This window comes from Cinclus cinclus, chromosome 3, assembly GCF_963662255.1.
Source record: "Cinclus cinclus chromosome 3, bCinCin1.1, whole genome shotgun sequence".
Lineage (NCBI taxonomy): Eukaryota > Metazoa > Chordata > Aves > Passeriformes > Cinclidae > Cinclus > Cinclus cinclus.
Genome location: NC_085048.1, coordinates 54,541,654 through 54,607,461, shown reverse-complemented (window position 1 = coordinate 54,607,461; position 65,808 = coordinate 54,541,654). Strand labels below are relative to the sequence as shown.

The 65,808-nt window shown below is 39.3% G+C and overlaps 1 protein-coding gene across 1 annotated transcript; it reads left to right on the top strand.

The window, feature by feature from the left end:
- The first annotated feature begins 9,277 nt into the window (after nucleotides 1-9,277).
- Nucleotides 9,278-58,217, top strand: MOXD1 (monooxygenase DBH like 1). The gene is made up of 12 exons (XM_062488817.1): nucleotides 9,278-9,586; nucleotides 21,479-21,625; nucleotides 23,054-23,221; nucleotides 23,586-23,669; nucleotides 41,034-41,213; nucleotides 43,522-43,624; nucleotides 46,280-46,446; nucleotides 47,854-48,045; nucleotides 50,696-50,755; nucleotides 52,568-52,710; nucleotides 55,189-55,357; nucleotides 58,053-58,217. Exons 1-12 carry the CDS (start codon nucleotides 9,278-9,280, stop codon nucleotides 58,215-58,217), a joined length of 1,887 nt encoding a protein of 628 aa, XP_062344801.1.
- Nucleotides 58,218-65,808: the final 7,591 nt, after the last annotated feature.

The window sequence follows — 65,808 nt, the reverse complement described above, 5'->3', positions numbered from 1 at the left end:
TGTTAATATCATGGCTTGTGGCTAATACAAAAGGAATTAAAGCTTCAGTTAAAACAAAGGCCAGCAAACAGGCAGATTCTCCTGCACAATGTTTGTTCTCCCCTCTCACCCATGCACCTTAGCGTGCCTGGAGACATATGATGGCTTATAAAGCAAGCAAGGAACCAAACTGGTATCACCTGCAGAAAATGTTAACTACAGCTCCTTCCAGGAGTCCCCACAAATAGTCCATGGTTATAGAGTTCAGCTGGTACAGGCACATGTCCAAAGGTTGCTTATATAAGTTAACAAATCTGTCATCACCAAAAATTGAAATAACATGTATTCATGCTTTGGATTGGTATTGTGTGCTCCAAGGAATGATTTGTTTAGTTATCTCTGGAATACTCCAACTTTGGTGAAGTAACCCCTAATTTGAAAAATTTTGTGCCTGGGAATGTTAGACAGCTGCAAATCTGTACTGTAGTGCTCATACAGGAACATCACACAACTGCTTTTCTCCTGAGGTTTAGAAGAAAAATCTGCTGCAGTCTGGAGTTCAGCTTTCTCAAAAACTCTAGGAATCTGTCCATCATCCCTACTGTTTTGCTGCAGAACTTGCATAGTATCTTTGAAAAAAAGTCAGTGATTTGTAAAATAATATGCATTGGTAACAATGTATCCTCAACATAACTGTTTTACAAAAGAATAAGAACCCAAATGTATAAATAATTCTGTTAGAGTAACTCTTCAATAACAAAACTGAGCATCAAAGTGCCTTTTCAGTATGTGGATCCTGGCAGAGGGGACACAGAACAGCAATGCTTTTCTTCCCTGGTGGCAGAGCCAGTTCTGCTTTGTCTCATTGTTTCACACTGGAAGCTCCTGCTCAGTAGATTTTTTTTACCAAGGGTTAATACCAAAGGTCAACCTCTTTCAGAATCATAGCTTTCAGGCTACTTTTTCTATCATATACCCGTGGCTTCATTCTTTTTACATTTGATCTTGTGGTCCTGCATTTTTTTGTTCCTTCTTCAAGGCTGTTTTATCCCTGGATGTTATTGATCCATTGATGACAATGTCAATAGGTGATGTCATTTGTTAATTTTAGGGATTTTAGCCTGTAAAGTTGACGAAAACATCCATGACCATGACAAGCAATTCAACAAATTCAGGAGAAAGGTCCAGACACTTTCATGATGGCCACATTGAACATCATCTCTTTGAAATACTACACTAGACTTACTGTCAAATCAGCAGGCAGGAATCTCATCCCTCAACCTGTGTACATTTTATATGCACTTTATATGCACACACTTTATTTATAAACTCCACATTTCAACAGAATTTTCTTTGCTTCGATACAAGTCATCTTGCATGTGTGCAAGTGCCTGTGGGCGAGGATGGGAGTGTTATATATGCAGGAACAAAACATATTGAATCAGTTAAAAGTAAAAAAAAAAAAAAACCTCATCAAAATGCTTAAAAGTTTTAGATATGGATATTTTTTCCCACTGAAAAAGTCTTCCTTCTCAAAAGAAAGGTTACTTCTCCTGTTTGCATTAGGAATTTACTACTGATTTCAGTGAAAACAGGTTTGGGTTCAACATTTTGCTGTGTCAAAAAATTCTGGAGACATTTTTGTTAGGCAGAGTAACTGTGAGCTAATCGTAATTTGTGGGGAAGACGGATGTTACTGTGGTTGTCCAGAAGATGCAGAGATTTGGCACCCTCTTACTGCTACATTTTTGGTTTTTGTGTGCACTTATAGCCTTGACTGGCTGTGCAGGCTGTTTGCACAGAGGGTAGGGCCTGGGGATACTCTCCCTTTCTTCAGAGCAACACATGCCCCCTAAGGCACCAAGTTCCTCCTCCTGCTCTCCTTCTGTTTTGTGCTTGTTCTGCTGATTTTAACATTATAATAAGAGGGAGAAACTAAACCCAGGGGTTAATTATGCTCTCTGAGTCCATCTGCCCAATTAGGAAAAAAAGTAGAGGTTGATCATCTAGATTTAGAATACTGGATGCCTATTGAGCTTTGTGAAGGCTGCACAGGAGGGATGCTCTTCATTTTCTTACAAAATCACACAGGCTGAAAAACTTTATCCACCAGCTGCTTTCTGAATGAGATCAAGACAGGAGACAAGGCAGTGAGGGGTAGGGACCAGGAGGTGCCTTCTTCCCCTCCAAAAGCAGCCGTGTTGGCTTCCACACAGCCAAATAAACACATAAGGTGAAGAACAACAGTTATGGGCCTAAACTGCTGCTTCCAGGATCAGCTACCTAACACAGCTTTCTAACAGGAAGAATAATGATTGATCAGAGTTGATTCTACCCAAAGGGAGAAGGAGAAGAGTAAAAAAAATTGCACTGATAGACATCATAGTTGGAAGGCCAGACAGATACCTCTCAGGTCTGATGCAGGAAAAAGGTGATCCCACTTGTGAGTCAGGGCTTGTCTTAGGTGGTCTCAGAAAGTTAATAATCACCTGGGAAGTGCAGTACTCAGATAAAAGACTTGTAACGAGTTCTGGAAATGGGAGATGCACTTAGCTTCCTGGGTTTACCTTACTGAGGGTGCTCCCAGATGTTGATAGGAGCTGAGGAGCAAACAGCAAAGATCATAGATTCATCGAATGGTTTGGGTTGGAAGGCCAGCCAAGACCATCTAGTTTCAACCCCCCTGTAATGGGCAGGGACACCTTCCACTAGACCAGTTTGCTCAAAGCCCCATCCAACCTGGCCTTGAACACTTCCAGGGATGGGGCATCCATCATCTCTCTGGGCAACCTGTTCCAGTGCTTTGGCACTCTCACAGTAAATATTTTTTTCCTTATATGTAAGTATTATCTATCGATATCTGTATATCTAATGTCTAATGCCAGAAACCACTTAAACTGTCTATGTCCTGTGTGACAGATGGACAGACAACTAGAGTTGCAATTCACTTAGCAAAGATACACATGAAGCATAAGCAACCATTTTAAATGGTACTTATCCTTAAAAGTACAATGTTAAAAGCTATTCCTCTTCACAGAACACCAGCACCAGAGTAGATACACTCGGATTTTACTGAAAAGTAAAAAAAACTGAAATTAGGTTGAATTCAAATGAAAGGGAATTAATTCTTCCCCACTCCTGAGGAGACATGACTCTGTAGAAATGCCATTGCTGAGGTATCCTCTTGTGGGACTTCCTATGAATCAGTGCCCAGGACTACACTGCACCTAAGTGCCTCCTTTTGCAGAGGTGCTCATAAAAAAGAGGAAAAGACAACAACCACAACCAAGGAAAATGAGAAACTCTTTGCTGTAAAGCCTTCTGGCTTTTCCAACTGGTCTAATAAAACTCTTGCCCTCCAGTTTTCTCTCCCAAGAAAAGTAAGAAGTTTTTATGAACTTGAGTCAAGGTATTTGGAAATTTGGCAACGTCTACAGAAACCAGCCTGCTGATGAGGAAAAGAAACTTAAATCATTCTGCTTTTGCCCTGAACATAGGGCTGGATAAATATTCTTTTTTTAACAATGATTTTATATTTGTCTCCTCAGGCAAGTAATTTAAAACATCAACAGACATGAATCCAAACTCATCATGGGAATAGCTGAAAGCATACTAGTCTTTATTTATATTAGTGTGAGATTAACAGAACTTTTGAAATGTAGATTGTAGGTAACACAGCAGAGCTCAAAAACTTGTAACTTGAGCCAAAGTCAGGCTGAGTCAAGAAAGAAAGGTAGAAATTGTTCACCTCTGTACTCAGTAGTCCCAGAATTTGCTTCCAGCTCTGGTAATTAATGTGTGTTACTTCATAAGAAGACTTTGCATCTCCAATCTGAAAGCAAAACCAACCATGTCTTCTTCTCTATTACTTCCTGTAAAAGAAAAGAAAAATTCAAATCAAGGACAAAGAAATGCATAGAATGAGGATTAAAAATTTCTACAGACCTTCATACAGTTAGTCTGTTTGCAGTGATCACTTAAATTGTAGACATTTTCCCCTGTGAAATGTGAAAATAATTTTCAAGTATTTGGGAAATGGAGTGGGGGAAGAAAAAGTAGAATAAAGCTTTAAAAACCAATACTCAACTTCTGCTGCTTTTGCATGGCTATATTGCTATTCTCCCCAGCTGATCTTTAATCTACCTTAATAAAATACGCAGTGTTTTGTCCTCTCACCTTGGTTAAGGAGGTTAAGACAAAAATATAGAATTTGAAGGTTTTTTCCTTTAAGATATTTACTTTAAAACATGTTTAAGAGCAGCCAGGTTACCATGTGTGCCCAAGGAAATTTTTGATGCTTACAGAAGCATGGGTGGAATGTGTCCACCTTGCTCTTCTTGAAGCAATGGACTTGGATCAAGACAGAAAAGTTTTTGAGCTCCTTCTACCTGTGCTGGCAGCAGTGTTCCCTAGGAACCCATCCTGCTGGCTCATCATTCCAAAGACAACATCCAGTTCAACCTAAAACCTTTCCTGCTCTCAGTTCCCTATCCACATTGAAGACAAACTGGACTGCCAGCTAAGCTAGTTTTATTCTGCATAGGCATTACCCCACTGTAAAAAACTTCCAGCTGGATCTGCAAGATGCTTCTCTAACCCTTTTGCATTGCATTGATGTCAAAAGCTGGATTCATGGAGGTCATTCCAATGACAAAAATCATTACATTTAAAGGGTGAATAAAAGGTGATTAATTTACATTTCACAGGTGAGAGCAGAATTCTTGTTGCCCTCTATGAGAAAGATGGTGTATCTACTGGCTATCTACTTTACAAAAAAATTATATAAGACTTTGCATTAATTATTAGTATAAAATCAATGTTCAATATTCGTGAATTTCCTGCATGGAAGCTAAATTGCATAAGAGAAAAGCTAGCAGGCAACTAACTCAAAGCATGCCATGGAGTACAGGGTATACTAGAAGTAGGCTGAAACCAAGCACTTTTATGCCTCTGAGAAATCCTGCTGCCTGCAAATGGACAGGACACACAGCTCCTGCTGGGCTGCTCTCTAGCAAGAGCACCTCAATGCCAGAATACACCAGCAGGGATAAACCAGGTCACTACCCATGATCAGGCCAAATTTTCATAATTAATTGACTCCTTAAGGAACAGTAGAGAAGCACACACTTGAAAAACAGGATGCCATCCAGAGGGATCTGGGCAAGTTTAAGTGGGCTCAAGGGAATCTCATGTGGTATAACAATTCCAAGTGCAGGATGCTGTATCTGGCTTGAGGCAGCACCAGGCATCAACACAGTTTGGGGGATGAACAGTCTGAGAGCTGCCTTGCCAAGAAGGATTTAGGGTGTTGGTGGATGACCCAGCAATGTGCACTAGCAATCCAGAAATCCAGTTGTATCCTGGGCTGTCTCAAAAGCATTGTGGCCAGTAGGGCAAGGGAGGGGATTCTGACCCTCTGCTCCTCCCAGGTAAGACCTCACCTGCGGTGCTGCATCTGGCTCTGGGGTCCCAGCACAGAAAGCACATCAACCTGTTCAAGCCAATCCAGAGCAGGTCACCAAGTTTATTCAAGGCAGGGAGAACTTCTCCTATGAGAAAAAAGCTGAGAGAATTGGGATTGTTCAACCTGAATAAGAGACATCTTAGGGATAACCTAATTTTGGCTATCCAGTACCTCAAGGGAGCCGACAAGGAAGAAGAAGAGAGACCTCTTACAAGGATACATAGTGACAGGACATGGGAGAATGGCTTCAATCTGAAAGAGTAGGTTTAGATTAAGTATTAGGAAAAAATTCTTCCCTGTGAGGGTGGTGAGGCACTGGAACAGCTTTCCCAGAGAAGCTGTGGATGCCCCATCTGTGACAGTGTTCCAGGCCATGCTGGATGGGGCTTTGAGCAGCTTGTCCCTGTCAATGGCAGGGGAGTTGGAACTAGCCAATCTTTAACATAGACCATTCCACGACTACGGATTTTTAATCGGTACTTCAGTATGTGAACCATGCAATGCAATGGTGTGAGGGAGCAATGGACAAGCTGATATTTATAAAAAGAAAACACTTGCTGATTTTCTCCAGTCTTGGTTAAGTGACTGCCATCCTCCAGAAGAGAAGTAGTGAAATTCTCTCAGTTCAGAGAGAATTTCCCTGTGTTCCTGCCAGCAGCTTTACTTATAGGCCAAGACCAGATTTAGACTTATTTAGACTGCATTTTCTTCATATGTTTGGTCACCTAAAGATGCAAAAAAGTTCTGGCGAAGTTGTCAAAGTCTCTTACTGTGAGTTTTGGGAATAGTGTAGCTCTGTCCACAAAGTGCCTCTTCTACTAGGAAAGTTTTATTACATGAGTATTGTTCTTGGGATTATAAATAGCAGCAAGTTGAAAAATGTTGTTTTTTTCACAGTATTTGTAGATCAAGTGTACAGCTCTGTAAAAGTGTTTGGATGATTTATTTTAATGGAAAAATATTTGCTGAAAATTGCAAAGAAATAGGGCTGCTATTCCTGCACTTCTACTAGTCTGAACATTGGCATCATGATGGGGTGAGCAGTGCTGCTGAGTGTGGTATATTGCTGGAAGACAGGACAACATCACCCCCACGTTTTGGTAGAAAGTCACAAGGATTTGGGATATACAGATTTCAGAGCTGCAGAGAAGCAGCAGATTTGAGCTCTGCACAGACAAAATAATTTGGTCCCATAGGAGATTTCAAGAATTCAAGTATTGTTTCCATTCCAACTCTCAGCCTCCAAAATGCCTGTTTTCTCCTCATAGGCAAAGTAAAGCTCAGGAGCAATCTGTTACTAGCTCCAGAGCCATGGAATTGGGATGCCCTGGCCACTGGCTCTGCTGGCACAGGACTCCCATGCTGGGCTGGGTGGAACTGTCCACCCTCCACGGCCACTGCAGCTCACCAGAAATAGCACAGCTGTTTTCCATGACTGTTACCACTTCTATCAGACCCACTATTACAAAACTCTGGCTTGTCTTGCCTGAGGTACTGCAGGATGTCCAAGGTACTAAATGGTCCTGCTGCTTTGGCTTTTGGCTGAATGACTGGGAAGATCCCAGCAAACCACAAGTTTGTGTGCGTTGGGAGTTTTCTTTCTGTGCCTGTTTGCTGTGAGAGGAGCAGGGATTTGGACATGCGGGGGACAGGTTGTCATATGGGGGGTGTGCAGCTGTTCCTGACAGCCTCTACAGTGCACACCTATCTCCAGCTTTGCTTCCCTCATGGCATCTGCATCCAGGCTAGTTGGGAAACCCTATTTCTGTCTGCTGCGCAGCACAGCACAGCATGCTGTGTGGGATAGTCCATCATCCCTCCCTGCACTACAACATCCCATGTTGTGTACAGGCTCCTAAAATGTCATCAGCACCACCCTTAGCAAACTGAGACGTGCTGGAGTAGTTCAAAGTGAGTGTTTTGCACTCTTTTGTACAAATGGTTATACAATGCATGCTCTGGGAAGCAGTACCTGGACTTCAGTGAACGCCATTGTGCTTTAAAGGCAGCAATTTTGTATTAGCATGTACTTGAATGTAATTCATTCTTTTGAAGAGTGAATTTGTCATCTCCATGTGATTGAAACTTTATCTGGAAGTTTCTGTCATCTAAGAACATAATGCACAGTCTTCTTTGAAAATTAAGAAAAAATCTAAATTTAAGAAACATTCTTCATTCCTTTATAATCCTTGCCCTCAGAAAAGATAAATGTGCACTTTTGGAACTGTTTTAAGGATCCCTCCTTTTGGCACACAGTTTTACAAAGGCTGAGTGCCCCCAGCTAGGTGCCGAGGTCACACCTTTGGCTTTGACCGGGCCTATCACACACTTGCAATTTCTCCTTAAATTAATCCATATACATTTGCAGGTGTTAACAATTTCGTAGAAGAGAATCTAAACACTCAGCATCTCAGGACTTTCTGTTTTGTCAGTAATATGAGTCTGTACCTTTGAAGTTACTGCTATAACTGGAAGAAAGGTCACACTAATCTATTCCCTCTAAAGATTGCTTTAATTTCACCAGTATCTAATTTTATTTTTTCTCTCATTTCTTATGCTGCCTTAGGTAAAAGTAATTTTTGATTCTTATCCTTTCACATGCATTTTCTTTTCTAGAAGTTATTTTGTATTTTGACATATTCCTCACATCACAGGTGGTGGTTGTATTCTGGAAACCCCAGTGACACTTGTGAAATATTGTCATGCAAAAGCCAAAAAACGAAAGCATTACTAATTTTCTTTACGTGCCAGTTTGATTGGTTTTTACTGAATTAATTTTGGTTGAGTGTCAGGCTATTTCTCTTTCATTTAAACGTGAAGAAAAAACATTTCAAACAGCACAACTTCTTTTTAAAACCGATTTCATACAGCTCTGAGTCTTCCAGGGTCAATGTGACTTCTTGTGGGACCTAACTTTCTCGTTTTGGGTGCCGTGTTATTTTTTGTTTCCATCCAGATTTGCAGAGGGCTGGGGAACATTGCTCCAAGAGCATCTTCCTGCTCGTTGTTTTCGCCCCCGCCATGGCGGTGGTGCTGCGAGCAGGGGAACGGGAGGCAGCTCCCGCTGCGGAGTGTCCGGGACCGCACGGCCGGGCGGGCCGAGCGCCGCCGGGGACGGCTGGGGTGTCCAGGGATGCGAGTACGGATTTGAGGTTTGCTTTTGTAGCCGACTCAGGGCAAACCACTCGAGGGGTCCTCGTTTTCCATTTGTAATGCAAAAAGAACTCTCCGGACGGGGGATCTCCTGCTTAGCTCCATCCATTCGCCGCACCGTGCGCTCGCACCGAGTGCGGAGGCGGTCGAGAGTGGGGAAGCGCTCGTTTGCCTCCGGGCTTCCTCCCGTGGAACTCTTCCACCGGAGATGGAGTTGCCGGGGGGCCGAGGAGGTCTCCCGTCCACCGCCTTCCCTCCGCTTCCCCGGTGAGGAGGAGGAATTGGGGTCGCTAGGGCGAGCTCCGACCATGTCGGAGAGCGCACGGCAGGTGCTCCAGGCGCGGCGGGGTCCGGTCCGGTCCGGCCCCGACGGGCGGCGCGGGGAACCCGGGGGCGGCCGCCAGCGCCGGGCCGGGGCGGGAGCGAACAAAGCGCGGCCGAGGGAGCGCTGCCCCGACGGGGCCGGCGCGGTGCCGCCCGCAGCGGGGGCGGGGTGACCGGGGCACCCGGCCCCCCTTCCCCACACACACATACACACACACGCACAGACACACAGACACACAGACACACAGGCACACAGACACACAGGCACACAGACACAGACACACGTCCCCCGCACACGCACACCGCGCCCGGGCACACGCCGACACTCACAGGCGGCAGCGGGTGCGCGGCGAGAGGATGCGGCGGCTGCGCCCCTGGGCGCTGGTGCTGGGCGGGCTCCTGTGTGCCTGTGCCGGTGCCGGTGCCGGTGCCGGTGCCGGTGCCGGTGCCGGTGCCGGTCCGGCACTGCGGAGCTACCCGCACAGCGCGGTGCTGGACGGCGCGGGCGCGTACCGCCTGCGCTGGGGCCGCCGCGGCAGCGCCCTCGCCCTCCGCCTGGAGGTGCGCACCCGCGGCTACGTGGGCTTCGGGCTCTCGGCCAGCGGCGGCATGGCCTCAGCCGACATCGTGGTGGGGGGCGTGGAGGGGGGCCAGCCCTACCTGCAGGTAAGGCCCTGCTGCTTCCCCTCGACCGCCGACCCGGGTCCTCTTTGTCCGCCCACCTTTCCCCCTCTGTCCCTCTCTCGGAACGCGCTTTCTCTGCTCCACGTTTCTTCTGCAGCCTTCTTGCCCTGCATCCCTGTACCTCTTTACTTCTTCCTTCCACCCTTCAGGTTATCCCTATTCTTCTGCGTCCCTATCCTTTGGAGGAAATACTTCTTTTCGATCCGCTCCCTTCCAACCTTCCCTCTAAACTTCTACACGGATTTCCTTAAAGGTGACGGGTTTCTTTCCTCTTTATCCAGAAGATGTAACAGCCCTATTCTCTCTCTTTTTGGGCACTCTCTCCTGCCTGCCCGCTGAGCCCAGACCCGCGGAGGAGAGAGGTGGGAGGGCAGAGTCTCTCCCAGGGATGTGTGGCACCTTTCCCCTCACCCTGCCAACAGCTGGCAGAGCTTGGCTGTCCTGGTGCCGCCCGAACTTGCTCTTTCTAATCCCGCTGGCATGAGGGCAACTTCCCACCATCTTCCGAGCCTGCTGACGTCCCCTTCTGCTGGCGCACAGCCAGCGCTGCTCCTGTTTTTGTTGTTCCTCCTCTCCTCACCTCAAAGTGTTTTGACCCAGATGTTTGCAGAGTAACTACTGGGAGGACTCCTGGTACGTATCCTTGGTCTGGTAAAGCAACCTGAAAGGTGCCCAACTCTATTGGCATAACTTTCTTGGGATGTTTCTGTAGTAGTCTAGATATTGTCAGGGCTACATCTGGGACAGGAGTGTGGAACAGAGGCCTCGCTGGTGCTGACAGTGAGGCTATAAGCCTTCCAAGCCTTGCTGGTGCTTACATCTCCTCCAAGAGGCACTGGTGGCTCGTGGAGTAGGAGCCATGAGAGGGGAAGGGACCTACACCTTTGGTCCCCTCTCATCAACCTGAGATCCAGCAGGCAGGAGTTGCTCTGGGCTCTGGGGAGCAGTGTGAGCTTGTCCCATGGATGACTGAAAGGGGTTTCAGGAAAGACATATCACCCCCAGCTGCTTGAATAGTAACTCAGAGATCCAGTTTAAGAGCAGAGTGGTTGTTAGAGTATGGTCTAGGAGAAGTCATCTGTCTTTCCTTCATTGTTTTAAAACCAGTAGATATTTGAAGCTGCTGCTTAAATTTTAAGAGGTTTTTCCTTAAGAATATGGATTTTCTATTAATAATTCACCATAAGAAAACAAAATGCATAGTATGATCTGCCTACTGTTTGTTAAAGTTCTTTAAATCAAAACTTTTCCAAAAGAATCAAGCTTTTAGTATAAATATTTTCCTTTTAAATTTTTTGTTTACTTTTTCTTCCCCTCATTAGTTTGCTGTATGAAGTTTAGGCAAATATTTGTCTTCCTTAAGTCCAGGCCAGTGATTTTTAGAATATTGCTTTCTCCATATTTCAAAATGAAGACAATTTTTCTTGAAGCATAAATAAAAGACTAATAATAGCAAAAGATAACACTTTATACTGCTCATTGAGCAGTGAGCTCTTCACTCACAGAATGAAAGGCTTTCTGAAAGGCTTTGCAATTCAGAAGACACACCTATTAACCATTAGAAGAAACTGAAGCTTTTTTCCTGGTTAGTTCATAGATCCTGCTAGGGTAAAGCAAGTTTCTGCCAAAGGCATCCAAACCTAGTGTAAAGTAGTGGAGGATCCATCACTTCCCTTGATAGTTTGTGGCGACACCGAGTCTCTGCTCTTCCTGATTGCCAGTATTAGTTGGTCTTGGTTTAGCTTTCAGCTATGCATTTTCTCTACTATATTAAAAGCTCTACTCCCCCTGCATACCGCCTTCATAAAGTTATTTATATGCGGCAATCAAGTAACTCCTCAATTTTCTTTTTTTTTTTTTTTGTTAAATAAATAGAATGAGCTCTTTAGCATCACAGGACATTTTCCCCCAGCGCTCAAAGCACTTTTGTGGCTCTTTTCAGCACCCTTCACAGGTTTCAAACATCCTTAAAAATGGCCCCATACTAACTCCATTCTTCCACAGATTTTATCCACGAACATTCTGTTACATATAGAAAAGGACTGTAGCAAATGCATGCTGATACAAATCTACTGATATTTTTCCTGAAATACTAATTTGGCACATAAATTGTTATGTGAAGAGCTATGAGTTTTTTTGTTGCACTTTTTGAGTAGGTAAGATAGAGAAGAAACACTTTTGTTAAAGCTTACTTGCCACTTGAGGCTTGCTCCATTCCAATTCCTTCTTCAGTTCTAGGTAGCATGGTTTCCTTCTAAACTGAACTGAGGTTTTTTAAAAGTTGCTCAGTTAAAATTTTTCCTTGCACCAACAAGGAACAGCCAGAAACAAAGATGATAAACAAAATTTGCCCAGAGGCTTTTTGTGGTCAGGCAGCAGGGATTGCTAGAAAATGAATTGTCCTAGGATGTTGTTTCAATAATACCCAATTCTTCCCTTAACTGAAACAAATTCAATTAATATTTTTAAAATGCATTCTGTGTTAAGCATATATCATCATAATTTAGCTTATTTACTACTGAAAAAGATTTTTTCATAGATAGCACCCTTGAAAGTATGTGGTTTTATGCCTAGCTGCACTCCATGAAATAGGTACACCCTATAGTGAATGAACTTACTTTTCTTTCTGGTTTTAGAAATATGTTTTTATTCCATGACCATCAGCTGGAAAATGTGCATAGTGGTCTAAACTCTTAGAGGGGTCATTTTTTGGTTTCTTTGAAAGTTTTGAGATGCTGGTTAGTGGCCTGACATTCAGATGTTCTAAAACACCTTTATAGCCTTTCAAGTGGGCATTGAAATTGCTAGTCCCTTGGGTCAATTTCGCCTTCCCCCCTTCCTCCCCCCCCAAAAGGAATTCTCTCTCCTTCTTTAAAAATAGAAAGTGTTCTCAGAGGTAAGAGTTCTCTTCTGAGAATAAACAAGTAAATATAGTTAGACTACAGCTGCCAGTTAGGGTAAAAGCACATACTTCTGTGTGTGGAAGATCTGTGTATTGGGGTAGAGGAAAACTGCCAGAGAGTTTTCAAAGAAAAGAAAGAAAATGTTTCCTCTGGCATTTATTCCTCATTCTCTCAGAGCAAGTAAATGCTATTGCCACCATCAGCAGGCAGTGTTTGCCTTGAAAAAGATGTGGTGACTGAAAGTCTGGGATATCTAGTGTTGGGTTTTACTTTCTCAGTTTTCAGTGTATCCTGAGCTTGGATGGAATGAGCTGTTTGTTTTGGTTTTCTTTTCTGTGTTTGAGCTGTATTTAATCTGAAAGGGTGTCTGACATAAGGAAAGGCTAAAACAATTTGGAAGTCTGTGGCTTAGTTTTGTCTAAATATATCAGGATGAAAAGTGTTACGATGTCATGAAAGAAGAAGAACAAACCTTCATAGTGTACCAGAGCAGATTATTGAAGAGCACTGGAATGATCAGGGAATTATACATTTACTGTGCTAACATTTCAGAAGTTTGATACTTGAAATGGGAACCTAAAGATATTTTGGGAGGATGCAGAGGACACAGCATGGATATGTGTATACATACATGCATGACTTAGTGTTTTGTTGTGAGGGAGGCACCTCCACCGAGCAGAAGGAGAAAAAGGAGATCAGTGAACAGACTATTCTCACACATTACTGAGAGCCTGGGGTGTCAGAGCAGCAGATTGTGTGGTGTTTGTCTGAGCATGTTTGAGAACAAGAAGATACCAACGGGGGTCGGTACTGGAAAGCTGGGAGCTGCCTTTGTCTCTACAGGGAGGAATTGGACTTAAGAGACTTCATTCTTAGCAAACTGTTACCTTGAAATATTTCCATGGTCATTTGCAGTATGTGTTACTCTTCATACAAGATCTTGGGGCAGCCTTAGATTTTACATCTTGTTTTTTTCATTATTTTATTGTTTTCCCTTATTTTCTTCTTTTTTTTCCCCTTTTTTCTTTTTTTCCCCTAATGCATCTCTTTTGTGCTTATGAATTGACACAGCATGCATTTTCTTGCTAGACCCATGCCTTTTCCTTGGTCTCCACCCCTGTCTGGAATTGTGCATCCCCACCCACAGCACGTAGCTGCTGAGAGCCCCATTTTGGGGAGAGTAATCCTCCTTGATGAATGCCTATTTTGTGCAAGTTATACAAGAGAGTTGCATTGTTAGAATCTTCTGTTGAACTTGCACAAAAATAGTCCCTACTCACGGTGAATAGGGACTGTGTGTCGCTAAAAAGTACTTTATTATTCATTAGAGCCTTGCTTGTTAACTGTCACCCAAACTAAAGAATATCTGTTATCAAATGTATCCCATAGAGTTAGCTTAATTGCTCACAGGGAAGTACTTGGAAGAGATTTTAAAGGACAGAAAACAGTGAGCATTTTCAGTACTTAACGATATGCCCATATTAAGTGCACTCATGCCAACAGCAACAAAAGAAGTGTTTAGAAAACAACTTGAAAGGCATCAAGAGAGAGATGCGAAGCGAGTGCCACACTGACATATCTCAGTTGGTGTTTTGTTGGAGATATTTCATGCCTTTGGGCATTGGGGCAGAATCTCCAGATGACTAATGTCTCCCTCTTGGCTTCAATGTGGGGCATAAAGAGATACTCCAGTGTACATCTCCACTGGCTGGGTGCTTTGTAGTTCCCTTTGAGAGGTACAATAGTTAGGACAAGGAAGCAACAGTTGGTGAACAAAAGATGAGAAGAATTGTGGAGCTTGTAATTTGCAGGGCTCCAGGGGACTGTTTTCAAGAGTTTGGTTTGGATTGTTTTTCTTTTTTGTCGTTGTTGTTTTGTTCTAGTTTGGATTTTGGAAACACCAAGAAAATGAAATTTTCTCACATCACCCCAAAAATATGGAGTTTTAGACACCGTGAATGATGCAAAGTCTTAAAATAATGGGGGCAATGATTTAATTCCCAATACAAACAAGTGTCACAGAAGCAGGAAGGAGAAGATGGGAGATTTTCTAAGGCAGATCCAGAAATTTTGGGAACAAGTACACCTAATTGTCATGCTTGAAAATCCCCTAACTGTTTTTAATCTTCCTCATAACTGAAGTAATTAAAATAATTAAACCTAGAAGACTTGTACTGGATAAATGTGGCTCCTGTGTAAGGAATGTTCCTTGTGATAAAGTGCAGTTCTAAGATCATATTATCATGCAGTATCTCCTCCTTACTGATATTCTTTCCCTTAAAACTCTTTGCTACATGTTTTGTCTAGTCTCTTTGTGTTGGGACAGCCTTTAATCTAGATTTACATCTTCTGATATGACTGGAATATAAACTCTTTAATTAACATTTATTCTTGATGCAAAGACTTGTATAGGACCTTGGGAGTCCACTGCAATGTCAAATTATCCATGTCAGTATGCGATGTTGTATTTCAGCCTCTAGCCACTAGTGCCTCTTACACCTTCTTACGTGTTAAGTTAGACAGGTCTCCACACTTCAGTGTTTTCATTTGTGGACAGAGAAAGTGATACGTTTTACTCACCAGGAATGTCACAGACACAAAGGGTTGCCATTGCCAGCTGTAGGCAACCCTGGGAAGCATTCAACTGGAGATAAGAAATATTCAGAAGTGTACTCCCGTGACCCAGTCTGGGTGAGAAAAGGCATATTTCTAAGTAAATAATTGTGTTTCATGTATAAAAAATGTAAGCCCTTCTTTTGTGAAGAAAATACATGAACATGTACGCACACATATTCAGGCATTATCTGTTTGTATAAACACACAAATGGAAATGTGCATCTTTTGTGTATAATTGTATGTCTGCATTTAAAGTACAGACACGCATGCAATTATTTGTTAGAGATAAACATTTTCTGTCCTTGTCAGAGTAAGCAATGCACCTGAAGTAAATAATCCACACTCTAGCGTATGTCAGCCAGTTTGATTGGAGTTGTACCAGCAATTGTGTACAGCTTCTCAAAACTGCCTGCGTGATTGAGATCCAGGCTTCCTAGCAAGGACTAAATCACTCCATGCTACTCTGATGTGTAGGTTAAAAAGCAAAACAAAAAAACCCACAGCCCCTAACCCCCCAAAAATCCACCCACCCAAACAACCAGAAACAAACAAAAAAACCCTGAACAAAAAACAATGCAACTTGGCCTCACCCCCCCTCCAATTAGTAAATTAATTATCAACTGCTTATGGAACACTGGCTGTGAACTTACTGATCCCAGTTACTTTAGGAACTCACTGCAACTTCTTGATTGCTGTTGCTGTACACTTTATACAGTCATTTTTTCATTTTCAGCCAATCTCAAGATTGGTTCAGCCAACTGGAATGCTCTCAAGGTGTTCTTATACAGCACAGTGATGCTTTCAGGCTCCTGCTTTGTGTTAGGTTGCTGTGCGTGGGCTCTGCTTTTCTCCAGCATAAGAGCATAATACGATCTTTGCCTGAAACTCAAGCTGAAATTTATTTGAGGTTGCAGAACAGTTTGGTTTGCTTATTTGTAAACTCATGCTCTGTTTGGTTCTTGCCAAATACAGTGTAAAACCATCTTCTTTTAGGTGGTAACATCTAGTGTGTACTGGAACCTTGAGCAGCAGGATTCCATTTAAATTGAATGCAACAATAAAAAAGAGAAATGTTAACCACAGCTATTTTTTTGGAAACCCAGAAAGGCATAACTTGGTGCTTATTTCAAACAAATTATTTATTCAGCTCTTTTCCTTACCATAGCAGTTTACCCACCCTATTTATACTAAGATAAATCCTCTCCTGCACCAACTTTCATCTTTGTTACAGCTTCATGATCCTTTTTGCCAAGCTTCTCTTTGGTCCTGGTCATTTGCATCAGCTTGGTAATTTGGGAATTGTCCTGGAGTGACTTTATGATGCTTGTATCCCCAGTTCTGTTCTGTTTATGCTGGATTTTAAGCTCTGTGCCTTTAAAATTAGATCTGGGAGTGAAGGGGGGCAGAAGGAGAAGCAGTGGATTGTCTGAGGTGGATGTATTCAAAAGCACATATATAAGAGCTTCAGCTTTATTGCTCATGGACTGTGTTGTCTGCAGCACGGGAAGCAGGAGAGAACTCTCCTTTGCTTTTAATTATTTTTTAGCTAGCTGAGGCAGAGAAGTTCCCCATACTGTGGCTGTTCTTTTTCTTGGAACTGACCAGCTCTGCTCTGGACTGAAAACTCAGAAGAATATCAGGAGCTCACACCTGTGGCTCACCGGGGCTGGGACATGGCATTTTCCTGCAAAGGAGAGACTGAGTGAGCCAAGCTACGCCCCACGACAGGGTCTTTCTGAGTTTAACATTGCTTCAAAACAGCAAGAAGTTTTATTGTTTAATATTATTCATTTTTTTTATGCTTGCGAATACTTTGTTTGTTAAATAAACAGTTTTTTTCCACTTTTCTCCAAGGAAATATTTTCCTGAACCAGCTAGGGGAGGGGCCACTTGAATCTGCTTTCTAGAGGGACCCCTTTGGAAGTTTCTTCCCAAATTTGCTCTAAACCAGGGTGTTTCAAGCTCCATGGGTTGGCTACAGAACACCAGTAGCGACAAGTTGAAGTGTTGAAGCGCAGCTGGTTTTCCTGTCATTTCCCATTCCTGACTTGTCCCTTTTGTCACTTTTAGGTGTTAGACTGCTGCTGGAATGGCAGTGATGACCCAGTTCATGAAGGGCAGCACGCATAAATTGGGGTGGCTGAGTTTCTCACAAGCTAAGCCCACAAGGAAATTGCTGGATGGGGCCACAATCTGAGAATTATTTTATGTTCCTTGAGGTTGAAAGGTGATATATATAATTTAGGACGGGAAATGGATATCATAAACAAAACAATCTTGTACATTGTAAAGATCTGGGGAGGGAGTGCCATAAACACCTGTTTCAGTCTGTGATGACAGCTGGTAGGGCTTTTGGGGTCAGGCTTCCCTCCACAGCTGTGCTTCCATTCTCGAAGGAGAAATCAGCATCCTTTTACATCCTTAAGAAATTACTCTCCCTGTCTGTTTGTGGAACAGAAATCAGAAACCATATATACCACAAAATATTTTTTTAAGAAGGAGAGAGGCTAATGGTATCTGAAAAACAGTATAACATGATCTGCCTCACATCTGGAAAAGAGCATAAAATATCTTGTAATGTCAGGAAGATTTTTCATTTTCCGTATGTGGTTTCAACTTTTAGGTAATGTGAGGAAAGAGGTATTTAATTATTTGATGGATTGCACAACTTAGTCCAGAGTTCAATATGCAATTTTATGCAATATTATCAAAGGGAATACAAAAAATTTAAATGTTTCACATGTAAACAGTTTACATAAGTAAACCCTGAAATAGGCATCTTTGTTATCATGCAGCATGACCAACACTGCTGAAGCTTTTTTAAACACTTAGTCTTTAAATAGCCAAAGATATTCATATTAGAAAAATACAGCCACTTCACTCTTCTCTTCCACAATTGTTACACTGCTGAAAAGGTGACATGTAATTTGAAAAAAATCTCTTCATTAAACATATAATATATATTTTTGTGTGTATAAGAAATGAGAGACTCTGGATGCAAGTACTGAATCAGTACATAAATCCATATTGTGGATTTATCCACATACTTGTGAGCATTTCAGAAATCCAGTTTTCAGGACTTGACAATTATTGTCGATCTTTTGGGACTCCATGAAATTCAGGGGACTTGTATCAGTATAATCTACCCTACAAAAGACACAGGTTTTGTAGCTGCATGGGGTAGCAAGACCAGATCTGTGTAAAAAAAGATTGTACCATGTTAGAGCCTTTTCCTGCTTGTTGGGAAGAATGAAATGTTCCAGTACAAAGCCCATTTTAGAACTATCTGTGATAGATATCAAAACACTGTAATGCTGTGGATTAAAACATCCCACTCGTTTCTTAACAGAATTAAATAAGTTAAACTTGTGAATTTGGATGAGCTCTGTGTTTCAGTAGTCTAGACCTGAGAGAGTTTCAAATAAAATTTAGATTTTCTTTGTTTAGCTGAAGCCCAAATGCCCATCTTATCCTCTCTGGCTTCTGGTAGATCCATCCTCTGTGCTGCCACTTTTCAAAGGCCTTCAGAGATGTACAGCTTTCTCCTTTGACTAGACAAAAGAGTGGAGTGTAGGCAGTCCAAATGTGATGGTTTTGATTGCATTTGCACAAGGACTTTTGGCAGCAGGACTTTATTTGAATTTTTCTACTCTGAAAGGAAGCATAGAATATGTATAAAGGTACAGACATTTATCTACGTAGATATAGCAAACATTTTTCCACTTTTCCAGACTTCAGATTTTTCCAAATGGTGGCTGAAAAAGATGTGGCATCACAGATTGTCACTGTGTCATCATTTTTGAAAACTTTTTTTTTCATTCTGTTTTGTACACAAACACACCTTAAGGACTTTTAAGCTCTGATGAGTAAATTGAGCGAAGTCTACATAGTTTGACTTAAAATCCTCTGTGTGGATAGAGTGAGATTCATATGGTTCCTGGACAATGGGGCATTATTTTGTTCTAAAACTGGAAAAAAACCACTTTCATATGAGAAGCTGAGCAATCAAATTTTGAGTTGCTCAGGGTTTTTTGGTTTTGGTGGATTCCTTTTGTTGTTGTTTTGTTCTGTTGTTTTTTTTGTTGTTGTTGTTGTTTTTTGGTGTGTTTTTTTGTGTGACATTATTTCATTTTATTTTTATGATGGACATCTGAATAGTTTTCAACAAAGGAAGTAAAAATAGCGTTAGGTACATCTAACCACAAAATAATTTCAGGTGAAATCACTGAAATCAGCAAGGTTTTGTTCATTTTTTGACAGCAGGCGTGGGCAGCCAGTGCCTGAGCAGGCAGCAGTGTGAGTGTTCCATACAGCTCTCATCCCACAGGAAGCAGCCTGGTCCTCTCTGGGGGCCTGGGCTTTGGGGCCGCCTTGCCCAAAGCATTTTCCAGCAGCCCCAAAATGAGCCCCTCTTGGTGAGCCAGAGCTGCCACCTGTCTTTGACTGTCATCCAAGTGGCTGAGATGATTCTGCTGATAACCACATTATCAAGGCACATCTGAGCTTATGCCTTAATTACAGAACTTCTTTGCATTTTTTTTGCATTCTTGCCTCAGGCTCATGGAAATCAGGACTACATCACAAGGGGGTTTTTATCTGGTGAGAGCTGTGTCCTGTAGACTTGTGATGAGACGCTGAAGTTCACCACAAAACATTTGAGTGTGCACGCCTTTTCTTCACATTTCTCAGCTCCCCTTCACATTGGTTTGAAGCAGAGACTTTGATGAGCAAAAGCTGCTCTTGAATTTGTATTCCTTCGTATTTCAAAGTGTGGGTATGTTCACTGAGAATGTCTTCCTCCAATTAAAAGTGAATTTTAAGCAAAGATATCACACTTCAATACAAACTGATGTTCTCAATGTTACATTTCTTGTCTAGACTAAATCCTCACTAACTTGAAGATGGAAGCAGAGATTCCACAGAAGAGTGTTTTCAGAGCAGGAATGGTATTATGTGTAGGCAATGCACTGCCTCTTTCCAAGTTCTGATGCAAGGCTAAAGTATAGTGTTTTGATCCCATAAAGTATCTATCTTCAAAGAACCAATGCAAAAAAAGTCCTATTATTTCTGTCCGGAAAAAAGCAAATACAAGATATTTCTCTAAACAAATACAAATCATCAGTTCACTTTCTTTCAGGTCCCAGGCCTGTGTTTTGCTCTTTTTAGTGATTATTTTTCCATTTGCCTATTCTCTCATGTACGTATCAATCATTTGTATTTGTAAGAAGTGGTGACAGGAAAAGAGCTCTTTGGTGTCTTGCCCAAACACAGATTTCTAGGGTGGAATTGAGTTTAAGATTAAAGTTCCTAAATGACCCTTTAATGAAGTTTCAGTTATCCTTTTACTGGTATCAAAATACTTGGGCATAACTTTTTACTGGTTTCCAGATTGGTCACCTCAGCCTTAATGAAAGCAGAAAGTTAGAAACCTCTCCATAAGTGAACAGAGGTCCAAACAGCTACAAAAATAAGTGCCTGCCGGGACCAGACAGTGCTGCATTATTTTGCAAAGACACCACACAATTAATAGTGTCTGCCAGTAGCCTGTTTGGCATGAGAAATACATTGGTTAGTTAAAAGACCCTTCCCCACCCCAAACCAGGCAGAAACTGCCTAAAACGCATAGGAGGCTGACCAGAGGAGGTGCATCTGAGGCAGTGGCCAGCCCTTCCTTGGTGGCCAGTGTAGGAGGAGAGGGAGGGATGGGTCCCAGCTGCAGGAATCCGGGGTGAGGAGGTTAATGACCTGACATTGCTGCCATGCTATTCCTTTGTGCCGGGCTTCTGCAGAACCCTGGATGAGAAGCATCTTTCTTGTAAACAGCTCCCTTGCCCCTTCCAAAACCTCAACCTAATCCCAGCAGCTTTTGTGTGAAATGAGCACTTTTCGTGCTAGTTAAGACATAGGGTTTCTGGTTCCAGTGTTCATTCAAGAGGTTTGCTTTTTTGTGGTAAAGAAAAAAGCATAGGAGAAGTTGCGGAAAAAAGGAGCAACGCTATTGTTGATGCAAATGTTAAGTGAATTTCATTCTCTCTATAATTTCTCCTGGAGATTATGACATCCCATTTATGATAAATAAAGCTTCTTGGTTGCTGGGTCCCACTTTTATTTCTGTAGTTACATACAGGCAGCATGATGCTAAAATGACTTAAGGCGTTCTTTAAGATGCTTATAGAGGAGGGCTGCTTTCTTGGAGATTCTGTATAATAAATAGTTCAGTGTCACCTCAAATTTATTGTTTTATTTAAACTGACACTGCAGAATTTGACATGTTTTGAACAAAGCTCAGTACCTGACATAGAGTTTCATTTTTAATACTATATTTTAACAATGGGCCACCTTTCTTTTATAACAGGATTATTTTACAGATGAAAATAGAGTACTAAAAAAGGACCCTCAACAGGATTACCATCTGGAATATGCCATGGAAAACAGTACACATACAATATTGGCTTTTAGCAGAGAGCTGCACACTTGTGACACAAATGACAAGAGCATAACGGTAAGAGTCTCTGACTATATGTAGACAAATGAAGTAATAAATACAGGATAAATGTACATGTGGTTATTAAGTTGGTAATTAAAATATCTTTTTTAGTAAAAGGGCAGAATTAGAGAAATTCACTTTCCAAAATACCTGTTTGCTCAAATTAACCATGTTACATACTTCTGCTAGTTTATTAAACTATTATGTTTAAATTTCAGCTTTCTTTGTTCTTTTACTTTAATACTTTATTTTCTATAATTTCTAACAAGTGTGCACAGGATTGGAATAAATACCTCTGGGCCATCAAGTCCTATATGCCATTGTTACAACCATTCAAGAGAGGCCAAATTGAGAAATAGTTTTAAGATTTTGCACTAACTTCTAACTGATCTTAGAAACAGATTCTTTAAAAATTGGAGAAGATCTATTTAAAGGGTCTGTTTGTTCTATTTCTTTATTCAAAACTAAAAGTGAAAATACTAATGGTAAAACTTTCCATGGTAAAATAATTTTCATGGTAAATTCTTCTGTTGCCCTAGGGATTGCTGTGTTATTTCCTAAGTGTAACTTTAAATTACATGAAGCTGATGACTTTGGTATTGGAAATGACAGGTTAGAGAGATTTGCAAGGGTTTCTATACTTTGGTTTGTTTACTACTTCTTTTGGAAGAATTACTATAGGAGTAAAATGCTATATTAATTTTCTGTGTTTTTACAATATATGCAATTATAGCAACATGAGAGGCTGAAAATGCAGGAAGCAAACCCCACCTGTATAAACCAGCAGTTTTCCAGGCAGTCAGTGGATCTCTGGTTTGCACACCTGCTCCAAATTCTCAGTATAATTTAGCATTTTGAGACACTTCAGGATTTATTATAGCACTTTGTCTCAAGGGTCATTATTGTAATCGGAGAATGGTTTATGGAGAACTGATCTGTGCAGTGGCTGTAGATTGATTTTTAAGACATAAATCTGTTCTGTAACTGAATATTAATTTTCCATAGTATCCAAGGACAACAATTCACTGAAGGCATTCACATCTTCACAGACCTGAACCTGGAAAATGTTTGGGGGGAAGGGGGAAGCCTTCTGGTTGCTGATCAAATAAGTAACATCTCTAGAAAAATGCTTGTAATGCATTTAGTTGGTTACTTCTTTATGAGTCTGTTCTGCCATTTGAAGATATTACTTCAGTTGACAACATTAGGGAAGGAATCTATCAGAGAACAATTTAATTTCTGTGCATTTCCAGTTAACCCATTAAGTATAAAACATTATTTATTTCAAAGGCCAAATTGTGTAGGTAGATGACTGCTTCTCTAGATTACATTGTCATTGTTTAAATACACCTCTGTCACAGCCATTGTAGGGATTATAGGAACTGTGTAAGGAAGATGTTACTCCTGTCCCTTGTGGATATTTTGCTTTGTTTTTTTTTTCAGGAGAGCACAGTGCGGGTAATATGGGCCTACCACCACAAAGATCTGGGAGAGGCAGGTCAAAATTACCATGGATCTAATCGTGGTACAAAGAGTCTGCGTTTGCTGAACCCCGAGAGAGAGGAAGTCTCGTCGGCCTCTTTGCCATACTTTGACTTGACAAACAAAGACGTAAGTTACTCCAGGTTGTGGGTTTCTGCGGACATGGGAATAATGTGGTAGCCAAAGCCTTGGACTTACACAACTGGTAGTGTGAGTCTTATGTATAGATTAAATATAAGGAAAAATTTCTTCCCTATGAGGTTGATGAGGCATTGGAACACTCTGCCTAGAGGAACTGTGGATGCCTCATCCCTAGAAGTTTTCAAAGGATGGGGCTTTGAGCAACCTGGTCTAATGGAAAGTGTCCCTGCCCTAAGCAAGGGGATTGGAACTGGGTGAACTCCAAGGTCCTCTCCAACCCAAAACATCCTGTGATTTTATGATGGTACATAGTACTTCTATGATAGTGTTCTTGCCCTTTTTATTAAGACAGGTGCCTGTACCAGACAAGGACACAACTTATTGGTGCCAAATGTTTAAGATTCCTGTACAGCATGAAAAACATCACGTGACAAAGGTGAGTGATTCAGACTCAGAAAATTTAGAGGAATTTAGACAATAATTACACTTCAAATAAGTTCTTGAATGTTGTAATGCACATTTCCAGAGGAACTCCGGCACTTGAACTTTTGAAGTTTTTTTCATTGTTTACTGGAGGGAAAACAAGCTGTTTTGTCTGTATTCACAAATATGGATCAAATGTTTGAGTATATGCGCCCAGAACCTGGCTCAGGTGTGCCCTGACAACTGGCATGCATAGTGACAGACCCTCTTTCTTGCAGTTCTTTTCTTCTTCATCTCTTTCCCTTAAGAAAATGAGGTTGAAAATTATTTCTGTCTGTAAATATTTCTGGCAAGGACTAAGTAAAATTGTCTGAAAGCGTGTTACATTTCTACTTTTATATAGGGATTTAAATTAATTTCTTTTAACAGATAGTAATTTTAAATTAAGAAATAACTAAATGGTCATATTTGTTCAAATAAAGGGCCATCTTATTTGATTCCAGCCACCTTTCTTGGGATGCAGAGCCAGGTTACATCACATAAGAACACACACCAGTATTATCAGCAGCTTAAAACCTAAATATTATTATTTTAAAAAGATATGAACCCTGTAGTTTATTTTTAAAATAATGAAAATGTGTGAATAAGCATACACAAATCTCAGCAGGATCCTTGGTGATTTGAAAACCCACATGCTTATGCATGTTTTCCTATAACACATTTTATAACTTTTCTTTCTGCTCTAAATTGAAAGCTTAAGAGTGCTGAGGGAAAGATAGTTCTCACATTTCTCCCCAAAAGACCCTACAAAACAACAGATTCTGATTTTTCTAATATGCTGAAAATAGCACAGTGAAGATAGTTCTGGCCCTCATTTTTATCTTTCTTTGAACCCAGCAATGCATTAAGTGTAGAATTATATTTCTTCTTTTTTGTTACTATTGTCAGTCATATTTCTTCAGTGCATTCAGTAAGACTGAAATTTTTGATTATTTCAGAGAAATTTAACGTGATCTCAATGTCTGTATGATAAATACCTATAATTACTCTGAAATATTGTGTGTTTCTGCACTTTATCAGAATTAACAATTACAAGGCCCAAATTTCTGCCTTCAGGTTCTTGATCTCTAATCATATTTGAAATCTTTCACAACTACTTTCAATCTATGAAATGGAGAATTTGCTTGTGTTACAAAATGCCAAGATCCCTAGTTTTCTGCTTTCAAGTGGGAGACCTTCAAAATGGTAGTATCAGAATCAAGTTTTCCATGTTAATTTTGGTGGAAGTTGTAGATACTTGCTGTTCTGCTAAGAAGTTCCCTAGAAATATTAATTACAAATAATTTCTGAAATTATTTTCTAAATACTTTGCATGACTGCACATACAGTTGCTCAGTCTTTAAAAGTAAGGTTTGGTTGAAGCTAAAACAAGATTTTAGCTCAGAAATACACTGGATGATATTTCAGAATAACTTTATATTCTTTGTTTTTCCAATAATGCATGAAGAATGTTAGAGTTTTAGAAATTTTATTCTCAAATTAGCATATTTGTATACAGTTAAAAATTAGAGTGGAACTCTCAGCGATTTTCCATCTTCAGAAAAGCAAGAAAATTTCATACTGTTGGTTTAAAATTTTTAAAGAGAGAAAAATCAACACAGAAAGAGAGCAGATTTAAGCAGGAACACTGCCTTAGCCTTTCTTTTCAGGGGCACAACTTACATTTTCCTTTAAGTGATGCTTTTAGATGCCACACAGAGGGTTGTTGTGGAATTGTATCTATGTGCTCTTGCAAACTGATTAAACATTTCCTAAAGCCTAGTGATACACAAAGGATGGGGCTTATGGCTACTGGGGAAGATATTAGCTGTGCAAACAGAGCTTGAGTTTCACAAAGGGGAGGGCGGATGAGCTCTTTGGCCTGATCAAACTGTCTGGGTTAGTTAAATACTTACATAGATGTTGATTCTGGATTCCTTCTGTAGCACAGTTTTCACACAAACCTACACATCAGAAAAAAAAAAGGCAGAAAAAAAATGCTCTAGACATGGTACAAATTTGTCTGTGGCATGATTTAGTCTACTTCAGCAGTGTACATGTGAGCTGGCTTTGGCCATTTCTGTGCTCCTGTGTCATTTTGTGGAGCACTGAACGGCTCAGTTTGGCACTTGCTGGATGATGTGCACCAGCAAGTGTGTGCTTAGCTGCACTGATGTGTAAATCTGCTGGTGATCTGGCTGCATCAGCCACAACTGGAATTTTTTTTTCTCTTTCCACTGTCCTCTGTAATGTCTTCCTTCTTGAAAATTGCTCTAAGCACTTTATAATAAAGTACTTTTAAATTATCAGTTTCATCAGGAAAGCATGAAGTTTTAATGAAGGAAGCTGAAAAAAGCTTGACCTGTCATTAAAGGTAAACATCAAGACTTTTAGCTGTCTATGATTAACAAATACCAGATTCTGGATTAATATTCTGAATTTAAAAGGATTTTTTAATGTCTACTGTAGATGCGTTATTTAAAAAATATTATGCTTTAAGCCAGAATACATTTAAGGTATTTGCAAATATGTTTTTTAAATGCAATCTAATGGTAGCACAGCTGAGTAAATGATAGCACTTGGGTCTTAAGTTCACCTGCAGTAGCGTTTTAATTTCTTCTGTTTGTACAAAGAGAAGAAATAACTAGCACAAGAGATCTCAATATCAATCAAAGATAAATTATGTAAAACCTTAGGTCTTTTCTTCTATTTACGTAATATCCATGCTACTTTCCAGGAATCATAGCTAATGGGAAACAGCATATTTTCATTGATCAAGCTGCTCTACATGATATGCAAATTGTGCAAGAGATAAGATTGTAATCTTGTGTTCATCTCATAGGTAGAATAAGGACATGGATAGGTAATTTCTCCTTATGCTGCATTTACCAATGGGGAACAGATCTTCACTGCAATAAGGGGGCACCCAGCCAGGTTTAGAACTTCCCTGTTAAATCTTCTTTTGTTTCACATTTCTTGCATCACTCTCCTCAGGGAAGAAATTTTGTCTTCCTACATGTCCCTACAATGCCTTCTGTTTCTAATGCCTCCAGGAACTTCTGGGGAGACAACTCATAATAACATGCCTGCTAAGAAATGAAACAGAACAGGACTCTCAATAGCTGGGCATAATAGTGACAACAGTGATGCAGAAAACAACTGAAACCAGGCACTGAGCTGTTTTTTGTGTCTCTAATGGTTTACATCACTCTTCAGTGCCTACCTGGCTGAATTGTGGCTCGTGGAAAATTTACTAAACTTCTACAGGATTTTCCCCCAGGGCATTTTCTATTAACAGAACCAATTAAAAGTGTAGTAGGTACATTTTGAAAATAAAGTAGGCAGAACATATGCAAGGGATTGCTTGGAGGCATTCAAATCAGATATTTGCTTGATGGCCCTGCAGTGGTCCCAGAGTGGTGGACTTTGGCTGCTTTTCACATGGGAGAGCACATGGCTGCCTCTCTGCAAACTCCTCCTGCAGCTACATGTGCATTGGTCTGTTCTGCTGCTCTGAGCTTCAGGCAGTGGTGTGTGCCTCAGGCTCACTACCCAAGAGATTTTCACCTTTCTCACATGCACAAGTTAGCCAGGAGATTTCTCAGAAGCAGAAAAAAGTGTTCCACTTATTAGCCCAGACTTTCTGGTGATGGGTTTGAGACTATGCCTTGTTGGGATTGTTTGCATCTCTCTGGAAATGTCATTGTTCTGACTGGTCCTGAATATGTCTTTTAATCACATTCCTGAAGAAAATTCTCTGGTTTCACCAGAAACTCCACTCCAGAAGGACCTCTCAGAAGGAGGGAGAGCAGGATCCACTGGTAGAGCAGACACACAGGCAGGTCCACACACCTACCTCTGCATGAAAATATTTCTGTCTCCCTGCTAAAGCCATACTGGGGGCAGGTTCCTGGATGTGGGGAGCTCACACAGGCAGGGACACCATTGCACCAGGGCTGGAAGCAGGGCTGACAGAGACAGAGATGGCCATCCCAGGGAGCACAACCTGAAAAGGGGTCTCTGCAGAATCTTCCCCTCGGAAATTACCTGGTTTGTCACTTTCTTTTTGCTCATTCAATTAAAAAACAAACAAACAAACAAACAAAACTATTCAGTGGCAGCCATCAGGGTCTTTTGAAATCTTGTCATTTTTGTACTGTTGAGGTGTCCAACTTTCATGATTGTCACTGTGTGTGGATATGTGTGTGGTGACACACATCTCTCTATTTTGACAATTTGTAAGACTATTTACTGATAGTTAGGGTTTTCCTGCCTCTTTGCTGAATTTATTTTTTTCTTGCTGTGAGCCAGCATCATGAAGATGTTTGCCAGCAGCAAGAAACTGAAAATTTGGTTCACATTCATGAGAATTATTTCCCAGTGTTTCAGTAAATACAACTCTTGCTTTATATTCAAAGCTTATTCTTAATTGCTTTTTCTTCTTGTGATTCTACAGATGCAGGTCTTTCTTATTGCTATCTTTAGTTTAGGTTTAAATACTCCATGTCTTCTGTCACTTCAATTTGACTGTATAGCTTATTCAAATAACTGCATCTGCTAAGGATTCATTATTCTGTCTTCACATTTACATCAGATCTTCCATGTGCTTGATTGTTTGCTGCAATTAAAAGACTTTAAGATTCAGTTTTTGTTCTACTGTCTCTAGATTTTCTGAGAATCCTCTAGACCTGTGGTCTCCCTCTCCACCTGATGAATTGTTTAATGCTGTGTATAAACAGCAAATTTAGAATATATACTGGTGAAAGACTGGTACATGTATCCTACATCCCAGACGTGCCATAATCTATTGGTGTGAAGCTTTTCAACATAGCGTGCCTGTGCTAGTTCCAACACTGTAAATTTTCCACTTATGTTTTCTTAATTGCTTTTAAAAGCACTGTGTTTTCCTCAGGAAAAATAGTTCCCCAGGCTTCATCAGTAATAATCCCCTAGTCAAAAAACGTCAAATATTGAATTTTACTCCAAGGGTAGGAAAAACATTTTATGTAGAATAGACCCCAAAATTTGGTATGGTCACTTAGCTGTATCTGCATGTCTTTTCTCTAAGAATAGCTCATTTTTCCTTAGTTCTAAATGTTACAAGTTGTTTCAAAACTATCATAGTCAGAGAAATACCAGCAGAAATGCTGTGATGTGGCTGTGCCCAAGAGCATAAAGTATTTCTGATTCTGGAAGAGAAGTTTTTAAACAGGACATCACATTTTAGAGGGCATTTGGCATTGGAAAGAGGATAGTAGTATTTGCATTTTGTAAGCTCTTGGAGCTTTTTGTTCTTGTGCAAATCAGTCCTTCCATGTGCATTATTTGAACCTGCTTATGAGAATGGTGTGAGCAGGTTTAGCTCTGTTGAAATAGGGAAGAAGCTCCACACTGGGGATTAATCTGTGTGGTCAAAATTCAGTACCTCTTCAGTACTCATGAATACTCAGAAACATATTTAAGACAGTAAATTTTCAGCCATAGAGATGGGCTTCCTCTTATCTAACTTGACTTATGTATGCATCTGTGCCAGCTGCTTAATTGACCTTACAGTGGCAGAACTAGCTGTTTGTATTATGCCAGAGAAGTTGTCAGAAATGTGTGATCTTAAGCATCCCTTGTATGGTTCAATCTCTCTCTCCACTGATGGATGAGAGAGCCCAGACCACCAGCCTGTATTAGATGAGTAACTCCCAGGTGAATGAATCAGGGGAGACATATCCCAATCAAAATAGTCAGGGGAGAGAAGAGACTGTAATAAAAGCAAAAACTGTAAAATAATACTTTAAAAAAAATTTTAGGAAAAGTGATCTTTTCTCTACCGCAACCCTGTGTAATTCTTTGGTGCTAAGCTCATGATGTGACTAGTGAAACAGGCTAATCATATAACCAGAGAAAAACCTAATTATTTAGCATTAGCTGAGAAGTGTTATATTAGGCATATTTTTATATCAGCACTAAAGTTCTCCATTGCTGATCTCCTTGGAAGGGGGAGCCTCTTTTCAATTAAAGAAGGGCCTGTATTAGAACACACCAGCAGCTGCCACTTAACCTTTATGTTCTGTTTCAAGGCAAACTGATAAGGAAGTAAAAACTCCAAAAAATTTGTTGCCAAGGGTAACTCTACTTTTTGACAGTGGAATGCTTTAGTAATACCAAAGACCCCAGTGTGAAAATACAAAGGGACTCCAGTTTAAGGGACTGATTGATTGGAAGCCAGAAGAGCAGCTTGTAGCCTGCGGTACCTAAATGAGGGCACTGATTTTTAACTTGAGAGGTACCAGACAGTAACTGCTTGTTACTCTCTGGCCTGAACTTTTACATTTTGCTAAATGTGATAACTCTGGCAAATTACATCATGCAGCCTGACACAAACAAATGTTCTATATTTTCCCGTGCATTCCCCTACAAAGTAATTTCAGCCCTAGTAAATTAGATTGGCAACCAAACAATCATCTTACACTGCAGAGCTTGTAAGCTATCTGCCCTTTGATCTGCAGGGCTGGCTCTCTGGTGCAAGCCTGAATTGGCCCATTAGACTTTGCAGAGCTAAAGATTTGTGTAACTGAACAGGCTGAAAATTAAAAGTTTCCCAAGCACTGTCTGTGGAAATAACAGGAATACATTACACTCCCATATTCTGCTAAATTATTTCATATGCAAAACTGTGTAAGGTGTTATTCCATTCTGTGATCACAGATTAAATTATATATGACCACAGATTTTACTTTCCTACCAAACTTTATACTTCTTACATATTTTTTTTGCAGTAGTCTTCTTTCATTTCACTTGCATATCTTAACCATAAGAATTCTTAAATTATGCAATTATTTCTGCTTTATTTATTCCATATTTGGCATGCAAAAATAATTTACTTCATTTCTGTCATCAGCAACATTGAATGTCTAGTTAATTTAATCCATTTTTTTGATCTTTGCTTTCTAAATAAAAACAACATGCATCCATTATGGAAATGTATTGACCACACCAGCAGGTGGTAGGAAAATATGTGTGCGTGTGATTTTTTAGTTAAATAAAAGTCAGATGACAGCAGCCTTATTTTAAAATATGACCAAAAGTTAGTACTTTCTGGAAAAGCAGAAAGTACAATTTTTGTGAAAATCTCTGGGTTTTACCTCCCAGTTCTGAGAAGATTTGTGGGTTGATCTTCAGGAGACCTTTGCTATTAATTAACCCTATTTCATCTTGTGCAATGTCTTTATTTTTTCTTCCTCATCCTTAGCCTTATAAATGATTTTAAAGTGAACCTATGACTAGGTGATGCACTGAAAAGATAAGAAAATTGTCTGCAGCCAAACATCCAGCACTTCTTATCACAGCAGGCAACAAAACCCTTCAGAGCAGCATTGGGCCTTAGATGAACAGTTACAGAGCATCTTTTGTGTGAATACCAGAACAGCAGGCTCGTAGGCAGCAAAATCTCTCTTGATGGATCTTGTGAGGATGGATAGCAGAACAAACCTAGCTTGGTCCTACTAGTATCTTGGCATTGTTTCTGAAGATCAACCTTCTAATTCAGACAAATCACATTGTTGCAACATCTTAAACAAAGTTTCAGTACAGCAAATTAAGTTGCTCCAGTGGTATTTAAATGGAACAGAACTTTCTTTTCCAATCTAACTGAAGAATTTCTCTTCAGTACCAGTCTTTTAATCTGCACCCCCAGCTACTGGTGGTGGTTTTCAGAAAATGATATTATGACTCTCTCCACCTTTGCTTTTGCTTGCAATGCACAGTAGTCGCAGCTATGAACAGAGCATAGATTCATAAACGCCACATTAGTAACAGTGGAAAAATGGACAGACAATGGTCAGAAAAGGCCTCTCCACCATGACCACACATAGCAGACTGTATTGGGTTTGCATGGCTATGTTTTGGTGGCAGGGGTTACAGAGGTGGTTTCTGTGAGAAGCCACCAGAAGTTTTCCTCCATGTCCAGTAGACCCAGTTCCGGGTGTCTCCAGGATGGATATGCTGCTGGCCAAGGCTGGACCCATCAGAAATGGTGGGAATGCTTCTGTTATGACAGATTTAAGAAGAAGAAGAAGAAGAAGAAGAAGAAAAAAGACTTATTGTGCAGGTGTATAGCAGAGGGAGAACATGCAAGAGGAACAACTATTCAGACTCTAAGGTCAGTGAAGAAGAATGGGCAGGAGCTGCTCCAGGTACTGGAGCTGAGATTCCCTTGCAGTCCCTGGTGCAGACCATGGTGAGGCAGCTGTGCCCCTGCAGCCCATGGAGGATCACAGGGATGCAGAGATGCACCTGCAGCCCTTGGAGGAGCCCAGGCTGGAGTATCTGGATGTCTGAGAGGGGGCTGTGAACCTGTGGGAAGTGTGATGGAGCAGGCTCCTGGCAGGGACCTGCAGACCCATGGAGGGAGGAGGCCATGCTGGAGCAGGTTTCCTGGTAGGACTTGTCACCCTGTGGGGGATCCGTGTTAGAGCAGGCTGCACCTGAAGGACTGCACCCTGTGGAAGAGTGACCCACACTGGGGTTTGTGGAGAGCTGCTGCTCATGAGATGGACTCACACTGAAGAAGATCTTGGGGCACTGTCACCCCTGGCAGGGACTCCACACTGGAGTGGGAGAAAGGTTCCTCTCCCTGAGCAGTGGGAAGCACAAGGCATGATGAACAGACCATAACTCCCTTTCCCCATCTTCCTGCACTGCTGTGACCTTTCCATTACTGTGCTTGGGACTACAGTTGCTGGGACTGAAACTGTGTCCTTCTGTTTTGTGAAGTGCCAACCACAGTTTTGGTTTCTAGATAATTGCTATGGAATAATTTTAATGCAGACTTTAGAAGAACCATGTAATCTGGAAATAGCCCTTGTTGTGTCACTTCCTGCATGTTTTGATGGGTGATGAAGTCCTGTCAAAAGGTATACCAGGATCTGACTTTGAGTGAGAAAATGTGGAAGTAGTATTACTTAACAACATTTATTTTGTAAGCCCTCTTATGTTCATATATTGACTGTAAATATAAATTTTTAGAGGGTTATGAGCAGTTGCTGAGTTCCTGAGAGTTGCTCTGGAGGCTGTCATGTCAAGATCATGAACCCTGTGCTTATTTTATCCCCTGCTTTCCCTTCAAACTGAAGGTGCCAGGGTGTCCAGGTTGGTGGCTCCTCTAGGAGATCAGTATCTGAATGCCTTAGGTCTTTCTCACATGTAGTTCCTTTTGTTAGACCCTCACAGAAGTCAGCACGTCATTTTCAGAAAATGTGTTTCCTGGTAATGTACTTCTGTATGTGCAAAACAGAAAGGAACCTGCTGTCAATACTCATGTGTTCCATCTTCAGGCAAAGCTGTGTGCTCCCTCCCAAGCAGGAGGAGAAAAAGTATAATGCTATTGAGGTGCACGATTGAGGGGATTGTTTTGCAGTTCTGCAACAGAATTAAAATCTCTTCCATTGTGGCCTCAAAGAAAGAGACCTTGCTGTGCAACAGTGGTGATTCCATGAACAAACGGGAGTATCTTCGCTGACTTTATTATTAATACTATTCAACTTACATGTTCCTCTTGAATAAATATAAACTCTTTATTGGCTACCCATTTTGGCCTTAGACCTGAAGAGTATTTGGTTACATATTACTTTGTTGTGATATTGTTTTCATAAGGAAGTAACAATATTCATGATTAATTGCCAATTAATTCTGCTTGCAGTGTGTCAACTTTGCTGAGAGACTTTGGCCATCCTGAAGACTGCAACCACTGCCAATGGTTCTGCTGCTCAGGAGTACAATGAGTGTACTGCCAGGATGCATAACCAAATGAAACATGTTTTTGCTTGACCTGAGCTTTTTATGAGATTGCTGCTCGGGGTTGTACTTTTTAACTATTACTAAATGCATTATCTTAAATCTTCAGGCATATGTCAGGCACAAACAATGTTTTATTGGTATTTCTTTGAGATATACTTCTTTTGGATTTAGTCTAAATTACTGCAAGTCTTTAAAGTCTGAAACTCCTTATGAGTGGCAGAGTACCAGGTAATTAATTAGGAATAAGAACTTAAGAATGGGCTTGATGGCAGAGAGAAAAAGCCCAAAACTCATCTCTAACTCTTGTTTTTTAATGTTTGGACTTACTGTTTATTATGTTTTTTGATTCCTCTTTCTCAATTAAAATATTTAAGATGTTCGGCAGAGTGACCTGCAAAACTCTGGATTTTATAATTACAGCGTAATTATTAGTAGCACTATATGTGGATAGAAGGATTTATGCCAATTTAGATATATAGCCTTCTCTCCAAGCAAAAAGCACAGCAACATATAAATTTCACCTGAAAGTACATATTCTTTTCCAATAAAAAAAAATCTAAAGCTTAAAACAGAGGTATGGTAATTACTTCTTAATGCTGTATACTAATAAAACCTAAATAAGGGCCTTTGTTGAACAACACAGTCACAGAATAAACTAATCCTTTTACACCCAGAACAGGAAATATTTGAGCTTTGAATAAGATTTTCCATCCACATGATAAGGACCTTTCTTCCTCAGTGATGTTAGAACTGTTGTCCTGTGATGAATAGAATACCCAAAACCAGTTAAGGCCAAATGCCAACAAGACAAATTCATCAATCAATCAATCAATCAATCAATCAATCAATCCAATCAATCAGATAACATTGTTGTTTCAAATTAAAATTATGTTTGGTATTTGAATCTCACCTGGGGGAAAAACAAAAACCCTCCACACATATTAAGTATATATCACACGAATTTCAATGCCTAAAACTGCATAGAAGTTTCAGTCTGGAAAATTTCCATCCTCCAAGGAAACCTTACCGAATCACACTATAAAATTAGGGCTGGGGATGGTTTCTGTTGCCTTTTTTCTTGTCTACATCTCCTTTTTTAATTTAAATATGCTATGAAAAATGTCTATGAGAATAATTTGGGTTATCATTTTTGCCTTGGAAGGACAATTCATGTTAAGAAGTAATGCTCCCTGTTGTACCTCAGCTGTAATCCCTGATGGCCGTGAGGGAACCAGAAGCAGTGGCTTTGCTCTGCTTCCTGCAGTTAACTCACCAAAATATACACCTTTCTTAGTGGCATAGTGTAAACTCAGAAGCACTCGGAATAGAGAAAGATTTAAAGGAATTTGTTAGAGGTGATGGCTGAATTTAGGATCTGGATTGTACAGTGAGGAAAACAGAAATGGGCACTAAGGTGTGTACGTGCAAAAGATGTCAGGAAAGATTACAGCAGCTATTACAGTCCATGCTAGACCAAGGCCAGCTGAGCACTGGAAGTGTCTCTTCCAGCTCAAATTCTTGTGAGGCATTAATTTAATGCTTTCTGACAGAAGGGGTAGGTGGAGGCATGGGCAGGGTGGTCCCTGCCTGACCCTGGAATGCCTTAACTCTGGGCTCAAAGTCTGCAGCAGACTCGTGTCCCAGATGTGACATTGGTGTCCCAGATGTGACACTAGGGTAGGCAGGCTCTTCGAGTAACATGAGATGCCTGTTCGGTTGTTAGTGCTAAAATCCTGGTCTGCCCTGGAGTCATGGACTTCAGCACCTACCCCAGCTCAGGGTGCGTTTCCAGCTCTTGATTTAGTTCAGCACACCTCTGAGTTTTGTGAGAGAAGCAGTGGTAGGCAGCAAAAGTCTGGTGGTTTTCTTTCAGAAGATTTATAGGAAAAATTAAGCCATATTACTGAGAGTTTTTTTCTGTAATATATAGATTTTTTTTTTTCTGAAAAGAACCCAACTTTATAAAGCCAAAAGTTTTAAGTATTTTCTTATCTGAAGAAAAATCTAAAACCCTAAAAGTGACGTTTTTGATAAATATTTGATCATTTCACAATTACATTTTTTAAAAATTCAGAAAAAATATTGATGAATTCTAATGAGAAGAAATCATGTTACCCTTGGAAAACGTTTTCTCAGTCAGATAATTTTTTAAGATATGTGCATGGTACACATTTTCAAAAGAAGTACAAAGACCAAAGTAATCAGTAAGACTGTAGCAGTTCTTTCTGATGAGGAATACAGAAAGCAGAGACCCTATAACTTGGTTTTCTGCAAAAATTTTCAAGTGAACTCAGCCAGTACTCAGTTATGCAGCCATTACTTTTTGCTCTGAGTTAGAGGCATGGCAAGTTCATATAAATGAATTAACCAACCACAGACTAGAAACTCTCCTAGATGTAGCAGTGCTAGTATAAAAATCAAATTTTTACTCTCCATTTTGACATTAAAGAATATAATTTTCTTCCCTGTCTAGAAGGGAATAAAGAATTAAATTAAAGAATAACATTTTCTTCCCTTTTCTTCATGTCTATGTACATGAGTGTTGTGTAAGGCTACAGCCTTTTTCAGAATCATTTACAAGGCAATATACTCTACCATCATGCCTTTAAAATGTAAGATTAATTTGGAACTACTTGCTTGAGCCGGAAAAATAAAATCATAATTTTCTTTGGTATTTTAGTGTAGAAATATTGCTGCAAGCAGATCAGAAACCTGTTGCCATTTCCATATATAAAAATAAAGTCAATTTTTTTTGTTTTCTGACATTTGGTGGACATTTTCCAAATAGGGACACTGTGGTGAGACTATGGAAATATATGCGTAACTTTTATCATTTGCACAAGCAGGCATAAAGAGCAAACCATGTTTATTACCATCAAAGAAATCTGAACAAATAAAAAGGTAGAAAAACAGAAATGAGCAAGAAAGACTTCCAGGTTTCTAGAGATGTTTTTTAACTTGCAGGAAATCTAACTTCTTGGACCATTTGAGATGTTTGCATTTTCCTCTGGTTTAATACATAACACATTCATATCTTGATCCTGCTTATCATCAGCTTGAGATGCGAGGCACTGTTATGTTAAAATTTTGGCTTCTTTTATAAGGAAAAAAAAAACCAAAACGTTTGACAGTGTTCAGATTGTGCAATAGATAAAGTGATAATAGGAAACAGAGAAGAGAGGAAGAAAAATTGAGGATGAGTAAGCCAGCCCTGGAAGATTTAAACATTTTCTTTGTTCATATGATGTCAGCCTGTTGCCTAGAATAGGACTTATGTTAAAATAAGAGGTGAACAGCACATATGTCGTCTGGTTTAATGTTATAATGACCAGAACATTTTTCATTTTATATGTTTTTGAAAGTCAGCATTTTCACAAGTCCTAAGAGATTCTGTACCATGAAGGGAGCTCTGTGAAACCTCTCAGGCTGCCTGATGAGTACAAACCAAGCACCATGACCATAGCCCATACTTTTGAATGTGATATATTAAAAATACCTCCTTCCTTGGGAGCCCTGATTTGAAATGCTGGGGGTTTATTGTACACCTGTTATTTTTTGCCTCAGGTTCATGTATGTCAGTGTGCTCAGTTCAAAAGACTTTTTGGCCAAGCTTTCAAGAAGGATGGAGAGGAAGAAGCATAAAGCAAATGATCATGAATAATAAACCATGATCTTCTTCCTGCAGGTTTCATGAAAAACAGGAGCGGCTGTGCCTTGTTGCATGCACTTATGTTTTGCAGTCCCAAACACTTTGGGCATTTTGATGTAGAGTGGATGTAGGGCTTTTGTTCTCCATGCCTCTGGCAGTTAGGAAATGTCAAGCAGAAAATGCACTTTGCCTGCAGGGGAAGAAGTCACCGAGGTGCCCGGTGGTGCAGTATGTCTGCAGGCTTATTCACAACATGGCAAAGAGATGAACCCTGACAGCTGGGTCTTCCTCACATGTCAGCAACAGTGAAAATTCCACAGATGAACCTCAAAGAATGAAGTAAAATGGGGAAGATAGGTAGTTATATGCATATTCTTGTTTAGTCTCCTTTCAGTTTCTTTACTTCTTTGGCTAACAAGAGTTTGGTAGGAAGTGGCAAGGACAGAGGAAGGGAATATATTCCAAAGTCACAGGTTTCTTCATAATTAATGAAAATGAAAGGTGAATTCCCAGTTTTACTACAACCCATCTAAATTACTCAATTATTGTTTATCTTATTGCTTGCCTCAAAGTGTCATTTTAGAGTCCCCTTGTAGTAAGAGACCAGGGCAAACAAGGCTGAATATAAATAAAAATCTAAATAAAAGTTTTCTGTTCACTTAAATCTGCAGAGTTAAATGACTGTTATGTACCATGCCTGTTTTTATCACTTTTTTTGGGTGTCTATTTAACTCCTTTGCCTTGGTGTTCCATTCAAATTATTTTCTTTCCATATGTATCCTAAAAGTTGCACAAATTAACAAAGCGGTCAGGGTGACTTTCAGGGCTGGTCCCCTATCATTGTGACTGGAGACAAGGAAAAGTAGAACTCTGAAAATTGTGTTATCTTTCATTGAGGCTACAGGTACTCTGGTTAACAGGCCACCCTGATCTAGATACTTAATTATAAATACCTGCTTTAGCAACTAATTTTACAACCAGGACTACTTATGTGTACTTCTAAATGCATTAAGGATTTCCTGAATACGGCCCCTTATTTGCAAAACTCAGTTGCTCATCATTGCTTGTAAGGCTGGCCAGAAAACAAGATTTTGTTTATTTGAGAAAAAAAAAAAAACGAGGTTTGAGAATTTCTTTTTGGCTTGGAGCAAAGTAATCTGTACAGATGTTCTTTGTGGAAAGTCAGAGAGGAAGTGTGAGGCAGACTCAATAACCAATCTATTCTATAAGCTAAAATGACCAATAGCTGAGTTAATAGGGCAGCACTCACCTGGATGTAGAATGGCACATTTAAACCCTTGCTCCAGTTAAACACTAAAATAGAGTATGGGATTGTATTTTTAAATTTTCTTTTCTGACAAAGTCATTCTAGTAAGTAAATGCAGTTAGTTATTCTTCAGATCAGAGAAGTGTCTCAGGGCTCTGGTCCTCTTCCTTCTTTTGTTTCATTTAGAAATAATGCTGTGAGCCTTAGGGAGCTAGTAATTAAAATATTTCCATGCATTTGGAACAATGCAGGATTAATGAGATTTGCCTAAGATTTTTTTAATTAGTATTTTGACCACTCTAATATTTTCTTTCTTTCTTATTTAAATGATGTTTAGAAGTGGAAAGAGGAATTTCTCTTTAACCAAGTTGTAGTAAAAACGTGTGAAAATCATAACTTCACTGCTGCTCTTCATTATTTATTTTTGCATCTGAAAAATGTACTCTTTCCTACAAGATGCATTGGAAAGACGTGTAAAGATTTGTTCCAGTTTTTGTTTTTCTTTTCTTCATTTAAGAAAGCTGAACAAAACTGCTTTTTGAAGTGCTGTAACTGTTTAGGTAACTGACACTAAAAACCAATGACAGGATGTGAGTTTCTAATTTTGGCGATGTCCCATTGTTTTGAGGGGAAGCTGGTTTTGAAGTAGCGGCTGTAAGCACAGCAGGTGCTGGGATCTTGTAGCAGCAGGCAGAACTATCACATGTTGGGACAAAAGTTCTCTTTTTTCTTGGTAAGATATAGGGATAATATTCCTATAACCATTTCCTTGACTAACATACACAGTATGCAGAGATTAAAAATTCTTGTATGTATGTATACTTTCTGGTATTTAATGTATAAGATGCCATGTTATGACTGTGTTTGGGGCTCTGCAGTACCTGGATGAATATACAGGGCTATGATGGAGCAGAGGGAAGAAGCAACATCAAGCTCAAATGGATTTCTGAATATTTGTCATTCAGTCTGATATATTGGGGAATACATTCTTGTTTCATGGGAAAACTGACTCACCTTTTTCAAAAACACCTTCAGCTTCCATAGTGCAGTAATTCACAATGATGGTAATGCTAACTGAAACAGGGAATACTGAGAATAGTACAGATGATCCCCTATAGAGTATTTCAGTCTTGCCTACAGAATAAAACTTTGGTGCGTCTGAATCAATTGGCGTCCTGCCACTGATTTCTGAGTGCAGGGAAGTAAGCTGTGCTCTTCTTGGGTGGACATACAGGTACTCAGCAGCATCTGAACTCCCCAAGAGCCCAACTTCAACATACTTTGCAGATTCATGTCAGCAAGGGTGGCCTTGATGCACACAGGCTCTGCTTGCTTCCTCCTGCCCTTCATCTTCTGTAAGTGATCTAGCGGTTTGAACAAAATGCAGAGAGAGAAATTGTGTTGGCAATATTTTAATAATGTAATAAACTGCTCCTGCTTACCCTGTTCTTGTCCTCCAGTAGCACGTGAATATGCTTGCAAAATGAAATGGGTGCAAATTTAGGATCCATATATATTCTTTTCCTGTTTGAAGTAACCTTCTCTTTCCTAATACTGAAAGGCGATACTGCATGGCACCCTGCATCTTAAGAGCAGGATTGCTAAAGCTTTACTTTTCTTGTGAAAATATTAATCTTTATCTTATCGAACTTGAAGGTAGTTGTGCTAGAATAGCATGAAATCTTTGAAAGTAAAAGCAAGGGGAAAACTCTTTTCATTTGAATACTGTCTTCTATATGCTGACATTTTGTGGAATATGATTGTTCTGAAATGCAAAACAATTATTTTCAAAAGTATTCAAATTTGCCCCAGGGACATCATCTCTGACAGAGATGATTTAACATCACCCATCCAAACAGAGAGTGAACACTTACATGGAAATTAAATGATTTTAGCCTACACTGAAATTCTGTGGTCTAATTACACTGGGGGCACTGGAGCACCACTGAGAGCCCTCCAGCTCATCACTGCCATAAACAGGCTGGAACACCCAACCTCTCAAGGATGACTTCATGTTAGTAAAGTCTTTACAACCGAGTGGATTAAAAAAAAAAAAATCTAATTTCTTGTAGATATCTAAAAAATTTGAAAGTCTATTTTGAGCTGATGATGAATGTGGAGTATACCTCCAGGCTCACCCTAAATATACAGAATTTATGGGCAGCTTAATTTGAAATAGTACAAAAGAGGCAGAAACAGGGATGAAAACCTCTGAATAGTTCAGACACCAAGCTGGTTCAGCAGGACACACTTTCAGCTGGTTTATATCCCCCCTTCTGCTGGTATGTGGCTAAACAAGATTGGGCAGGGAGAAAGAAAAGTGACAGTGCAAGACTAGGATGGGAGAAGAGAGGACAAGCAAGATTGCAACAGAGGTTTTGTCCAGATACGGAAAGCTTTTCTTGCCCCTCATTGATGCACATGGACAAAATGAAAATTTTGGAACTTCATTCCTTGAATTTGCAAAGTGCTGGGTTTACATCTCAAGCTAAGTAAAATCTAACATTGAATCTCCTCTTTTAAAATAAAAATACCATTGAGTTTTTAGTCCTGTCTTCCTACCTGCATTGAAATACTCACATTGATATATGTTCTCTTTTTTTTTTTTTCTTTTTCTTTTCATTCACTGATAGGTTGAGCCATTGATCCAGAAAGGCCACGAGAACCTGGTGCACCATATCCTGCTCTACCAGTGCAGCAGCAATTTGAATGACAGTGTTCTGGACTATGGACATGAGTGTTACCACCCCAACATGCCAGACTCTTTTCTCACATGTGAGACAGTAATTTTTGCTTGGGCCATTGGAGGAGAGGTAGGATGAAAGTCTGTCTGGCATGGTTCATCAATGGGGATTTGTGAGGGTGTTTATCATCATGAAATATCTTCTTAGTATATTAGAGATTACTTAATCTGTCTGTTTTTAAGGGTACAGGATCACAGCCTCTAAATGCCTCACCAGTAAGTCCTCAGCCTCCTCTTGGCCTTTCAAGTATGTAATGCAGTGGTCATCCTGAGTGACAACTCAACAGTAGTGAAAATAGTAGAGAGGGAGTAGTTGCCTTAGGGGAGAAAGATAGCTTTGGAGCAAGGAAATCTGTTGCTGTATCAGCTTGTCCCATCTGATGTGGAAACACAATGCCTCCAGCAATGACCAGTGTCTGCTACCTGTGGATAGTGACAGAAAGAAAAACAGTGTCTGTAGGTGACTTCATAAAAGACACAACTCTCTAAATTAAGTTATACATAAATTTGATTAATTTTGTGCCTCACCAGGACTTGGTTTCATTGTTGCCTCATTCAGGCATATCAATCTGAAGTTTCCTACCTGCCCAAAGAAACATCATTTCAGTGTAGGCAAGATCCTGTGTCAGTGCAGAGACAGCATTAGGACCACTTTGCTAATGGCAGTGGGGCTTATCTACAGAAGATATGGGCAGTGATGCCATACTTACTCCAGGCTGTGTTTGCAGCTTATTTAATGTTAATTTGGGCTGCAGTTAATGCTTTCAGTTGACATAATACAGCATGACTGCCAAAATAATCCCAGCTCTTTACGTCCTTGATTCACTGTGTGCCCACCCAAATGACGGTTTGGGCACAGAGAGGGACTGGGGTGATGATACTTTCTGGAACCTTCATTTGACAGCCTGCAGTCCAAAACTATCTGCAAATGCTGCAGTGTGAGGAAGCAGGAGTTGTTAAATGGACCCATCAAAAGAAGTTTAATCTGCTACAAACGTTATCCCTGGTGTATGCTTTGTGCATTTTTGCCACCAGCTATGTTCTGACCTAGTATTTGTACTTTCAACTGTCTTAAACTAAGTGAAATTAAGTATTCATATAAATAAGTTATTATTTGACAAGCCCTTTGGAGGTTTTTATGAGGATGATCCTGTTGTTAAAGACCTGTAGAGATGAATCTGACAGATCTGGGTTACATTCAGGTTTGCCCAAGTACCCATTTCACTAACTTTAGCTTACCCTTATATAGAATGAAAGTAATAATAATTTTTAGTGTATACTACAATTAATTCATTAATGTCCATCAAGCGTCAGAAAGTTGGAATCTCAAATTGCACATTTCAGAAAATTAGAATGTCAAATTGCATATTAAAATATTAGCTATATACTATAAAATGATGCAGATTAACTCCAATGAAAGTGAATTTGGTTAAATGAGTTCACTTAGGAGATACTGGTATTTTGGTTTGAATCAGGAGTGAGCTTTTGAAGTAAATCTCCCAGTTATCCCCACTTACAAAGTTTTGTTTATCATCATGAGTGGTTTGAGAATTTGCACAAGCCTCTCTGGTATGAAGTTACGATAAATGTACAGGGTGAACCCTTAGGGAGCACCTCCAGCAATAGATGGGGTTCAGTGCACAGGACCTGAGAAGAGCTTGTCCAGATGAGCATCATTTTGGGGCAGTGGGTCCAGCACAAGGTGTTTTACTGTGCAGAGCTACTTCTTGCACTATTGGCTTGCTAGTAGAAACATAGTCATAAAGATCACCTTTATTGTTCAAGTCATTTTACTTGGAATACAGTTACTTGTGCCCAAAAAGTAAGTTGATTACATGCAACCTCAGTATTCCCTGGAAATTGCTGCTTTTAGAAGCTGGGAGCATTTAAAATGTTGATTCACTTCTTCATAAGGACTTTATTGTCAGACTAAGTGCTTGATGATGCAATGTTTATAAGTTTAAAATGGATTTTTCCTTTTCTGCTGAAACAATAAATACAGAATAAATAATCATAAAATCACAGGATAACACAAGTTGGAAAGGACCTCAGGAAGTCTGTAATCCAGCCTCCTACTCAAATTAGGGTCAGAGGTGAGATTAAACTAGTTTGCTCAGAGCCTTGTCCTCTGGGAAGCATGGGATCTACTATTTTATATTGACATAGTTAATAAATTTATTGAGTACACAATAGGTGTATTTTATCACAATGCCATGTTCAGAAAGCTGTAAAATAAATTATATTTGTAAATTTTATCATTAATATGTTTGTATCGTTGCAAGGGGGAAGTCAATGTACTTACAAAGAGAAATTAACTCTTTACTATGGCAAAAAAATACCTTAACTCTGTATTGATTTCTGTGTGTATTGATTTCCAGGGCTTCACCTACCCTCCTCATGTTGGTTTATCCATCGGCACAGCAGCCGACCCTCTGTTCGTCCTTATGGAGGTGCATTATGACAATCCATCATTCACAGAAGGTTTGTAGCCCCACATGCATTAAAACATGCCAGACTGGAAAATGTACTACACACAAGTGCTCATGCCTTCACTGCATGGCAAACAGAGCAAATAAAAAGCTACTTTTTTCTGATCAATAGCTCCTGGTTCACAGTGTTCTCCCCACTGCCCTTGAATTTTTTTGTTATTATTTTTTTATTATTATTATTTTAGATAAACATCTGCCTGAACTGTGGGCATTTTCTGAAGCAGAAGTATAGACTCAGGTTTCTAGACCATTCACTGGGTAAAATCAATTTATCTTAAAAGATAAGCTTTTAATTTATAGTAGTGTTTTAAAATTGTTCTTCCTGAATTTAATTTATATTTAAAAGAAGTAAAAGGAGGAAACCAAGGATCCTAGGAAAACCAGGGGAACTTTAAAAATGCCTTAGGGACAGATACTTTTTGTTTCTGAAACAGAAATTTATTAGCCTACTGTACCTGAGAATATTGTGGTGGTTGCTACATATGAACTGAGTAAAATCCAATGCAGCATAGTATACTGGCATTTCTTTACACTGCTATGATTTAAAATAAAATTTTCTATGTGGGCTATGGCTTTCTGCCTTACTGTCATTTCTCATCTTCATCTCTTAAATTAATTATCCTAATTTTTTTTATTTAGTGACAGACACTGTGTTTTCAGTGTGTAGGATACAATAAACTTCATTTGCATCCTTGGTATTGTATGCTTTTTCATCAAATGTTGTATGAAAGGCCAAGAAGTCACATGCTGAGAAACTGTGTCTGATTTGGTTGTGTCCCTAAATCCATAATTTTGTTTTAATTGACTGTGCTGTATGATTGTGTTGGTTTATCTGAAGTAACGCATACGAAAAACTGGAAATCAGTAATGTTTTGTTTCTTTTTAAGCAATAGGAACAGTTTTCCTTGCTGGGACAGTCCCAAAAGAGCTGGGAAAATTCACACAGCGTAGGCAGAGCAGGGTGTTTGTAATCCAGGTCATGCTGCACCTCCTGCCTGGCAAAACACAAAGTGTGAGATTGTGCCAGGAGTGCAAGAGAGTGGACCTGGGTGCTCCACCTGCTTCATGTTGAGTTCTCCTGGCACAACAGAAAACCTGCCACTGGGTCACCTTCCTTTGTGTGTTTTGGCACCTGCATTTGCCCAGTTTGGGTCTTGTGGTGAAAGGCTGCACTGTTTGCCTCACAGTGTGACCTGGGGTAGTGTTTTCCTAAGTGACTCAGATTGGTAGTGACTTTTGGCTCCCAGTTAGGAGGACTTGAAACATTTTTTAGTTTAATATGTATGGGTTTTACCATCTCTGGTGTTGTAGTCCTTAACATCCATTTCTCATTTGAAAGGTGGCCTCTTTTGAGATTGTTTATCAGAAACTCTGACATAGCAGGGTTATGTCATATGTAAGAGTGTCTGACATTTAGATATTAGCAATGTCTAACAATTTCTGAAGCAGAAATACTACAAAGGAAAAGTTCAAGTTGATGTGGTAGTACAAATATCTCCAGGAAGGGAGTGAGTAAGGGTTCCCAAATGCTAAAGCTGGGATGTTATGGGACACAATATATCACCTTAAATGTGATTCATATGTTGCAGGTCTCATGGTTGATTTCCATTCTTAATTGTCCATTCACAGTTCATATACTTTGTTCCTTAATGATTATATGCACTACTCCATCTCTGGTATTTTATTGACTAGGTAGCAGTCCCTCTGCCATTTGCTTATCTTAAAATAGACTGCTGATATCATATTGATGTAAAAATTGGCTTCAGGCACTGCTATGTCTGTTTGGTTTTTCAGAAGACTAATATAGGTCACTAGGAAGCATCTTACCTTCTCTGAGATATTTGATATGTTTTCTGCATTTTGAAATTATTTCAGTTGAAATTATTTCAGTTACTATTCAAAAATGCAAAGAAATGAACAGATGAACTAGCAGAATGTAGTTCCTGTGCAAACACAAATTAATCCTTATTTTGTGTATATCTTGACTAATAAAAATTACTAATAGAAGGCAAGTATTCTAAGCATTTAGATGATAAAGGCAACATAAATTAATAGATGCACTAACAAACACAAGTGGCTAAACATATGTGGGTGAACAAAATAGATTTGTATTATTTTGAGTCTTAAAAACACAGCCTCCAAACAGCAGGCTTTGGTTCTTTAAACTCTTTAATTTTTGAAATCAAGGTAAGTTCTTGAGTCAGAGTAGCATTAAAGTACTCTGTAATCCTCTTGTCTACTTCACCCAAAGTTGGGGGTATTGTCTACAAGTCTGGGATTTATTAAGGCAAATTTATTTTATGATCTCTTCATCAGAGAGACTGTAAAAGGGATGTATTTTTTCATCTCAGGTAGGTTGAAATGTAACAGGCAATCCAAAGCAAAGGGAAAATATAATTAATGGTAGGACCCAAGATGAATCAATAGATAAAATTCTCAACAAGAAGGCAACATGTGGCTTGAAAATTTGAAAGAGAAAAAGCCACATATGGTTTCACTAATTTCCATGTTGTAGAGGTGGATTCCTTGATTTTCATGTAGAAAACTTATGACATAGCATGAAAAACATGAAGCAATTTGGTTTGAGGTTTTTTTCTCCTTTAAAAACTCATTTTTAGCCATGGCTAACTGTGTTCTTTCATTGCAGGTTTGATAGATAACTCTGGTTTGAGGCTAATTTATACTCCAGTTTTAAGGAAATATGATGCCGGGGTTATTGAAGCTGGTCTTTGGGTCAGCCTCTTCCACAATATCCCACCGGGCATGCCTGAATTTGTGTCAGAGGGTCACTGCACACTGGAATGTCTGGAAGAGGTATGTCCTTTGCCTGAATCCACTGGTTTTCATTCATGGAGGTAATTGGGTCACTTGAACCTCTTGAGAAGATTGATAGTTACAGTTAAAAGACATGAGCAAAGGTATCTGGTAGAACATATTGTCCTCAAAAATGTTGTCTTTTGGAATTGTTACTGGGCATGCTCACTACTCAAGCTGCTTTATTTATTTGGATGAGATAATGGATCACACAGGGCTTGCAATGTTTAAATTTTTTGTACAATACGTAAGCATACACTGCTTTCTGTAGCAAAGCTATTAATAACTCGGAATAACTAGCCCAGAAAAACAAGTCGAGACTAATTCAGACCTGGGCATGTGCAAAAGGCTTCTATTGATGAAGTGAAAGCCTGAAAGGTATTCTTACACCAACCACAGAAACTGAAGACCTGAACAAGTTTTACATTTATTAAGTATTTAGTTTCATTAAGATAATGTAAATATCTCTGCAGGTAATGGAAGCATTGTCTAAAATTTGTGGTGACTGTATAATGGGAGATTCTCATATATTTTGTCATCTATAGAGAAAGGTTGAATTAATAACATGGTTTACAATTAGTTACAAAATTTAGATTTGTTCTTGGTGGTGTTAAATGTTGCGTATTGTCCTGGTATTTTTCAGCCTTAAAACTCTTGAGTAATCCATTATCATGAGGTTTCTGACCCTTGGGCTGTTCTTGAAAGGTATTGTGATAACAGATTATTTCTACCTTGAGCTCTGAACGAGAATTAAAGTTGAGCATACTCAACACAAAGTTTAGATCAGTAGATGTCAGCTAGAATGGGAGTGATGTCAGATTTGTGTCAATTTGGAAAAGTTAATTTGCAAATGTTTTTGACCTGGAAAAGAGTTTTAGGTTTAAACTTGCAGTATTTCACAACCAGTTCACTTAAAAATGGAAAGTAGAGGATGTTACAACTACAGCCTCTCAATTTAAAATTCTTCTCTTGGCATCATTCATAACTGCATAGATATTCCTTTTCACAATAAACATCCATATTTGTTAGTATCAGCCATTAGCACCAAAATAATGTGCAAGTTTTAGTATGATTCCCTTGAAAGTCTTCAAACTGCTGAGAATTATTTGCAGTCCAGTTGATTTTAATTTAAAAAAAAAGGAGTGAAGGAGTACATTAGGATTTACATTAGGAGTAAAAACATGTTTTTGTTATTAAAAAAAAAAAATCACAGAAAAATCCCTATTTTTTTTTACATAAACCCTGAATTTCACTTACAGTTTTGGTTTTGGTCCAGGCTGCATTATTCAGTAAACTGAGTGAATTGAAAATGCATTAATGAATGCATTTTCTCTATTTTTGTAGATGGCATTGCATTACATTACTTTGGATCTGGGAACACTGATAGTGTTGGTTTCTCTTGGCCAGGCTCTAGGTGCTGAGAGACCTGCTGGGATTCAAGTGTTTGCAGTACTTCTCCACGCTCACCTTGCTGGCAGAGCTATCAGGATGCGCCACTTCCACAACGGCGAGGAGCAGAAGCTACTTGCTTATGATGATGAGTTTGACTTCAACTTCCAGGAGTTTCAGTACCTGAAAGAAGAAAGAACCATCTTGCCAGTATGACACTCTTAATTCTTCTCCTGAAAGTGTATAAGAGAGCATGTACCTTACATCTTCTCACCTTTAGGATTAAATTTGCTGCAGAATTTCTAAGAGTAGCATCATAGAATTCTTGGATGTTCTGTTAATTTTTCTACTTCTTGCAGAGTCACTAATGCATTAAAGTTTCAGTGTCTCAGGAGCGTCCACATGAGTCACCACAGGACTGGCTTGGCTCACCAAACTGAGCTAGTCTTGGGGCATGTTTGATATCCATAATGATTTGAACTATACTATTACAAATGTTTGAACAAAGCATATTAGAAAATCCTTTGTGGGTCTGGCTGTACCATCTTCATGCAGAAGATGAATAATGGAAATTCCACCATATGGCTTTACAGAGCAGTGGGACCATGTAGCTTATCTTCAGTAATTGCACACAACAAGTATCCAGCCTTAAAACATGTTTAAAAATCAGCCAGGTCTTCTGTTTATTTCACAGTTTTGCTTGTTGGGAGCAAAACTCATGTTCCACCTGATGTTTCATTAGTGAACAAAACCCTTTAAAAGAAGAAATCATACAACTCTATCTACTGTATTCCTGAAAATAATGCAACATAACTTGTAGAAATATTCCAACTGCAATTATATTATAAAGCAGTAGCTATGCATAGGTATAGCATGAAGAGTCAGTATTTTTTTTTTGTGTGGCTCATTTAAAAATTATTTACTCTTCTTTTGTTCCACCCAGTATCTTTTTAAAGTTTTGACATGATGACAGAAATTTTAGTGCTGCAAAGTCTGGGTGCTCCAGATTTGGCCAGCAGAGCAGCTTGTCCTGGTGCATGTAAACAAGCATGCTGTTAGGTGCAAATGTTTGCCAGATGCAAAATGTCAAAAAATGGAATTTGCTTATGATTGGAACCACTAAGGGAGATGGGTCTGAAAAGACCGTTGAAATGACAGAACAAGTATGGTCAGGAGCCCCATGGTTTAAATTTCAGGGATTTCTCTTCAAGCCCTTTTCTCTCTTGTGTCTCTTCTCCCACACTGTGAGACTTTGATATTTGTACTTTAAAGACAAAAAGATAAAATGCTAACTTTTTAGTTTAATTTCTACAGCAAAACCTGGATCTTCAAGTGCAGAATTTACTCTTTGAAGTAAAATTGCTTGTAGTATAGGGGCTTCAAAGATAAACCGGTGTTACCTCCTTCAGGAAAGAAGGTTGAATGTTTTAGGAAGAAGGCTGGCAGAAGATGACAGGTTTGCAGAGAAAGCCTGTAATATTTTTAGGAAAATCCATGCAATTATAACAAAAGACCTCTTAAAATTCAAGAACGTAAGGGAATAGACAATAGAAAAACTATAAAGGGTATTTGATAGTAACAGCAACTTGACAAGAAAGCCAGCTGAAGTAGAAGATGGAATTCTTTCTCTGAAGAGAGCCATTTTTATGCCTTTCATTGCTTTCACCTTATGCAAAACTATCAGTGCAGCTTTAAATATATCATCTGGTGTAATTCAGAGAACAGTTTAATCAATTAACTAATAGTATGATTTTGCATGTAAGTTCTTGTTATTTTCTCTTTCTATAAGCTCTCCCAAGACTGTCTCCTTTTTTTAGCTTGTGGAATCCAGGTTATTTTTTTTTCTTCACATAGTAGGACTCTCTTCTCCATTTGGAAGCAGCAGATCTAGTCTCACAGAAGGAACAATTTTAGTGAATGTTATCCAGTCTGTAAGATAGGAGAGCCAGAGACGTCACTGGTGGGAACAGAGTATTCCCACTGGAAGCAGTGATGCTGTGCCAGCTCACGCTACTTCAGAAACCTCTGTCTCCATTTGGCTGACATGAGGCTGACGCACCTTCTTCCAGAAGTCTGGAGCACAGATTGTGCTAGCCTTGATCTAGAGAAACAGCCTGTAGGAAAGGAGACATTCTCAGCCTTTGAAGGGTGATCTGTTTTTTTTTAAGGGAAGTATAATAGTTGATAAGGGAAGATGATAATACAAAAAAAAATCTACTTGATTATCATGGTGATTTTCAGATTTGTACTTGATTAGGTGCAGGGAGTGAAAGTATTTCCAAACAGCAGATCAGTTTGTCAAGACACCAAAAAGTTATTTGCATATACTATGTAAGTATTCAGGTTTTCCCACACATATCTGTCAATGTAGCGAGGTCCTTGCCTTCCACTCCTCTACTCCTAGGCCTGGCAGAGATATAGTTGTTTTTGTGATGTGGAAAGCCTTCTTTTCCTCATTTGCCAAATATTTCTATTGAAGTCAGCAGTGTAAGTTAGCCTGGGTAAAGTAGCACTGGATGAGTTTCGAAGCAAGAATCTTTTGTATACATTGTCCACTATATAATTTTCCAGAAAATCTGATGATAACTGAGTACTTTCATTGCTATTTTATAAGAAATCCAGACAACACTCTTAATATGACACTATTTAAATCCATGGGGGAACCCTGAGGACCTGGGATAATATGAATGCTAAGTGACACGGCCTTAACATACGGCAATTACCTAATCCTTCACTCCTTCAAAAAGTCATATCCATTCCTCCAATATTTATTTCTTAAGTGCTTGCTGTCATCTGTGGTTACCTGAAGCTAGTGTTGATAAACTTCAGAACTGTGAACCTCCTCAATTTTACATTTCAGGGGGATAATTTAGTCACAGAATGCCACTACAGTACTGTGGACCGAATTCGCATGACATGGGTAAGCAATATTTTGGTAGATCAAAATAAGTACACAGATAGTACTGGGGACTAAAACCTTTTTCATAAAATACTATTTTTAAAAGTGAATTTACTTTCTAATGCCTGTTTGCACATAATTATTGTGTTTCCTTTCATAGATTTTTAGGTTTTAAAGTCATCTGAACTATTGTGATCTTAGTCTGATCTCTTGTATAAGGTATTCATATGACTAGTTTATAAAAATAAGCAGGTCAGCTCATAAAAAATCCTTAGAAGTCAAACTTTTCTAGCATAAGGAGTGCTTTCTTCACAACATGCATTAACATACAAATTCTGCATACTCTAATGAATTATTTTTATGAAGTTGTTGCACATTTTTCCCTGAAGTTGTAATTGCCAGTTCTTATGTATTGATTTTTAGATAAGCTGTGACCAGGATGTTTATCAATTCTCTGTTTAGTTTTGTACCTAACGTAGAATCCAGTCAAAATGAAGGTCCTTTGGGTTGGGAAGAAGAGTCGGAAAACCACCCCTCCCTACTGAGGGTGTCCAGCTCTGGTTTGGCACAGGGCAGTGCACGGTCTCCCAGAATCAGACTGTTAGCAGAGGCCAGGCACTGGGTCTGGGATTGCAAGGCAGTCACTGGGTTTTGGAGGTGAAGTAATTTTGGTTACTTGGACATGAGCTGGACTGTGCCAGTTGGCTGGGAACACATAGAGTGATGCCAAACCCACTATGTCTATGGGAGAGATATAGCTGCCTGTGCCAGGATCTGATTCTGCTTCCTGGGGAGCAGCTGGATCCAAACCTCTGGGAAGTGAGACATGAGGGGTGTCGGTTTTGCAGGGAAGAATGGTTCCTGACATCCTGAGACCAAAGGGATACTTCTCCCTGAAAAATGGCTCACATGTAGGCACATGCAGTAGTTATTTAATAAAAAGCAAAAGATCAAGAATGGAGGCTTTTGAGCTTTTGTCTTGTTTTCTTGTGTGGTGACCCCACTAACTCTTGGCTCATGTGTTTTGTTTTCTCTATTCCTATTCCTGTGGTTCTCTGGGACTTGTGGAGCTGTTCCCACCCAGGATTTAGGAACACGCCATTTATAATCTTGTTCAGATTTACCAAGAATAATTTTAAGTTAGTTGTTTTCCCCATGCTTCTCAATGGAATACTGTTTAAGAGTCTGTTTCTTCTGTTAGCTAGAAATGTTATTCTAATTACTGTTTTTATAATGCATGCTCAGTTTTTCTTGAGTCAACATTATCTGTTAACATAAATAATTCTTTTCCTTCTTGCTCTTTATTGGCATAGGTACTTACAACCTGAGGTCATATAGATTCATATTCCATCCCAGCCTCCATTTCACTAGGCAAAACTCACTTAACTTCTTATTAAACATATGAATTCTCCTAAAAGATTTTTTTCTCCATCTGTTCCACTTTTCTGAAACTTGATAAATCTAAGTACATCAGGGGCAACTGAAAGCAAACCTGAACTTTCAGATAGTACAGTTTAATATGAGTTTTATTTTACTCCCAGTTGTTTTTTCTGATATCTTTTAACTTAGAAGCTACTGTTTGAGCTTCCAGAGTATTTTGTAATTAATTAATATTATTATTATTATTGTTATTATTGTTATTGTCATTATTATTATTATTAGTAGTAGTAGTAGTAGTATTATCTCTTGCTACTTCATAACCTCACATACAAAATAAACTTGTTGAATTGGGCCTCCTGATACACCTTCCATTAGTATATAAATGGTAATCATCACAGATTTAATCTGCAGGATTACAGTGCTACCCTGACTAAAGAAAAATCCCATTTTCAGGGTGGTTTGAGTACCAGGAATGAAATGTGTCTGTCATATCTGCTCTATTACCCAAGAATCAACCTCACCCGGTGTGCAAGTATTCCAGATATAATGGAACAGCTCCAGTTCATTGGCGTTAAGGAAATCTATAGACCAGTCAGGTATGTAAAATGTTTATGAATACATGCAGCACCTCTGTTTCTGTCTGTGGGATTCTTGGATATTTTTTGCAACTTTTCTTTCTTTCTCATAGAAAGAAAAGAAACATGGTCACTCATACCCCTTTTTTTGGTCAATATGCTGTGCTGCTATTTCTCTTGCCAAATTATTTTGTATCTTTTTTCCTTCTGATAGAAAAGAAGATTCTTCTTTTTAAGAAAATAATACTGTTCACATTGTTTTGTTTGGTTTTATTCAACACACACATCTGTAAAAAGGCTATATATCAATATTTTAAATCTATCAATTTATTAAAACATGTCAATGTTTCATATATAGAGATATAACTTTGAAAGGAGTTTGTGAACATGGTTGTTGAATTTCCCTGGGTAGATCTGTTGACAGGAATTCTGAGAACAAAAATGTGTTCCTTATAGTACTTAAAATTTAAGCATATTAACAGCAGACTGTAAACAGTGAGAACAGTCAAAAGTGGAAAGTTTCCAAATGAGTGAAATGCAGAAAAGTGGTCACATGATAAAAAGTTCAATGCATGTTTTGTGGTGAGAGTTGGATTACATTTGTTTTGTTAGTTGTGCTACACAGAGGGAATAGTAAGATTTTAAAATCAAATGCATAGACTGTGTCATCACAAATTTTTAAAGCTGTCTTTGCTTATACAGTTTATCTTAACAAACCATATAAAACTATTATTGAAAAATAATTTGACATACAGGATTAGTGGTCTTAGTTCTGAAACTTATATTCAAGGAAGAAGACTTTGAAGGAAGTTACAGTGCAATCAATGTCTACATAATTTTCCACACTATTTCCATTTACAACCTCTTTTAATACAGGGAGAACAGAGTTCCTAAATTAGTCCTATCTAAAAGAGTCTTTCTGAACTTAGAAAGAAAATATTCTAACTAATGTATGCTCTCTTGAGTGTTCATTCATGATAACTGTACTTAAGGAAAAAATGCACATTTGGCCTGGGGAAATAAAGATGTTCTGAATAGAGTAAGTATGCAGACTGTCTGCCACAACTGGAATAGTAATTAGAAGAGGAGATTATTAATGCCTCTAGTATTTATGACCTAATCCACAATTCTTGTTTCATTAAACTCTGTCAGCCTAAGGATATGTGACCTGATCCTCATCTCTCTTGTGTCAGTCTAACACTAGAATTGCTTCACTGACTCTTCCAAAGTCTCTCTTGACTTACACACAAATGCAAATGGGGGGTAGGATCAAGGCATTGTGCTTCACTTTAAAACATGTTTTCCTGTGTCTGGTGGCACAGACAATGGTTTAAATCATGAGGAGCAGAGATGAAAGTAATTGAGCCACAGTAGTTGACCATGTACCAAAATACTTGGTTAAAATTACAGCCTCTATGCCTAGATGTTGAGTGGAGCAGAACCCTGGCATAGGCAATTTCCCCAAAGCTAGTGGGAGGCAGCCTACTGCAAGATAACACAGATCTGTCAGAAGTGTTCTGGAAAGATAGCTCATGTTCAAATCACAGTATTAATTAGGTTACTTGATAAAGTTTTAGATGCTTTTGTTCTTCCACTAGCTGTATTGACTTTGTGTTTGTAAAAGTTTGATGCCTCCACCATGTTGTAGAAACAATGGAAAAGGTGGAGGTTTTTTGTTGTTATTTTTTTGTTTGGTTGGTTGGTTGGTTTTTTGTTTTTGTTTTTTTATTTTATTTTCCTTTTTTTCTTTTTTTTTAAAGTTTTCTTTACTGATTAAAAGACATGAAATCTTATTCCTTCCCTTTCCATGTTTTCGGCTGGTGGGAAATGAGATTGTCCCCATTTTTTCACAGGAATGATTCCCACACTTGGGCAGATAGAGTTTTCAGAGCAGTGCAGCAGGTCTCTAAACTATCTCCGGCCAAAAGTGGCCTTGCAGGAGGCTTGTAGAAATATGCAAAAGGGAATGTTCACATCACCAGTTATTATCTGCTGCCAACCTGTACATAACAGAGCAACTCCTGTGCTAGGTTCAGTTTTGACCTGAGCGTGGCAGAACCGTCTGGAAGCAACTTTCTAATGACAAAGATTTCTTGGCAACCTGGCCTGCCAAACCTAGGAGAGGGTGTGGGTCTCTTTTGGTTTTGGTTTTTTGAGAAGTTACAGCAGAAGATCTGCTTTGTATTGCTTGTGCATTCAGTTTGTAAATCAGAGAACAATGTGACTCTGGAAGTCCTTCATTTCTAAAAGCATATGGCAGCAAGTACTAACCTGCTGACAGCCTTTTTCATAAGTCTGTCAAAACCAATGAAACTGCATCAGTTTTCAGTAGAAGAGAACTTTGTTAAGAATGTGAGCTAGGCATAATATACATAGTAGTAGTACGTTTATTTTTCTGACTTTATTTTTCTGACTATATTCTCCAACAGTTTTCCTTGTTCATTTCAACTTGATAGTTTTCATCTATTTTTTAAAATCTAATTGCTTATTTTTCTTTAGAACTTGGCCTTTCATTATCAAGAGTCCTAAGCAATATAAAAACCTGTCTTTTATGGATGCAATGAACAAATTCAAATGGTCCAGATCAGAGGGTGTCTCCTATAATCAACTTGTGCTTAAACTGCCTGTGAACGTGAGATGTTCAAAAACAGATAATGCGGAATGGTCGGTAAGTCTGTCTGTTGAAAAGGAAGTAAGGATGCCATGAAGCAAATTTGATTTACTGCGTTTCAATGCATATACCTCTTCAGGATGTTTACACCGCTATGTTTCATTTACATACAATAACAAATGATGATAGTGTTTTACCAGTTCTTTCACCTAACTTGAGTTCTAGAAGCATTTAAAAAGAATAGAAAAGTTGGAGCTTTAATCAGCACTTGGGATCAGTAATAGGAGGATGTAGTCTTTCAGTGGATCTCAGACAGATCACGTGTGTCCAGGTTAAGTGACCATGCCAGGAAGCTGTTCTACCTTGGCTGCCTTCATGGTCAGGTGTAACTTTTTCTTGTCCCCCTGCCCTGTTGTTGCTGGGCAGGGGAAAGTTGCAAGGTTTGTGAGCTCTGGCCTTTCAGGCACTCAGCTTCATGGTTTCTCACACAAACCTGTGGTTTCCAGCTGGCATAAAAAGACCGGGAGAGCAGCTCAGACTTTTCCCACAGGCTTTATTATCGTCCATGAAGGGGTCAGGCTACAGATCCAAAGATGGGGGATCACACATTTAATTTTATAGGGTTTGGGGGGGATCACAAGTAAACCAATGGAAAACAGGGTTAACACTATTTGGCCAGCTACATTATCTTTCTTTGTTTGGGACAACCAATTATAAAGAATCAAACCTAACCAATAATATTCTAAAAAGATAAGAAGAAGAGCTTACATTTCTTCTAGCATGAGTCATTCTAAGCAAGTAGTTTTTCTTATCTCAAAGAAGATGCCAGGGGGCTGTCACAGGGGTATCTGCACAGGGATTCGTTTCCTCTGCAGTCAGGGACTTATATTAGAGTCTTGCAACAGATGATTCAAAATCCCTAAATTCCTATCTGAGAAAAAGAAGCTTCTAGGGGAAGCTTATTGACTACATAATGAAGCCTCAAGAATCTAAATTCTTAACTTGGGCTTCTAGACAACCTAAAGTTGTATGAATACTCTTCCAGTAAGTCTTGCTTTTTTAATAGTCCTAGAATTGTCTATAGTACTGGGCCAGAAGAATAAAGTTGGATAGACTGTTACCTTTGTGCAACTCAGTAAGATTTTGTCTTCTATGGTTTCACTTTCCCTATTATCTTGATGAAAAAACCTGAGATATAAAAATATAATTCCCCAATATATTATTATTTATTCTAAAAATCTATTGTATAAGTATTTTCTCAGGACTGCTGAGAAAGTTGTCATCTTTAATGTTGATGTGTGTTTATAAAGAATGGCTAGGGCATGTCATATCATCCCTGAAAGGGATGCTTAAAAATATGTGTTTCTCTTTGAACTCCTTTATAGACTCCAAATTCAAGTCTCTTACTTTTTTGAGATTTTCTGCTCAGAATGAGAGGCAATCTCATTGTACTGGCTTATTTCCTATTGTGATTTCAGTCCAGTGTAGCAGTGAGATACTACTCATGATACTTTCCTAGGAAAGGACTTCTGCCTCTTTCTCCTCACCCTAGAAGACAGCCCATGCTTCCTCACAGTGTGTCATACAGCTCTTTCAGGTGGTGAAGAAATTGCCCCGCCTGCAGCAGCAGTCTTGGGTTTTTCCAACATAGGTCAGACTGTTCTGCCCATCAGAGGCCAAAGGAATAATGTGTGCTATAAGTAATTGCAGAGATTCTGGTTTGTTTTTTTTTTTTTTTTCTAGTATTATTTGTCCTATTCTAGACCTCCTGTGAAAAGTGGTTGTAGACAGACAGTACATATGATTGTTCACCAGTTTTGGTTAAACTTCTTGACCTTTACAGCTGCTGGCTAGTAGAAGTTGCATAGCCACCCATACGCTGATTATGTGTCACAGAACTAGTTAAGGTGATGAAAAGCACAGAAATTTTATCAAGAGGGGATAAGCTGAGTTTTTTTTAATGGTATACTTCCTGGGAAATGCTGTTCCTCTTTTATCTTACTGGATGAAGGAACAGTACTTACAACTTAAAGAATACAGTCAAAGAATGAGCTCACTGGAACTGGGAATTCTTAGCTCTTCCTTAATCATAGTTTCCTTTTTCAAATGACATGGGCATATTCTTCAAAGCTAATGTTAGGACTTTTTCCTTTCCCTTCCCTTATTAGTGATATTTCACTTGAATGATCATCCTCATCAAAATTTGGAATGTATTCAACCTGAATGGCCAAACAATCCCTGATATATTACAAGACTTTAAAAAATTGAAGCAGAGGAACTGAGTTGAGAATACCTTCATCCTTCTATAGAGTTGGCCCCTATTTCAGTTTTAATTTTGTGCTGTGTTTGCTCAGATTAAGCCAATATTCAGTTGGGGTTTCTTTCTAGAGTACAGAATTAATAGCAACATAGATGAAATCCCTAAAGCAAGCATATGCTGTACAGGTGGGCATTTAAACTTTCAAAAATGTGCCCAGGAGTTCAGTTTCTGAAGAGCTTATTTTCTTTAACATGTAGGGAGTAAATGCTCTCAAGCTGAGATCGTTGGATATGCACACTGGCTGATCATTTGGCAATGCAGTATACTCACTCATATTTCTACTGAGCGTGATGCTTCCACAGTGAGAGTAACAGCCCAAGTACAAAACTCTCAATACATTATGAAGCAAGCGGCCAATTATCTTGAGAGCAAAAAGAGTTTTCTAATCTCATGCAACAAAACTCTGATAATTTTTTGTTATTTTAATTTCAGATTCAAGGCATGACAGCTTTACCTCCTGAAATAGAGAGACCATACAAGACAGAGCCAGTAATATGCAGTTCATCTTCCTGTTTAAATATCCATTTATTCCTTACCTTGTTGTGTATTGTGTACATCACAGCCAGTACCATAGGAAACACTGGGCTCTTTGTATAATAATTTTTATTCATCTGTGTTCTTTATGCCATGCAAGTTTTGATGTGTTTGCACTGTTGCTATTGTAGATTTATTTTTTTACTTATTAATAAACTTAATTTGCCCGATCAAAACACAATGTGTACATCCTCTGGAAACTGTGGGGTTTTTGGTTTTCAATGTAAAATATGTATGAAACACATTAGGTGCACTGACACATTGAATATTGAAATCTTCTGTACCATTTTCTTATACTTTGTCCTGCCTCTTTCACGTAGTGCTGATGCCTTAAACTGTAGATTTCATATTTTCCAGATTCTGTACTGCATTAGTACATAACTCTGAATTTCATATAGAGTGTTAGCAAGTTCTCTTCACAGTTTAGTTAGACAAAACAATCCTTTTCCAGCCTGAGAACGAAGGACACCGTTGCAGCTTTGACCCCCAAAAAGCATAAACAACAGCGAATTGAGGAGAGCAGTCTGGGAGGATGGGATTTCATTACCTGAAGATGCAATTGGACAATTAACCCCAATGTGTAACTGGACCAAAACTTAGAGAAGAGTGAAAACTTGTGACCGGTCATCCATCTTGGGTAGTCACAGCCAGGCTCTTGTACTCCCCAAGGTGTATCATTTGAAGGCCTTTTAATAAATACCTACTTCATTCCTTTAACACTGTCTTGCCTCTCAAGGCATCGGTGCTTTCAAAGTCATCTATGTATATGGGAAAAATTAATAAACTAAAAGCAACTCAGTTAACCACATTCAGCCTGGTCTGTTTTGTATTATTTTGCATTGGTTCTAGATATCTGCAGGTGATGAAATTACTGCTGTATGGACAGGCCTTGCAAACATGTATTTGGGCATGTCTGGCTGACATGTGCCATAAAGCTATGGGAAGGATTCATTCAGTGGGGACATTTCTGGGAGAAACACTGCAAAAACATCTTAGCTCCTGAGACATGGGAGCTACGGGTGTTAAAGGGATGAAAACACAGGGAGATCCCCAAGTCTCCCCACAGTGAATCCTGTACAAGTCCTTTGGCTTAGATGACATTTCTTTTTCCCAATCTAGTAGTTCAGGGCGTTCCTTCTGTCTTAAGATATTTGCACAGTGAACAAATCTTTGGTGAGAAGTAGCTACTCCTTTTCTAGATTTGATCTGGACAGCAGGAACAATAAAGATTTATCTCACATTTAGGCTCTGGCATGCACAACTGAGCCTGCCAGGAGTTATTGTTAGCACATGCTGAGCATTGCAATAGGCCAAACTGCTGATTAAGAGGTTGTCTTTCTGTCTCATATGTACGTTTTATTTATATTCGGAAATTGGCAACTTTTCAACTCAGATGGTGTTGGGTAGGGAAGATTCCTGAAACAGACACAATTTATTGCTCCCCAGTGAAATTTTGCCACACGGTGGAAAAGGACTTTGAACATTTAATAAAATATGTTCGTTTTTGTAGCCACACTGCAGTTACACTAAGCTATAATTTTTTTAGTAATTCATAAAATTTCTGGAGAAATGTTTATGGAGAATGTGGCTGTAAGAATAAGTTAGTCTGGATGCTGAGAGTGCTTCCCTGATATTGCAACATGTACTTTACAACTGACCTGTGTAGACTTAGTTACATACAGGCTTTGTTACTGAGAACTTCTGTGCAGTGTGATGAGTCCAGAGCAGATCCAGAACCTAAGCTGAGATAAAATGGTTTTCTGCCCATTTTTATTCACTGACTGGTAATGACTGATACCAGCTCTCTCTGCAGTTCCACTTCTTAAGGAGGGCAGGCTGTTTTATGCAAAGAAATATCACATAAGAAGGAAGATGAGGAGAGGATTTGGCAGCTGTCTTCTCTGAATTTGAGAAGTGAAAAGGAAAGCATCAAAGAGCTGGTAGGGCTCCTTTGCATGTGGCCAAAACTGCAATGCATGTGATAGCTGACAGGAGAGATGCACTGAAGCAGCTAATTTCTCAAGTAGAGATGAAGGATTTAATCATGGATAGATTAATTTTCTAGGAGCTATAACAATCTCATTAGAAAACTCATGCATAAAGGGAGTTTAAAATGAGCCATGAAGGTAAAAAGTTCACAGAGCCTACTTTACCCTCCTGATGCTGTATCCATACTTGGCCAGGAAAAATTCCTATGTGGGAGAATTCTTTGCCATTTGCTCTAAATATATATGGACAGTGATACATACTGTTATTCTTCCCTTCAGTCCTGGATGAGGTAAGGAAATTATGTATGCCAAACAGCATATTTTTTTGGGGGGGATTAAGCTCCTGAAGTTTCAATAAAGAAATATAATAATATATGTGTCTTCTCCCTGCCAGTAGAGCTGTGGTCTTCTGTTTTGTGTTCCCAAATAGAACTTGTTGAAAAACACAAAACAAAGAATGGTCATGGTGAATTATAGGCAGAAAAGCCTTCTGAGTGATTATTTGTACAGTTCTGTTCTGAATGTGAAAAGTGAGGGGCATCCTCCATCTGAGATATCATGGAGTCTACTATGCATCCTACTGTAACAGCATTAGGAACCTTGGACTTTCTTATCTCAAACCCATCCCTAAGATGGGCATGTTTTAACAGCTTCTCTTCAGGGAGCAAGGAGAAAAACAACAGGGAGTGAAATGAAAAAAGAGCTTTTGTGTTGGACAGGGAAGCCCTTTCCCATGCAGTGTTGTGTCTCATTTGCTACTACTGGCATCCATCCTAGGTTGACTTGATTTGCAACAAATATAAAGCAGATCTAGGCTTAATTTCTATTCTGCCTTCTCTCTGATTTGGTACAGTTTCTTATCTACAGGAACTTCCTTTCCATGGGCACCCATCCTAAGAACATGTGAACAGATGGGTGTTTGTTTTTGCCATCCAGTATGGCACAAGATGACGTAAAGGAAAGCCAGCTCAGAAAGGATGTCTGTGAGAGATAGCTGCCAGCATATCGGGCAGGCCTGTCATATACACTAAACACTCATTTTTGTTTAACCCACAAGTGTTTTATGATTTCTGGAGGAATGGAAAGGTAAATTTTACTTCACAGGTAAATAAAAAAAAGAAACCGGTGATAGAGTTCTGGGATATTTCCAAATAACAGAGTCCAAGACAGATGTGAGCACATTATTAAAGAAACTTAAAACCAGAAAACAAATAAAAAAAGAACAGTCAGAAATTGTTGAAAATTCAAACAAGGATAAAAGCAAGAAATGTCGTGCGCTAACTCTGTCACTGAAGAAAAAACATGTAGCAAACAAACACCTAGTCATACTACACATGATAAAGCTCTCAGACACAGACCTCTGTAGTTTTCTCGTCATTATTGAGCTCTAGTAAAGCATATGGTCTCTGTTTCTACCCAAAGCATTTGTAATAGTTATAGTTAAAATCATATACAGTAAATACTATTATCAAGCAAATCATGGTGGAGGAGAAGGTGTATATACACTGGAAAATCTATGACTTGCAGATGATGAGCCCAAAATTGATTATGCATAATATGTTATTTTAACAATTATGTCATTCATGTTTTTCTTTGTGTGAAAAAATGTGTTAAAAGTTTATAGTGAGAAGCTAAATACATAAATATTTTAGTGGAATTAAATATTTAATGTGCGGCATTCTCCAATAGGTGCTGAAAATCCCATTCTGCTTTAATCATTTTCCCCACAAAATGGTCCTGTCACTTGCAGGCTATCAGTAGATGTACTATTTATAGTATTTAATCCCTTTTGGGTCTGTTATTTATCCATTACAGAGCTTCCATTTGAGCATGTGGGTCTCCTCAATTATTCCTCTTATCTAAATTGACAACCATTTGGGATTTTGCCTGTGTGTAGTAAAAGCAGGACGCAGGACATCTGAGATGCAAACACTGGAGTTTATGTAGCTCTAATATTTGTCCCTGTAGAGGAGAAAGTCACTGTCTGATCTCATACCCCATCCTGGAGGCCCATCATACAGCCCCCTGTCAGCCCATCCTTGGCTGCACAGAGTGACATCTAGGCTGGGTGCAGGTGTAGACTGGTGCAAAGGTGAGAAGCAGAGCCACAGCTGGTGGGAGTGCAAATGCATTGGGCTTATTTCCTTTCACTGGGGAGGTCTGGCTGATTTAAAAGAGGTCTCTTTGGCCATATTATCCCAGATGCTATAGGGGCACAAATTTAATAATCAAAATCCAGCAGAAGCACTGGCCTCATGTAACTCTTTCCTCCCATCAAGAAGAAAGTGACTATTTCTAGACCCATTATTATTGCTGGAATGTTTAAGAATTTTCATTCCTTCTGCTCTTTGCCTCTTATTTTTGATTTTTGGTACATCTGTGTTTTCCATAAAGGTGAGAGAGAGAGACAGAGAGACCAAACTTATCCTCAACGTTTTAACAGAGGGTAAAGCTGAGAGAAGAAAATAACAGCTGTGACACAGACTGCTCCTCTGGCTCATTTCCTGCACCCCCAATGAGGTCTCTCTAGGTCATAGGTCCTCATGAGCATTTGCCATCCCCACACCAGTGTCCTGCAGGTGCACTGAGGCAGGCACAGGGTATCAGAGGGGATGGGTACAGCCATGAAGTTTTCCTATTTCAGCCCCTGCAAATCCTGGTGGTGCAGGTGCAGTTGCCCAATCTACCAAAACCTAAGGCCTGATGCTTAAGGCACTCACTTAGGAAAAAATTTATGTTTGGACATCAAATCAAGCAAAATAGACTATTTACCTAGACTGAATGTTTAGTTTTGTGGTGCCTCTAGTTTACAGGAAGACAGTTAGGTACCAGGCAAACACTAGAAAATCTATGACTAAAAATGTGACTTACAGTCTGCTTCTGGTTATACTAGCAAAATATTTACTTTAAGCTAATGTCTTTTTGCTCTGCATGCAACAGACTCATGTAACAGGAAATCTGGGGCTTCACATCTGCTCTAGGACAACATATTGCAATTTCACTACTGATGGCAGCTAACACTGTGGTGTGGAGGTGAGCTCTGAGAGAAAGAAAGCCTCTCTTGTGAAACACAAACAGATTGTGTTAGTACTCCTGGAGACTCAGAGAGTTATTGGCAAAGTAAATTGCCTTTTGTGAGGCTGCTCTCTCCTTTCCTATGAATGCCTCCCATGGGTTGCATGCACATCACCTTGTAAATGCTTCCAAGCTTCTTGCATCCTAGCGAGTGAGAAACCAGTTGGGAGCTGAATAAATACTCTGTCTTTCAGTTTTAGAGGCTTCAGCAAGTGTTTCCTGAGCACATTGACATTATTTAATCATGATTTAAACCTCCCCCTTTGCAGTGATTTTTAAGAAACATCAGTATTTTTTCATTAAAAATTTCTTATCCCTTGAGAGAAAATTCGGGGAAAACCAAGCTGCTAATTCCTTCACCTGATTTAACCTGTGAACTAGAGAATAAAAGGTTCTTACAACTTGGCATGATACTGTGGAACATTTTGCATTATGAGGGAATAAAAATAATGTGACAATCTCAAATGCCTGTAAGGACACATTCTCAGTACAAGAGAAAATACGTTGAAAATGCCTACTTCATTAAGACACATTTCCGTAGGTCGCCTGTTGGTTTCATGGAGAGTTTATACCCTTAGGTCTAAAAGAGGATGTTGTGCAGTATATTTTTGTTTTTTACAGGTTGTCTTGAGATTGCATGACTAGTCTGTCTTTAGAAGATATCTTAAGATATTTAAGGGGATAAGGATTAAAGACTTCTTCATAACCTGTGCAAAACCTTGCAAAGCATATCTGGGGAATACGTTAAACTTACATTTGTACTGTTTTGTGTAAACCATAGAAGCTGCTCGAGTGTTGGCCAGTGTTTGTGGCATCATGTAATAAATTTGGGAGAAGCTATTCCAAGATTGTGTCTCTCTGGGAGACTGTAAGTGAAATACTGAACCGGGACACAGTTTTGGACTTGACAGGTTGGATTTGCTGCTGATGTAAGGTGACACAAATCCATTATAGAGCTGTATGAATCTGCCTGCTTCTTCAGCAGTAGAGGAGTTACTGTTCTAAGGCTGGAAAGACAGGGAAAAGCAGGTCAGAAAGTTGAGAAAGGCATCTCAGAAACCAGACCATGGGGAAAAAAATAAGGATAGATGTGTCCAACTGAACATTTCTATAAAGGTTAGTGCTTTTTAGCTAGGGTGTGGAAGAACTGAGCTACAGACAGAAGAGAGGTGATCACAGACTATGAAATTTGTAGGTGTTTTTGAAAAGCATGGTGGATGAAAAGAACAACTGAGTTCATAGCTAACGTGTTGAACCGACCTTAGAAATCCCAAGGTCATCAGTGTACCCATGCCATCACCAGAAATATGTCTCCAAACCATTCAAGACAGGGTGATGATGGATAAATCTGTGAAAATGGATACCATAGGGAGACAGAGGACTGGCAGAAATGTACAGAGACTGTATTGGTGCTGAAGTGAAGAAATTATTAAAGAGATTTTTTTGGGAGGACAATTAGATAAAACAAAATTATGGAAGGCTGGAAAAGACAAGTAGATGAGAGACTCAGATTATAAAATCTGTCCATCTTGGTGTTTATTTCCTATATGAAGTCCTAGCAAATTTTTATTTGGTACAGGTAATCTTAGATTTGGTGGAAACTCTCCAATTTGAAGGACATTGTTGTCTTGGCAGAAGGTAGTCTGGTCACCAGACAAGATTTTTCCCTAGTAAATAGAAAGATAAAACATGCCTTTTCCAAGGACCTCTTTTTTCTCTAACTATCTGTGTGAAAGGCCTAATATCTGTCTGTCAAACCTGATTCTCAGAAACTGTTTTTTTCTGGGTTTTTTGTTTGTTTGGTAGGATATTTTTATTAAACCACACTGGTTTTTTTAAGAATGTGTCTCTATTTTTCTGTAAAAAATGTTGTATGACACTGCAACAGGTTAAAAACTTTGGAATTTACAAGGCAAGGAAAAGATTTCATATTAGAAAAATATAACTATTATATTCTCTAGTCAGCCTCAACCCCAACAAGGAGAGTAAAATAGATCCATCTATAGTGCACCCTCTTCGAAGTTTAATTTTCCCTGAAAACTCTCAATTTTCAAACACTGCTGTTGTCCTTCCATTAATAGTTGTTGGACTAGGGATTATTTTAATTTATTTGGATTTAGTTCCCAGCTGGTTTACCACTCAAATTTCCTCTCTTTGACTTCCACCCATAATTATAACCCTAGCTAGAATTTTTCTATTCCTCTGTTACCTTAAAGCATGTAACACAAGATCCCAGCTAATGATGGTGGATTATCATACCCAGGATGACAGTGATGGGGGATTAAAGTACCCAGGTTTTCATTTTTCTTTCTTTTTATTTTATTTTTTTTTTTTAAGACACAGATTTTACTCACGCTGGCACAAAGAAATTGTTATTTTGTTTCTTTGGCCCGGATGGATACTTGAAGTATTCTCTGCTGCTCCTGCCTATGGAGTGGGATAAGAGCAGAGGAGGAATTTTTAAGTGTTGACTGTGTTGACTTCTGGAATGGTAGCAGGTAGTTGCTAGTTTCCCCACAATATGCTATGGACCTACTCCCTGCCCACCTGCTGGCCTTGAAGCAATGGACAGCTGAGATATCCAGGCAGAA

Bases quoted from the DNA above. Each gene is read 5' to 3' on its own strand.
- MOXD1 (XM_062488817.1), top strand. From the start codon at position 9,278: ATGCGGCGGCTGCGCCCCTGGGCGCTGGTGCTGGGCGGGCTCCTGTGT. The intron at 23,670-41,033 runs GTGAGTGATTCA...ATTCACTGATAG, and splicing joins AAAAACATCACGTGACAAAG to GTTGAGCCATTGATCCAGAA. The intron at 48,046-50,695 runs GTATGACACTCT...TTTACATTTCAG, and splicing joins AAGAAAGAACCATCTTGCCA to GGGGATAATTTAGTCACAGA.